Raw genomic sequence first — 72,089 nt, 5'->3', positions numbered from 1 at the left:
TATCACTATTACCAAACTGCTAACTACTAATTCTTACTCTTTCAAGTTTTGGAGGAAGACTTGGAGAAGGGAAATGTATCTCTCTATTCTAAATTAGGTCACCACTTTACTATCCTAACTTCCCCTTCAGCAAGTACTCTTTTAACATTATTATCATAAAGAACTCAGGAGTTGCCCCTCTGTTTATACAACAAATAAAAATCTCACGAGAGCTTTCTGATTTATCTGGGTTTTCTCCAGAGTTTGGATTGTTAGTCATATTAATTGAGGAAAATATTTACTGGCATAAGTTTTTCTTCTTCCCTTTATGAAATGAACCTGTTCTGAAATGTCATTTTTACTGGTGACCATTATTAATACCCTGGAGGTTATTACATCGATTTTCCAGTAAAGCATTGCCCCAACAAATAAATAAATGTTGTCTCTCAATACACCAGGTATTCTCTAAGTCTGAACTTGGAAAACTCTGGATTCTAAATCTATTTTAACCCTAAGCTGGTTTATTTCATTGAAAGAATAACTCAGGTCTTTGATCCATACCATGAAAATCTTACAATATATAATTTGATATATTCCTTTAATATCACCCGATTGTAAGATTCTAAGCTTCTCTGACTCCTCCTTCATATGCTTCTCTGCAATATTTGTCACTAATACATTACACAGTCTCTGCCTAATGACCCTATTGTATTTGTTTATTCTTTTTAATAGTAAAAGCTTCATTTTATTTTGAACTTCCTTTCCCGTGATTTTACTTGTATCACTGACAAATGCATTAGAGTTTACTTCATTTTTTATTATATCTAGATGTGAAACTGGTAAATTTTCTTTCCTTTTTTTTCACGACAGGGTTTCTCTGTAGCCTTGACGCCTGTCCTGGAACTTGTAAACTCACAGAGATCCGCCTGCCTCTGCCTCCTGAGTGCTGGGACTAAAGACATGCACCTGTCCAGCTCTTTCTGTTTCACAACAGGTTCTACAACTCAGTTCTCAATTGCTCCATTTTCTCAAAGATAATAGTTTTGGGGCATTACCTTTTGGAAGTTTTGTAGGTAATATAAAGAAGGACTCACAAGGACATGGACTTTGAAAAATATGACCTAGTTTGGAAGAAATTGTGCTATTTTCAGACCTAATGTTTTCAAAGTAAAATGAAAGAAAAAAATGTTGTTTCCACTATTTACAAAGGCATGATGGCGTCAAGAATTGAAACTTAAGTTTAGGTAGTTAAAAATAATTATCTATGTTAATAATTAGACTTAAAATTCAAATACAATGAAAACAAAAAAATAGCAAATTACAACTGTTGTATTGAAGATTTTTGAATGAAAAAGGCAGACAAAAGACTGATTATTTTCTGTAACAAAAGCTCTGGTGATGCATTCATTGATTCTTTCAGTAGTGTGGCTCTATGCTCAGTAAATCAGTCAGAAAACCAATTCATATAGCCCAAGTACTTTTGTACTGTGAGCACTTTTGGAAATACTAAAATAAAAATAGATATTTAATCAAAGGACATCCCACACTCCGGAGGGATTTCTAGGTAAGTTTCCTTTCTGTTTTTTTTTTATATCATTTTAAAGTGTGTGTGTGTGTGTGTGTGTGTGTGTGTGTGTGTTTCCTCTTCTACCATGTTTTGAGACATGGTTTCTGAAGGTCACCATTACATAGGCTGTGAGCTTTTAGAAAATCTTTTGTTTTCTCTTCCCATCTTGGCACAAGGATTATTGGTGTGTGCTACTGAGTGTAACTTTACTCGGATACTGGGAGTATGAACTTAGATCATCCATCTTGCAAGGCAAGCATTTATATCTACTGAGCTATTCTCATCACCTTTGTGTTGTTTTATGATATGACACAGATATGCCACTCCTTGGCAAATGTCCAAAGGTCTTGAGTTCTTACTCCACAGATAACTGCTCAGTCATGCTCATTGCTGTTTTAATCACAGATCTAGGAAACCAAAACAACCTAAATCCTCTTCACCAGAGGAGTAAACAGTGAAAATGTGGCACATATGCACAGCGTAATACTATTCAGATGCAAAAAAAAATAAAATCTGTAGGCAATAAATAGAAGTAGCAGATGCTATTGAGTTAAGATCAAGAAGAGAAAAATGGCATGTTCTCTTTCTTTTGTGAGCCCCATCTCTGAGTCTCTAAATGGTGCATGACAGAAGTAAAAACAGGAACCAGGAAAAGTGAAATGGGACCCAGGTGAGGAGGGATGAAAGAGACAGAAATAGAATGGGGGGAAAGTAGGGGGGTCTTAATTATCAAGTGGTGAGGAGAGGAATTGGAAAAGGAAAAACAACAGTGCTTGAAACTCCATAAGGAATGCTATCACTCTGTATTTACACAAAACTACATATGTATACACATACATGTATAGTTAGGATGTAAAGTTCTACTTGGGGTGAGAATGCTTTCCCAAGAGCCATAGACTTAACAAAAGCTACAGCACCAGGCATGAGAAATCACTTTCTGAGTGGTTAGTCAGAGGGTTCCAAGAGACTTGCCAAACAATGTGGGCCATTACTGTTGCCCTCAGCTGTCTCTTAGAAATTGAAAGTAAATCTCTATTCATGAAGATTCCACATACTTTGAACACAGAACTCAGGAATCAGGCTGGATCTTATCGAAAAGCCTCCTTTCTGAGTAATAAGTTTTATAATACTTGAAGGTGTTATACAACCGTCAAGCAGAAAAAAGATTCAATAGTCCTACCTAGCTGTGATACCCACAAACTGTAATGGTGATTAGTCTATTAATCTCTCTCTAAAGGTGTTTTAGTGATGTGTATATCTTGGCTGTAACTAGCAGTTGTCTTATTAGACTTAAGTCCTGGTCAACAGAAGAGAAATCATTCATGGTGTTGAAAAATTAGACAACCACCCATGGCTAGTGAGGTCATAGATATCAGAAGAGAACCCTCTATTGTCACTTTCTTAAACCAGTATAATTCCTAGGTACATTCTAAATATTCATCCTTATGCACACACATAGGTTTAGGTCTCGCCTTTCACCTAAGAAGTTTTGGCTCAGAGCAGAAAGTTACTGTTAGTCAACACACCACAGAGTTGTGAATGGGGATCCCAGGCCTATTGAATACATCTCCAGTACAACTTCTACACCTAAGACCGAAAGGAAGACATGGAAGAGGGGTGAGGAAGACTGAAAGAAGAAGAGTCCCGCCAGTCTGCCCAGGGCCTGAGGGCTATCGCCATGACAGATGGATGGGAAAAACCACGCAGACTTCATCACTAAAGGAAGAGTGGAGACAATTAAGAGATGCTGTGATATGGAGAATTAGTCTTTATAGAAATGACCCTCAGGTGGGTCCCAATCCCAAATCATCAGCCCCAAATAAATACATACAAGCAACACTGGAAAGATTCAGTGGGTTGTGTGTATGCGTTTCTTGATATAACATATGTAACAATAATAAAGAAGAGGAGTATGAATTTGAAAGGGGGTGGGACAATGGAGAAACTGCAGAGAGTAGCGAGACGGAAATGATGTAATTATATTTAAATATAAAATGTCTCTAAAGAGAAGAGGAAGCTCACAGAAGGGAGAGGAATGTCAGATGAGAAGGTCCTTACAGGAGTTTGGCTCTCAGGAAGACGTAAAAGATTTCCAAAAATCCAAAGTCACATTTCTCAAATATTTTTGCTCTGTGAACTTTTCCATATGAGACTTTCATCTAGAAGAAATTAAACCATAAATCTACTACACTCAGAACACCTTTCATAGGAGGTAGAAGAAGCTGGTTGTGCCTTTTTCATTCTGCTTGCCTTAAAATTTAGGCTGGTTGTAAAAAGTAGTCAATATTCAAAAGCCTGGATAGATGGAGGCAGATAAGTGGCAACTTACAGGTGTAAGTGAAGAAAGGTTATAGAAATTATAACCTTACCAGTCATGTGATGGCCAACGACCTTTCTTTGTATTTGCATTGCTCAAATAAGGATAACACTAAAGAAAGTTTTGATTTAAGGACTTCTCAAAACATTATAAACAACCAGATTTCTTGGTAAAAAGTTCAAGTTTACTTATTGTAGAGAATATTCACATAGGTAAACAGGATTGCAACGGGACACAGAAATTGATAAGGATCTTTCCAGCATGTGCTGCCGCGTGTACATTTTGTTCTTTTTAAATGTCACCAGAACTGTGTCTGCAGAGTTCCATTCTCTTCATCTCAAACATCCAGACACCCGTGGATGTGAGTCTCTAAGTTCACTCAGGCTTCTGTGACAAAGTACCACAGCGAGGAGATCTTGTTCATGCAAAGATGTGTTTCTCACATCTGTGGAAGGTAGGAATCTCAAGACTCGGCCCTAACACATGTTTGCAGCAAATCCACTTGCTTATTATGTGACCTCGTAGTATCCTTACATTCTAGAAAGGGCGAGGTGTTTCTGTGGTTCCTTTAGTAAAAAAAAAAATGCATTCAGAGAGCTGTGCCCTAATAACCTGATCCTTTCTCATATTTCACTGCCTAGCACTAGGGATTGGCTGTAACATAATCAGAAAAGAAAGCAACTACGGTAGTGACCAAGCAGAAAAAAACTGTTATTTCAAGTGAGTAAAATTTGGCGTTGATGCACGATGAGATTTGTGCTGTTTAACTCATTTAAAGTGCTTCAATTTTGCTGTCACTATTTTCAGGGGAGAACTATGCACGCACCTAAATATGGCAATAACTCCAACTGTGTTTAACGGTACTGGAAACCATGAGTCAATCAAGTAAGTTGAAGGAAAATGCCACACAGAAACTGTTTATTCTTTCACCAAAAATTAATCCCTGCTATAAAGACTTCAGGTCAAATTCGAGGAGTACAGTGGAAAACATTCTTCATCTTGTCCCTTAGTCTAATTCTTTTGAGCCTGAATTTATGGATTTTAAAGTGAAATAGTTGAGCATCATACACTGGTAAGTCACAGTAAGCTACAGCAAGAATATAAAACGTGTGCACTGTTTAGGGATGAAAAAAAAGGTTTTCCCTTTGAATTTCCTTTAATTTCATTTTAAGAGGACAAAGTGGCAGGATTGACTTGTGAAATGTTACGAAGAGTTAACCAAACGGGAACATATAAGGCAGTAAATATAAATCAAGACATAGGAAGCAGTGTATACAAATCCCTGAATTTCATACACAAAGATATGCAACTGTGGGGCTAAGAGACTGAAGACTGTAGTGGAGATGTGGTGCGGTGATAAGAAATGAAAGAATGCATCACACAAAGCCCTGTGTCCCCGGGTAGCAAGCAAGCCACCATGCTGCATAGCAAGCCAGCTGAGCAGCTTGGCATCCGCCCTACTGATGCTGAATGCACACACGCATGTACTTCTTTCCCCCAGAACTAACACGTCTGAACTTGCATGATTCATTTTCTATTTACTGATATGGCTTGTTTGTTTTACTAATATGGCTGTTAGCACACACAAATTATTAGGTAAATTATTCTTAAACACTTGAGTGATCCTAATGAAAGATGAGCATTGGCAAGGCCACTCTGTGGCAAAAATAAAAATGTACAATCATTATTGTGACCTCTTTTTTATTAGTAAGTCATCTACATGATTTCTTTTGGTATCATCCTGCCCATGCTTCTAAGTTCTCATAAATTTCTGTTTTTATTTTTCTCCCTCTGCATATCTATGCATGTATGTGTGCAGCTTTATTTATGTGTATGTGTGTTCTTATTTGTGTGCGTGTGTTCATAAATCGACCTTGAATTTTATTTCTTTAGAACAAGTTCCCCAAATATACCTCTTCCTTTAAAGAATGTTCTTCCTATCTATCACCTCTTGCATTATTTCATCACTATCTTATGTAATGGTTTTTAAGGGGGAACTATAAATGTCTTATTTATGGCTGCGTGTAGTGGTGTTTCATTTGTATTTTAATCAATAAAGCTTGCCTATGGATCAGAAAAGTAAAACAGCCACATCGGCCAGCCTTGCAGACCATGCAGCAATGACACACACCTTTATTCCCAGTAGCTGGGCAGTGGTGGCACACAACTTTAATCCCAGCACTAGGGAGACAGAGACAGGGTTTCTCTGTGTAACAGCCCTAGCTGTCCTGGAACTAGCTCTTGTAGAAAAGTCTGGCCTCAGACTCACGGAGATCCATCTTCCTCTGCCTCCTGAGTAGCAGCAGCTGCTGCTACTTCCGAGTGATGCTGGTTTGGGGAGCGCTGTCAGGCCTCAGTGGCCAGGTACCCAGAAGAGTAAATCTCACATCTTACAGGGAGACTTTAATACCTTCATTTTCTAGATGAAAATTTTCAGTACAGTGAGCTTTATTTTACTATTGCTATCACATGCTGCTTAAAGAAATCGTGATAGTTTTGATCTTCCAGAAGAATGAGTCTGAATCCCAGTCTGTGACTCCCAGTGGGTAAGACTTGGGCATACTGCCATCTCTAAAGCATGGGACATTCTTGAAAGCCTCTGAACTTTTAAGGAGTGATAGACAAAGAAAGCAGAGACATATTCTCAAGAGCAAAATACAGTGGGCCAAGTAATCATTTCACGTCTTACCCATTAGGCTAATTATATTTTAAAGGGTTAAGTTTCAGGAAAATTCAATTTGGTTGTGCAATAAGTTTGTTTGCTCGTTTATAGTACTCACTCTTCAAGGCCCCAAAGCCTGTCTCTGTTTGCCAATGTTGCTCACAATGAGAGAATGCTGCTGCTGCAAACTTGTTGAAGCAGTGACTGAGGAAAGTAAATCTGACACATTGTTTGCATCTGAGGCAAATACTTTGAGTCAAAATATAACATGATCTGAATCTAAAACCTTGACTTCTAAGTTCCTGCCTGTTAAAAGAATCTTCTAGTTTACATAGCAAATCTTATCCTTTTGTAAGTGGATGTGTACTGATATCTGAGAGACGTACCAGATACATAACACCATGTAGGCAATGATTTATTCTGATGAATACTGATTGCTACTTCATGGTTTGGGGGAGGGACTAGGGGATAGGCAAAGACTTTAACTTAAACAACAACAACTAAAAACCTAATGAAAATGTGGTGAAATGTGAGATGAGAAAATGATAGTGGAATCAGAAAGAGAAATAAGAACTTCAAGCCTCCAATATCTATAGTAGCTTTTAGGGCTTGGAACAATGCACTTAAATCTATTGTGGAAACCAAATGAAGAATGGAGAATACCAACCAAGGAAAATCTGTCACTGTGACAACAGCAGAGGTCATCATGGTCTGACCCCAGGAGTGAAGGGTTTCTGTCTACTTATAAACCTCTCAGTGATATGTCACCATCCCTTGATTTCCTACTCAGAGGGTTACAATATCTGTCATTTTCAATGTAAATAACAGCCTTTCTCTTGAGAATGGCCATCATTTTCTAATCTCTATCATTGTTTCTTGAGGAAATCTTACTGTAGCTTCAATTTAAATAAGTGAAATACCATCTCAATTTTAATATTTATTTCTCTTTATGTATAATGTTGCCATGTATGCTGTCATTGCTCAAACTCAAAATTTAAAAATGCCTAAATACCCTTCTCACGTTAGTTCCACGTTCACTGAGGCCGTTAATTATAGCATACAGTCAGCTGAGGATCAGGAAGAACAAATCTTCAAGGCGAAGCAGATGGAAGTCCACGCTTGCTGACTTATAAAACACCCTGTATGGAATGCACCAGGTTTCCATCCTGCGCTCCTCTTACCAGAGAGTAAGCTGTGTATCTTATCTGCAATGCTCCTGCTTCTTGGGAATTATTTTAAATTACTTTCCCCTGCCCAGCATCATCGAGTCCATCTTGTTTTTGAATGTTTCAGCTGTTACAGCAACAGCCTGTTGCTCTTCCATCTTCTGACCTATCCAGCATAGCATGGGTGAGATTTTATTCTGAAAATACTGCTTCAACATGGCCATAGTCTTATAATATTTTTTTTATCTTTTAGTCCTTCCAATCTATTCAATAACTCTTTACTTAACATGGACTTCAATAGGTCACCGGATTTCTTTTAAATATGGTTTTTTTTTTCTCTGTACTTGCCTCTTCTGGCTTCTACAGACACAGTCATTCATTCCAATCCCTTTTCTTATAATAGCTCACTGCACTGCTTCTCATTCCCCTCTGTGTCTGTGGAAACTCCTACCTCCAGGCCAATGGTCACACTATTTCCATCAGTTGCAATGACAGCCATTTTACAGATATAATTTCTAGTCTTTGAAAGAAATATGCATGCCTAACACTTTACAAGAGAACAAAGCGAACATACAGATACTATTGCATCACTATGAAGAGAACAGTGTCTCCCTGTCTACTTGTCTTGGGCTATGCTGTAAGGTCTGTGGATTTCCACTTGAAATTTTTTTTTTAATTTATTTATTTATTAAGGATTTCTGCCTCGTCCCCACAACCGCCTCCCATTTCCCTCCCCCTCCCCCGATCAAGTCCCCCCCCCCTCATCTGCTCGAAGAGCAATCAGGGTTCCCTGACCTGTGGGAAGCCCAAGGACTGCCCACCTCTATCCAGGTCTCGTAAGGTGAGCATTCAAACTGCCTAGGCTCCCACAAAGCCAGTACGTGCAGTAGGATCAAAAACCCACCCACACACTAAGACAATGGGGATGTTCTATTGGGATCTCACCAAGGCCAGCTGGCCTAGGTCTGAAAAAGCATGGGATAAATCCGGACTAGCTGAACATAGCGGACAATGAGGAATACTGAGAATCCACTTGAAATTTTAACTATACTTGAATGCCTAGCTAAAATTACAATATCATTGCCTTGTTTTAAATATAAAGGTCACACCTCTGCTCTCTTATCGTGTGTGTGTGTGTGTGTGTGTGCGCGCGCGCGCGTGTGTAACAGAGAGGCAATAGGGAGGGAGATTCATTTAATAATTATCAAAATATACTTCACACTATATGCTAATTGTACAAACTCATTCTGTTGCCCTACTGGGCAATCTTCAAGAGTATCACTCTAAAATGCTGTGTAGGTTCTAATTAGTAGATTCAAGAGTGAGAGTGAGTAATTAAAGAAGTTATTTGATTGTTTACTGGAGCAAAGAGAGATTCGTTGAAATAGTATTCTCTAGAAGGAAAACGGAAGAAAAATTTGCCGCCATGGAAACAGATCATTCTCTATTTCTGCTACTTTCATGAATTCTACAGTACCCTTGACCCGTTTGGTAGAAAGAAAATAAACAGAGTTGCAATTAGTAAGAATGCCTTGAAACATAGGTTGTGCCACTATGAATGCTGGACTTTCGTTTGTTTGGGGCAGTGTGGTATGAGGGGAATAGAAGGGATGGATAAACAGTGCTCATTTGGTTCGAAAGTCATAAACACAGAGTCAAAATTGTTCTGCATTGTGAAGTCTGCAGGTAGATTTTACAGATAAGATGCACTCATCAAGCTTGCATATAATATCAGGAAGCGCTAGCTAGTTGTGGATACATTTAAATCAAAGTAAATGCAATAGAACAAGGGATTCCTTCTTTGTCATTAGCCACCCTTAAAGCGGCTTCTCCAGCCATGCGAAGCTTGTGAGGCCTGTGCAGAAACAGAGCGTCTGGTTGAAATCTGAGGTGGTAGGAACTACCTGATGTTTATGAACATAGGTTACTGGGGTATTCCTTTGAAGGGCAGGGAGCACACACTGTCCTTCCCCACCCCATCTTGTTCCCTACCATGGGTCTCTGCCTCCCCATGGTCCCAAAGCCACAGGCTGAAACTTCTGAAACCCTGAACTCTCATAAATTCTTCCTTCTTTATTGTGATTTCCTCAGATATGTTATCACAGCTGAAGACTGATTCCCACAACAATGTGCATTTAATGAGTCCTTCTAGAGGAACATTGAACTTAGAAGAGTCTTGGGGAACTTCCGACTTCAGTGAACCTATAAAATTTAAGGTTATTAGTGATAGTGTACACATTTCTCAGATTGAATTTTAGTTGAGATTATTTCTTTTTTTTTCTTTTTTTTTCTTTTTTTTTATTGCGAAAAGAAGAAAAAAAACATAAACAAAAAACAAGTTTCCACCTCCTCCCAGCCTCCCATTTCCCTTCCCCTCCTCCCATCCTTCTCCCCCTCCTCCCACCCTTCTCCCCCTCCCCCCACTCCTCTCCCCCTCCCTTTCCAGTCCACAGAGCAGTCCGGGTTCCCTGCCCTGTGTTAAGTCCTAGGTCCTCCCCCCTCCGTCCATATCTAGGAAGGTGAACATCCAAACTGGGTAGGCTCCCACAAAGCCAGCACATTAAGTAGGATCAAAACCCCCTTCCATTGTCCTTGGTGTCTCATCAGCTCTCATTGTTCGCCATGGGGGTGGGGTGGGATGGGGGTAAGGGGAGATGGGGAGAGAAAAGGTAGAAGGGAAGGAGGGGGGACCTGGGGAAACAGGAGAATTGGGATAAAGGAAAGGTGGATAGGTTAGCACGGAACCACAATTCTTAGTTAAGGGAGCCACTTTAGGGTGGGCAAGAGACTTGACCCTAGAGGGGCTCCCTAGTGCCCAAGATGAGGTTCCCAGTTAGTTCCTTGGGCAGCTGAGGATTGGGAACCTGAAATGACCCTATCCTAGAGCAATACTGACGAATATCTTGCATATCATCATAGAATCTTCATCTGGTGATGGATAGAGATAGAGACAGAGACCCACACAGGAGCACTGGACTGAGCTCCCAAGGTCCCAAGGAGGAGCAGAAGGAGGGAGAACATGAGCAAAGAATTCAGGACCACGAGGCGTGCATCCACCCACTGAGACAGTGGAGCTAATCTACGGGGAGCTCACCAAGGCCAGCTGGACTGTGACCGAAAAAGCATGGGATAAAACCGGACTCTCTGAACATGGAGATTATTTCTTAACTTGACCCAATGATTTAAATGTGTAGTTAAGGTTTATCTGATAAAAAAATTTCACTTTATTTTTTTTTTATAATCCATGCAATGCAATACACTCTAGTTCCATGAAAAAAATTACTATTACTTAAACTGTTCAGCTTGTGGTAGTTTGCTATAACAGTCCAAGAAGATAAAGTATATACATTTATTTTCTTACTGTAGGTTATATTGTTCTTCATTAAAACTGGCAGATTAAATATACCAAGATATTATCTAAATTTTGATTTGCATCAGACATTTTATCTATATTATCTTTATAACTGTGTTTTCCCTGAAGTGTAAATATCCCCTTTATTGTTGGTGAAATGCAAAGTATATATCCTATCAATAATCTTTACACCATTTTTAACCTAAGAATATAAATGAAATATGATATAATATAAATAAAATAATAACATAAATATTTTATGACATATAGGTACATTTCTGTTGAAGTGAAGTAAAACATGTCCCCAGAAATGCTGAAACATGCAGGGTCAGCCCATTCATATTGGGTTTCGTGGTCTGAGTTGATGAGGTCTCTTCCTCAAAGAAAAAGTTTCATCGAGATACGAAATTAGATTGCTGGTTTCAGAGTCCAGAGCTTTAACCATTATGCCATGGGAGCTATTGTTACACTTCTGTGGCTGTAACAAAATTTCAGAGATTGGGTAATTAATGAAAAAATATTAATTTTTTACTATTTTAGAGATTCTTAACTTCAAGATCAAGTTACTGTCTCATTTAGTAGTCTGGAGAAAACAGCATCCCAGGAAAAGGAAGAATGGTATTCTCTCCCCTGCTCTCTGATGCTCTCTGATCCTCAGAGAATAACAGATGGAAGGACCAGCTAACATACTCTGCTATCTCTTTAATGAGACTCTTAATCTTATTGATAAGGGTGAGGAACTATCATGCCAGGGGCAGACTAGAGACAAGAGTCAAACTATAACATGATGTTATAACTTGCTGAGTCTCTTATAATAACGAAAATAAGATTGTGATTCAGATTTTATCATTCCAAAGTCTATAGTTTATCAACTAATATGGATGACAAATTAGAAGTCAAATGATTTAAATCAATTACAGTCAGTTCTCATGGACAATCGTCATGAGATATTGATGTACACCTTTACAGAGACTAAAAGTCCCATCATGATATGTCAGCAAGCCGTACATCCAAGAAAACAAGTGGGTCTTCATAGTCTGAAACCAGGGAGCTTATGTAGAGTCTAGTACAAGTCTAAAAGCCTTTTTTCACTGAGAAAAAAAGAAGGACACAAGTTCCAGCTACAGCCAAATTAATAAAGCTTTCTTCCCCTTCCCCTTAAACTCTGCTCTCTGGCATGACTAAACCACAATAAATGCAGGCTAGTTCTGCTGCCAACAGCTGCTTTGTAAAATGCCACTGGGTGGTAGGAACTGATGTCTTGAAAAGTTATAGAAAGACCATGGTGAATCATAGTACAGAAAATAGAGAGCACAGGCAGACCAACCATCACAGAAATACACCATCTTATAATAGCCCTGCCACGTTACTAAACCCGGGTTTAAAAACTCAGAACATTTTGTCATGATGTTACTATATGTGTAGAGTCACCAATCATGAAATTGATTCCATAAGGACCCACTGAAGTCCCAAACTGGCTTGATGGGAGTCTGTTGTTTAGTGGGAATGCTCTATCTGGAATATGATCAATGTATGAACATAGGTCACCGGAGAGCTCTAGCAATGAAGGCTTAATCACCAATGCTCCCTTTGCTGTTGTTTATAACCAGGAAGTGAAGAAAGAACAGGGCCAAATCAAGTTCACAGCTAGGTCAGCTTGATATGTAGAAGAAAACCAAAAGTAAATTGTTGTTGTCTTATTTCCCTTTTGGAAACTATGAACCAAAGTCTTGGCAAAGGAGAATCCATCTCTGGTAACTAATCCCCATTATCCATTTTGTGTGAAAAACAGAAGGACCCTGGAGTAGCTGCAAATGAATTGTCTGGATACTCTATGTCATGGAAATGAAATGAGCCATTGGCAAAGAGTGTTGGAGACAAGAATGACTGAGGCTTTTGAGGATTTGAATTTTATGACAATTCCTAGAAATGAGCATCCGCCATGGAGTTGGCTCTATGTAACCAACAGGCAGAATCATTAGGCCAGTTGATATCAATTCGGTATGTGTCGAGAGATTCTCCAATTCTATACCAGCGCATTAAGGGCAGAATAGCCATGCTGGGGAATAGAGATTGTCCATGTACTTGTAAGTATGGCCTCCTGGGAACACTATGGATGATATAACTTCTTCTACTAGATTTTCTACCACTCCATAAGAAAATTAATTGATTCCTTTTACCATGTATTCTCTTTACGATCAATCAACTATCTCCTAGCAGAGTGACTGCATTGAATTATCTCTACCTTGAAATGGACAGCCATGCCTATGAAACATGAAGTATGAATTTATGGTTCTATTTATTTAGATTATTTCCTTTGTAAAAACACCAGCCGAATGGCTCTGGTCATCAGCAGTTATGACCAGAGTGAAATGAGGCAGTGATACCTTGGCGCCCAGATAATCTGGCATATTTATTACTGCTTCCTGCTCAATTTTACTAGGAAATAGCAAAGGTAGCAGCCACAGCCCAAAAAGGGATGAGCAGGGATGAGTCCTCTCAATGATAAAAGTCAGCATCATCTCAGCAGATAAGATAAACTAGTACACATATTTTAATAGTGTATCATTCTCATTCTCCATGGATTATCCTTGTATTTTGAAGTAAAATTCTAAAATCTCCTCAAATTTATGATCCTAGGTTAACTTGGTGGGTTGACCCTGCACTGTTTCCATATCAAAAGTCCTCCAAACCTCTACGCCTTTTGAAATATAAGAGAAGTAATCACTTAGTGCTGTCCCAGAGGAGGAAAACCGGGAATAAACAGCAGAATTACGATGAGCAACAGCTGTTGGTTTGAGGCCAGCATGGTAGCATAGACAAACTTGTTTCACTAATTTACTTCTTCTAAGTTTCGCAAGAACTGAGAGCAACCAGAGTCATGGAACAAGCACAAATATAGTGATTACACTAAACCCAGGTATAGAACCTTGCTCATTGGTATAGAAGAAGGGGAGGTGTAAAGCAAGCCCAGGTGTGTTGGCTATATACTCCCACGAGGAAGAAATTAATTCGCTGACTGACATCTCCTTGTCCCTGCCTACTTTTTGTCCAAAACTTTCCTTCATCTGACAGACTTTCCTAATTCATGATAATGTCACTTCCTCACAGTAACATATATTTCAATGTCTGGTTCTTGAAAGGATAAATGGCCTAGTCTTTCTGCCTCATTTCAACATAAGCCCAAAGGATCCTCTCCACTTCAGATCTCCTACGGATTGCCGGATTCTCTGTTGCAACTACATTGCAGCACAATTTCTCCTACCAATATTTCTTCACTCAAGTACATGGACTCTTCCAAATGTCATATTCCAATTCAGTTCTTACAAGCACGTTTCTTCATATTAAAGTGAATTGAAAACCGCAAGTATAGTTCCATGGTGTAATATTTTTCTGATTGTGAATGAGTCCTTTTGCACTAAATCCCCAGGACAGAAGGAGAGAAAAAAAAAAAGGTTATAACACGTTGGTGCTGCTGCCCACCAAGGAAGGGAAGCCAGGTAGATCAAAGTTCAAAGTAGCATATATGCTGATCTATTTTCTTCATTAAAATATGACACCATGGAAACAGCCACCTCTAGAGAACAAAGATAGCCGTACTGAGAGGAAAGGATCACAAGTGAAAACTAGAAATGCATGCTGAGCAAGGCAAGAGATACAAAAGGCCAACAAAATGAGATGTGATTTGAGAGCTATTGAGAAATAGTCTTTGATAATAGGGTGGTAGTAACAAAATTGTAGACGAAAAACTCTGCAGTATTCCGGGAGCCATTTGTTTTTGCTCTTTCCTGATAGAAAGGATTAACTGTTAATCATAGGTATGGGATAATTTAGCCTGGCATAATCAGACAGATAAGATGGGCATTGAGAAGAATCTGAAATTGAGAAACTTAATAAGAATCTGCTACAATAGTCAAGGCTGAAAACCCCCAGAGAAACATTGAAGTGAACTCGTGATGCAAATGTTTAGTAAGAAACTTAAAATAGCATTTGAGGTAGAAAGAAGCACTCTGGGAAACAACTGTGATACATATTTAGTCATCATTCAATACAATCATGTCCTTATCCATAAAGGGTGTGCCAAATAAAGATGGAAACCTATTTCATCATGCACATGTTTGTATTACATGTTACAACTTCGAGTTACTTAATATCAACAGTGTTGTCTCACTGTACCACCTGAAGAAGAAAGCTTTGACATGTTCCCTCAAGATCTAAAGATTGCTGTCTGGAAGCCACAAAGGCTCGAGATCTCCAGAGGAAATGCCCTGCTCAGAATTCCCTAAAGTGCACATCCGAGCACCATTAGCAAAGGAAAAATGGCTTGTCAGGAGTTCCATGGGGAAATACAAGTAGAAAGGTCATTGCTAAGGCAGCAGGGACTCAAAATGTCCAGGGACTCTGCTTGAAATCAACACCTCTTATGAGATATGAAAATAAAATAAAGATCACACATGACAGCTTGCCTAGATAATTCCCAGCAGGAGCTGATCCCCTAAATCAGGCTCACATAACAATTCCAAGGAGAGCCTTGTCAAAGAGTATAAAATACCAGGTCTATGAAACCTGTAGTGAAAAGCCGATAGCCATGAGTTTTGTGTTTAACAGAAATGGAAAGTAATTGCAAAATATTTTTTTAAAAAATCACCCAATATCCCCATCAAGAGATTACACAGAAAATTTAGCCACAAATAGACTGAAGATTTGTAGTGTTCAGATTTATGGTAATTCTGTTAGTTATAGAAGTGAATCTTCACTCATTCAATCTGAAGTTCATCTTTGTTAGAAAATGCTAAAAGGAAAATACCATCATACTAAAATGCCATTAATTCTGAGGATGTGTGTATGTGTGTGTACATTACAATTTATTACTACTAATGGCCAGAGTACACAGCTAACATGCTGGTCTATGGAATAATTTTGTGTTTCTTGCTTTCAAGAACAAACAAAATTTGTAGTTATGACATCTCAAAGAGCTAGTCAGCGAACTGCTAAGGAAGACTTAGAAAACAAAACTCCCAAACCACAGTATATCCCTGCACAAAAGCTAGGGGTGTATTTATATTTGAGTACAAATGATTATTATATCGTGTCAATCTTTTGCTTGTATAGGACATGTAAGAACCCTAAATATTTGGATACAATGCATATTCAGTCTATGAAATATGAATAGACCAAATGTGATTTAGTGTGCTAAGCCTGTCCTTCGGAGGTCGGAACCTGTCTCCAGGGCTGGTCATCAATAATGTAGCAGCGCAGATCTCCTTCCGTTGGAACTAGCTCTTTGCATAGTAAAAGCAAGGGCACATGTTTTGCACAAGCCTTTGCATATGTGCCATTCCAAATCTTTACAGTGTCTTTGGGGGAATAAAATTCAAGATGTTTTGACTATGTTCATGTAGCTTAGGCTCAACATATTTAATGTGCAAAAGTAAACAAAGCAGGAATGGGTATTTAGTCTGGTGGCCTATTTCCTTGTATGAATATTCAAAAACCCACCTGTTCATACTTTACACATGATTCCTGCAGAATCGCAGCGACAGCTTAAGCAACTAGTTCTAGTCCAGCGTTTTATAACTAAATACACCCTGACGTCCCACAAAATGCAGTGTAAGACACACTTGCTGTTACAGGCAAACATCTGTGTCTATACGAAAAATATTTTTATAGCCTCCTAACTGCTTCTTGCTTCAGATAAATGAATAAAAATGGTATAAAATAATTTCTTCCCTTAATCCAGTCAATGTTCAAGAATTGTATAGTGTTAGTGGGGTAGCTAAAAGGTATAGAACATATTTAGGTGTATTAGTATTTTGATTATCAGAATTGAAGTTTTTGCTGCTTCCAAGAACATTGGTCTTTATTCCCCAAGCACCAAATAGGCCAGTGTCCCCTAGCAGAGCAGCTGCTGTCTAATTGCCCTAAAGAGTTAAGTGCTGCTCACGGTAAGCACAGATCAGTGTCTCTACAAGTGGACCTTCAATTAGCATTGATGGATTGACTCTCTCACAGGCAGTAAAAGCTCAATTTACAGAAATGTATCCTATGAGACTAAAAATCCATAAGTTAAGATATGGGGCCTATTTTACGGTTGTAGCCATAAAATATGTACAAATATGGCAATCATCCTTTGTTTCTGTTTTGAAAAATGTTTTCTAATTTATTGACATATTAAGAGATTATCAATATTTGTGTCAATCTAAGAATAGGCAAATGGAATTTGAATAGCCTCAGATATACTCTTCCTGCAGTATAGGAGAAATTGTGAAGCATCTGAAAAAAAGAAATATGTGAAGATAAAATGAAAGTGTTGGTGCATAATATATACAATAACAATAATAAACATTTCCTGTTGCTGAGAAACATTTCACTTGATTTGCCCAATACAGACTGTCTTGAATATCAACATTCTGAATGCTTTCTGTATATTTTGTGCTAGACTTTAAGGCAGGTACGCATGGTTTTGAAGATGAGCCAGCTGTGACCATTTAATTTGAAAGCATAATGAATTTCCTCTTCAGCTTTCATTGGCGTTGCATGGCTTTCCCTTCTGATCAGGTGACAGAAAAGATCCCCTTAGTCAGAGGAGAACTGAGCGTGCAGGGACTAGGCTGTTCTCTGCCCTAGCCAGCACTGCTCCTAAGTCCTCTATCCAAACCACTGCTGTTCTCTGCGTTTGGAAAATTGGAGCAAATCAATTGACCAGCATCTCACATCAGAAGATGGGAAGTGGGATCAGTTCAGAGAGCAAGGAGTCAGCCAAGAGGTCAAAAGAGCTGGAGAAGAAACTTCAGGAAGATGCTGAGCGAGATGCGAGGACAGTTAAGCTGCTACTGCTAGGTAATATTCTTCTCTTTTGCTTTCAGCATCTGATTTTTTCCTTCATTTTTACTTTTCTCAAATTTTAAGTCTATTCACCTTGGAGGATTTAGTATAAAATATGCTTTTCCAGAGTGTCTAGGTGAACTGAGTTTTATGTATACTCTATATGCATTTCACAATTTGTTTTAGATTTCATACTTAGTGCATTGTTTAAGAGATACATATTAGATGTCTCAGTTGGCCTCTTTCAAGGATTACAGAATATCATTGCTAAAAGAAAAGTCATACACATCTATTACTTTATAGCATTCTAATCGTTCCCGAAGTAGCAGCTAAAATCCTTAATGACAGGTCATAAAAGTCTTTTATTTGTTTAGACAGAAATAAACTGAGTGTTCGGCATCAAAATTATGGTGTTAAAATCATTTAGTCTCAAGTTTTATGCAATAATGACAAGATACTTAAAATATATCAAGAATATTACTAAGACTATGGGAAAAATAGTGCCTTTAATTTTGCTACTCATTTGAAAATGTGGCATTCAGTTCCTTATAGAACACTTATATATTCATTGACTCCACAAATTATTGGCTACTTTTCATTACTTCAAAACAAAAAACAAATTTTTATGACAACTATAATTTTAATAGTTGCTCAATTACCTAAATGAATTAATATAATCTGTGTGCTACATATTTTTCATTAACAACTTAATGTACAGTGGTCACTGACATAAACAACAACATTTGTAACTGCTTTTGGAAGGTAAGTGGGAAGAAGCTGGCAGAGTTGGGCATAAAGTTTTAGTTTAGCAGCATGTTAAGTTTTAAGGGAATTTAACCATGGACTTCTGGAGAAGAAGCAAAAAAAAAAGGTATAATTTAAGATATTACAACCCATGATATCTTTAGCACAAATATATGACAATATGTATTAGGTAAATACATCATATAATCCAGACGTGAAACAGTAAAAGGCATTCATCCAGTCTTCCATTTTCTATTTTTGTGTTTTCAGTTTTCCACATTCAGGCTATTGACTAACTAATTCGTTAGTTAGCTTTGCCTTTGGAAAACTGACCTCATATTACAATGTTGTATATAAGATTCCCCAAATGAAGAAAAGCCTAAATCAATACAGAAACAAATCAGAATAAGACCTTTGACTTATTGGCTGTTGTATATTTACCCTGAAGCTAGTTATATACAATAACGAATCATTATTTCAGGATTGTGAGTCTATCGTGTAGCGAATTTCTTCCATTGTTAAGTGTTCTTTTTTTTTAAATATTTATTTATTTATTATGTATACAATATTCTGTCTGTATGCCTGCAGGCCAGAAGAGGGCACCAGACCCCATTACAGATGGTTGTGAGCCACCATGTGGTTGCTGGGAATTGAACTCAGGACCTTTGGAAGAGCAGGCGATGCTGTTAACCACTGAGCCATCTCTCCAGCCCTTGTTAAGTGTTCTTTTGCTCTACTCCTACCACTGAGTTTCAAAAGCCAAGCATGAGCTATGTCTACTTTTTCTCAAGGAAATGGTCATATTCTCTCCTTCCTTGCTGGAGTTTGTGGCAAAGACTGCCCACAGGACTCCCAAGCAATCACCGAGAGATTGATGATTTAGGAAGGGGATGGTAAGTGCTTTGGATCCATCACCCATTATTTTCCAAGTTCCAGAGAATCCTCAGAGGCTGTACTGATGGAGTCAGAGTCACATGGATGTAGCAAGGTCAATAAAATGTAGGAGGAAAAGTCAGGCACTCCAGTAAGTGCTTTGCTATTCCCTTACAATGGCACATTGGTGCTAACGCCCAGCTAGAGCTGATCAGGGCATCAGCTTGCAAACAGTCTTTGCCATCTGTTTCTCAACTGTGAATGCAGCTCATCAACTTCTTCAAGCCCCTGCTTCCTTGCCCTCCCGACCACGGCAGACTGGATGCAAGTTTAGCCAGAATAAACCCTTCCTCCCTTAAAATAAATAAATTAAAAACATGTCTACATGCTGAGCTAAATTTCCAACAGAATTGATAAATATTTTCTACATCCCATTTAAAAAAAATATTTTCTCTCATTTTTTTAAAAAACACAAATTGTAAGTCAAATCACTCAAATGGTTGTATTACCAATGACAATAGCAATACTGCTAGACGTTCACAGAATCATGGCACTCGACGTAAGTGTGATGGAATAACTGGCCTACTGGACATGTTATTAAGATGGAGAAGGCAAACATAAAATAATATAAAGAGCTGACTGAAAATATGTCATCAAAACTCAAGCTCCTCCCGAGTACAATGATGTAATGAAGAAAATTGAGATTTCCTTAAATTATGAGGTGAGAGTTGAGAGATTACTGATTGACTTCTATAAGCAGAAAAGCTTAACATTCTAGAGAGATATTCCTTAGGACACAACTTGTTATATGCAAAAATTCCAAACAGAAATGAAAGTATCCTAATTGTCCCAAACTTGGGGGTTTCATTAACTGAAAGAGTAACTTTTATTAACAGGAATGAGAAAGAATTATCAGTAGCAACATTGTGTCTTTTACTTATCCAAGATGATAACAATTTTGCACATTTCTTCTCATATCACTATATTATTTGCATCAACAATACTTAGGTTGAGCTGCTCAGCTTTAATTTAATAAAACAAATAACACTCTGTTCAGTTTTCACTATTTTGATTTATATTTTAAACATTCGACAACTTTTTCTTCTTAAACATTTAACTCTACATTTGATTGAGTTGTCAAAGTCAAAACAATAAAATCCACTTCATTTACCTTTTTGCCTGAACTCAAATTATCTATAATGCATTTTCATATTCAACTCGGCTTCATTAAGGCATCATCCCATGTCTTCTAGACCTAACTCCACCTTTCACCCTCAAACGTCTTGAATTCTCATTGAAACTACATCCACACTCTTTGGTGGAATCTGAACACCAGCTTATGACAACATATTTAGTTTAATATGATAGTGATCAATTCTGAATTTTACCCTGTACAAAAAAGAAGGTCTACAAAACATGGTGCAATCTGTTGTTTCCTCTGACCTGCACTGTCTAGTGATTTCTGGGTGCTAAAACATAGAACACTAAGATTCCTATTTGGCATGCACTGTGAAGTGGATGTAAACAGTGTGTTAGTGGAAATAGGTCTGAGGGGACCTAAATGGTGGATTCCGTCTACAAGCCTCTTCCCCATATTCATGTTTGTTTTTGTTGTTGTTGTTGAGGTTGAGAATCACTATTTTTTTCTTTTATTGAAGATAAATCCTTGTCTTGCCTGGAAGTGCTGGCACATACCTTTAATCCTAGCACTAGGGAGGCAGAGGACGGTGGATCTTTGTGTGTTCAAGGATATCAAGACAGCCAGGACTACACACAGAGAAGCACTGTCTGGGAGAAACACTGTCTCCATTCAAAAGATTCTTATCTCATACAAAATATACAAAGTATCCGGATTATAGTTTCTCCCCTCTATTCTTCCCAGTTTCTTCCTCCTTTCCCGCCCCCCTGCCAGATCCACTGTCTCTCACTAGAAAAGAACAGCCTTCTAAAAGATAACACCCAATGGCAAAATAAAATATAAGATTAAGCAAAAATTATCTTATCAAAGTTGGGACACAGCAACTCAATAGAACTAAAAGAGTCCTGAAAGTGGATACAAGAATCAGATTCCCACTGGTTCTCACAGTCGGGAGTCCCTTAAAAAATACTGCGTTCATAACTGTAATATCTTCACAGAGGATGTGGTACAGAACCATGTAGAACCCTGACTAGCTGCTTCACTCTGTGAGTTCATATCTACTTTGCCTTGCTTAGTTGGTTCAGAGGGCTTTGTTCTCCTGATGTCCTCCATTCCCTCTGGAATGTCTGGAAGAGGAGATTGTAAAATTCCTTGAGTTCTGAAGGCAGGGATTAGATGAAGACCTGCCATTTAGATTTTCTCTCCATGTCTGACTGTAGTTCTTTTTATTTGTTTCATCTTCTACAAGAGGAAGCTTCTCTGATGATGACTGGATAAGCAATGGATTTCTGAGTATAGCAGAATATCTTTAGAAGTCATTTTACTAATTTTTATTTTTGTTTTTACCTATTGTGTTTCGTTTCACCCTAGTTTTCTGGGCTTTCCAGTCTCTGCTTCTTGGTCACCCAAGCAATGTCAGGCAGAGTTTCCTGCTCATGGAGAGGGCCTTAAATCATATCAGATACTGGTTGGCTACTCTCACAAGTTCTGAGCCACCGTTGCCCTAGTATATTTTGCAGGCTGGACATATTGATTGTAGGTCAAAGGTTTTGTGGCTGGATAGATGTCCATGTTTCTCCTCCTGTACCAAGGTGACAAGAACATAAAAGCATGCTCCATGTAGGCACCAACTTGACTTCTCCATGTTCAGTGAGCTCTCTGTGTGTGGTCCTTAGCAATGTGTTAATGTTTCATATGTTCTGGTTGCAGAGAGCAAACCTTTGTCTTAACAGAAGCCTGGGCTGTTCCGGGATTTTCATTGGCCAACAGCTCGATTGAATGCAATCCAGTCCCACCACCAGAAGCCTCTCCTGGCTAAAAGATATGGGCAGTTGAAACTCTGTATCCCCCCCCCCCCATTACTAGTGGTCCTCATAAGAATCACCTTCAGATATTCCAGGAAGTTTTCACTGAACTAGGTTTCCATATCATTCCTCAAATGCCCACCCCCCCAATTCCAGGTATCCCTCTTTCTTCTCCCTCCCTCTAACCTATCTTCCACTATCCGGTTCCCCCATTCCTGTCCCCATTTGTTCTCAGTCTGCCAATAAAAATCTATTCCATTTTCCCCTCCCAGGGAGAGCCATGTGGCCCACCCTGGCTCCAAATCCTGCCTCTTTACCCTACTTTTGTCGATATACAGATCGTAGATTGTTTATCATTTATTTAATATATAATATCTTCTTATAAGTGAATACATACCATATATGTATTTCTGGTCTAAGTTACCTTACTCAGGATGTTTTCTTTTCTAGTTCCACCCATTTGTCTAAAACTTTGATGTTGCCATCTTTGGAAACTCAAAAGGCTGAGAAACATGTAACAAAATGTTCAAAATCCTAAGCAGCAGAACAATGCAAGTCAAAACTACATTGAGATTTCATCTGATTCCCTTCAGAATGGCAAAGATAGAGGAAACATGTGACAGCTCATGCTAGCAAGGATGTAGAGCAAGGGGGAACAGCCTTCCATCACTGGTTCTAGGACAAACGTGTACAGCCACTATGAAATCAATATGGCAGTTCCTTAAAAAGCTGCGAATCTATCTAACTCAAGATCCAGCCATACCACGCTTCGGCATATACCCAAAGGATCTTCCATCCTACCACAAGTACACTTGCCAAACCTTGGTCATTATGACTTTATTCATAATAACCAAAAGTTGAACACAACCTAGATGTTCTTCAACAGAAAAATAGATAAAGAAAATGTGGTACATTTACATACAGAAATAAGTTCGTGGCTTTTTGTTCTCTTCTATGGCCTACTAAGTTAACCAGGGTCATCTAGGTGCCTGTGGATTTCAAAGTATCCAGTAGAGACTGGTAGACTCACTACTGTACGAACAACTGAAGATAATTGCCCCCTTCCTTCCTCATATTTCAGTAGCCAAAAGATCAGCAATGATAGAGGAGGACTTTAAGGCCTTACAAGTGCCCACCTCCACATCTGTCGGACACTTTACAGGTCCAGTTTTGTGCAGATCTCATGCAGACGCATTCAGCTGCTATGCATTCACAATTGCATGGGTTGGGCAGGTATCATACAGGAGCATTCAGCTGCTATGCATGGTTGTGCAGGTCTCATGCAGGCGCATTCAGCTGCTATGCATTCAAAATTGCATTGGTTGTGTCAATCCCAAAGGACACCATTTTGCAGTCCTTCCTGTCTTCAAACTCTTACATTACTTCCTTCCTCTCTTCTATAATTTTCTCAATATATTAAGGAAATGTAAACATTTTATTTGAATTGAGCATTCGATCACCCCTCAATCTCAGCAACTTGAGTAGCCTTGTGTCTCTAATTCTCCAACATTTATTCATAGAGTAGTTTTTCTGGTTGAGGTTGAGCATAGCCTTTTGTTCATGGTCATAAACACATAGAAAGAAGCTTGACTCTATATCAATTTAATTAACCATAGTAAGTTTCACTAAGATATATGCTTACACAACCATGGGTTTTCTATTTGCTTTAAGGTAACCAAGTTCAAATTCCTTACTGTGGAGTGAACCTGAAATCTGACCATAGAATAGATTATTCCCCATAACCACATTGCCACATCAAATTTAAATTTTCTTAATCTATTGCACTGTACTATTGAAAACAAACACTTATATAAGTAACATGAGAAACTAATCTTTTCATGTTGTTGTAAAGAAGGATGGTACTATATTTTAAAATCTGAACAGCCATGGGCCACATGTAACATAAAAAGGTCTTTCATTTAAAACATTAAAGTTCAGAACCCATATCCATATTTTATTTTCACCAGATCCTAAAGTACAAATGCATTCATGTATACTATGTAACAAAAAAAATGAACTCAAATACTTGATATCTTCAAAATATGAAAAACATATCAACTCTGATTATTACCTACAATAGCAAATAAAACAGAGCACACACCGAATTCCTACAAAATAAATTTCCTATTAAGAGCTATTCCTTCTTTATCCGACCTAGGAACAGTTTATATTTTGCAATCCCTCATACTTTCTCATATACTCTGAAACTTTTTAAATTAAAATATAAACATAGTTCTCTTCAACCAAAGCATGTAATTTCAGCTGTGGTTTCCCTAAAATTTTAGAATATCTTGCTATCTTTATCTTCTATCCTAACTGATGTTCAATCCTTTAATTCTACACAGTACCTCAAAATTCTACAACACTCTTCCCAACTGGTTTTAACAAAAGTAGATCTCATTAACACTGATTGTTGATCTCACTTTGATTCTTCTATAAACTCCCAATTACCTTCATTACCAGGTACTGCAAAACAAAGCAATAATGTTTTAAGTTTCTTGGCTGGAAAGTACCATTTTGAATTTGTCTGAGACAATAATGAGCCTTCTGTTATAAGATCCCAGAAGTCACATTTCCAGGGACAATATCAGGTTGAATCTCCTTCTCTCTTGTCTCACTGAGATGATCATTAGCTTGTGGTTGAGTAAGAGACAGTGGTCATCTCCAAATGTCTCTAAATGTTCACTTGTCCCATTCACCAATAGGAAGTAGAATTTCATTGTTTTTATTTCCTGTATTCATTCACATAATAATGTTTTACTGAAGAGCAATTTACACCTTGGCGCTCTAAATTTTATCCATTTTTTTGTCTTAAGAAATTTATTTCACAAATTATGTTTGACTTTGCCATTTTCAGAGTCCTCTGGATCCTTCCTCTTGATGACTGAAAATGCTTCTCTCCTTCCACCCAAAAATCTTTCATTTACTTTCTATTCCCCTTGTATTCACTTACTATAGCTATTTTTAAAAGTTTTAAATGTTTATAATTTGCAAATTAGTCTATACTCCTGCATTCCCTTTAGTTGCTTGCAGTCTGAATTTCTATGGCATAGCACAGAAACAGAAGCATTCGTAAAAACAGATAAATGGTAGAAGCGGAGACACAGACAGGAAGTGTTCCTCAGCTGTTTTCAGTGACTACAACACAACCAGGATTTACATGGACAAATAGGGCTAAGGAGAAGCATTGTGTGTTTCAGTGAGTTTATCTGCCGTTTGAAATCAATAGGAAAGTGTTGATCAATTTTATATAAATGGAATAATAATTGTCATTTAGTTATCTGTTTCTTATATATATATACAATCATATTTATACACATATGAAGTAGATATACATATATTACCCCAATTACCATATGGGCCACACGGGATAACCATTTTATGGGGAACAATGAGATTGGAAGGTCCTCCAGAAAATTTTCACTATTATACAAATATCTGATGTGATATGAATTAAGGAAAAATGGAGAAAACATTGAGAAAGAAGTCACAGAAATGTGATGTTTGATTGCATGTTATAGTAAGTCAGAGGAAAGCATAGGAGGTTAACTAGACAGTGTGAAGTGTGGCACAAATGGGAGTCTTTGCAAGAAGAATAAAGACAGCTACCTAAGATATCTAACCCTGTGATTGCTTTTTATCATAAACAAGTATATCTGTCTATTATTCCACCGACTTATGGATGTGGGAGTAGGAAGGATACTATTAATGAGAGAAATATGTCAAATATAATCAGGCCTTTAGTTTCTTTATTTATAGTTTCCTATTTCCAAGTAGCCAATGGAAATAGGGCAGCATTGTAATTAACTAAAGGAATCTGATACACATGATCCACACCCTAAAGGAGCTAGGTGAAGGGAAGGATCCTAAGGGAGACACATCGAGGGCTCCAGGCAGCAGATAGTTAGGATATCCTGGGTAAACTGGGAAGGAAAGTAGAAGGGAGGGTATCAAGGAGTGGAGCATAAGGGCTGAAGATAACCCTATTGGAGGAGGGACAGAGTGGGAGCAATGAGAGACATATCTTGATAGAGGGATCCATTGTGTGGCTATGGAGAAACCAGGTGCTAGGGAAATTCCCAGGAATCCAGAGGATGATTCGAGCTGAGACTCCTAGCAGTAGTGGAGAGGGTGCCTGATCTGGCCTTTCCCCATAAGCAGATTAGTGACGACCCTAATTGTCAGCACAGAACCTACATCCAGTAAATAATGGAAGCAGATGCAGTGCTCCACAGCCAAGCACTGGGCTGAGCTCCTAGAACTTAGCTGAAGAGATGGAGTAGGGACGACATGAGCAAAGGGGGTCAGGATCAATATTTGGAAAGCCACAGAGACAGCTGATCTGAGCTAGTGGGAGCTCATAGACTCTGAACTCACAGTTGGGAATACTTCAAAGGACTGAACTAAGCCCTCTGAATCTAGGGGACGGTTATGTGGCTTCATCTAGGGGGAGAGGGAACTGGCAGTAGAACCAGGATCTATCCCAGCTGCATGAACTGACTTTTTGGAGCTCATTCCCCCTGGTAGGATGCCTTGCTCAGCCTTGATACCGGGAAGAGGGCCTTGGTAGTGCCTCTACTTGGTATGCCAGACTTTGTTGACTCCCCAGGGGAGGCCTTACCCTCTCAGAGAAAGATAAGGAAGATAAATTAAATTGAAGAAACAAAACACATTTCCTTAACACCAAAAGCACAAATACAATAGTTCCTTTCTCTTCTCTTTCTTCTTCCTTTTCCTTTTTCCTCTACTTGAGGCCAGGCTATGATGGATTGTGATGGAGAAGAGAAAGACATGTTTAATTTTACTCATGAGAATTATCGAGTGGAGTAAGTTATTCCTTAAAAAGATGAGATGTGGGGAGGAGTCAACCCTTGACTGCAAACAATGATGACGAAAGCATGCTTCTGCTTTACCTTACACCAAATAGTCTGAAGCCATTTAAATATTAAATATTTCACTGACAATTCATACCTGGAGACAATATAATAAGACAGCATTAGCAGGAGAATTGAGTTGACTTGAAGGTAAATCTAGACTTCATATGACACATTCATCTCTACTGTTCTCATTTCTCTTATGCATAAAACAACATCATCTACAAGGCTGCTCATTCTACATTCCATTTTGTTGTACAATTATATGACTTTAATGGCCTAGAAAAATTATCATACATATGAATATATATCAAGTTATTTAATCTCGTCTTGCCTGCTTTAGCCAAATGAGCCATCAAGCCTTGTGTGTATTCAGCAAAGTTCACTTACAACTATGGATATTATACGGATTTAAATTTTTTCGTATCTCTGGATAACAATATTTTATTATGTATAATAATTAATTCATATTACATGGAGATTGGTTATAAATTTAACTATTATATGAAACAAAATCATCTTAAAAGAAACAAGCGTGTATCTTGTGAAAATTCCTCTGGTACACTTTAGCCCGGAAAATAATGTAAGTTTTGACCAGCACTTAGAAGGAAGGAGCTATTTTAGGATGCACGCAGCACATGCAAACGTGCTGTCATGCGTATATTTAGCCCTGTAACATGATCTAATCCTACAAGAATGGAGTGCTGATTGTGAACTAAGGGCTTCAGTCAATCTGAGAATGGTAGCGAACCTTTCCTTGCTGAGCAACTTTGAGATGGAGTTTTAAGTAGTGAACAAGATTTTTTAATAGCTCGATTTTTAAAATAGGAATTATGTCAATAATGCAATGAACTGCATGAAAATTTCACTTAGCACACCAAACTCATCATGCAGAACGAAGTAAATAGATTTTAAAAGTCTTTAACAGCTACTTTATCTGCTTTTTATTATTTTACAGTAACTAACTCTTCTGCCTACCTTAGGCACATCATTAGTTACCTGGTAAACTACAGAGAATTGCTATATACTTACAACCCCTCAAGGCTCAGAAATAATTTGGGAAATTCCAGCTCCTAGTGTTTGCAGTATGCTTGTCATCTGATTTTGACCCCTGCCCTAGGTTGTTTCGGATGGCACGTCCGTGGTTCCAATATATTAAAGATCAAAACGGCTTAAAAATTGACTCCTGTATTGAACATGGAGATTTTTATTCTCATGATTCTATCAGCAATAGAGAATGACAATGGCTTGGCTCACATTTATTTTGCAGCTGGAAATATAAATGATCCTAGCGGTTTAAAGCACAGCGGTGGATACGCATCGGCTATGAGCCGGTACACCACCCTACCACACAACAGACCTGAGCGCATAAGGAGTTTTGTGCTTTTCCAGAACTCCTGGAATCAACTTAGTTTGCTACCAGTGGATAAGAAAAGTGTGTTATATAAATATTCTTTTACTCTCTGAGATAACCTAAAAGTCACCTTTGTCCCCCAAATGTGTGACACTGTTTTGAGTATTCTATAACAGAGAAATAAAACAGGTTAATATGTCTGTGATGTTTCAATCTGACCAATAGTGGTTCCAAAGTGCTATCACATGTCTTCATGATCCATGACACACATGACCATATAATTCTGGAATATTATTTATGTGTGTACTGTGATGGAAATGAAACTCATGGCCCCACATATACTAGACATATACTCTACCTACAAGCTGTACTCTGTTTTGAAATTCATAAAGCATTTTCTTGTTTTTTAAAGGTTGATATTTCTTTTCATTGAAAATACTCCATAAATAATTTTTACTTTATTATAGAAATCATAAACAATACATAATTTCTTTAATTTTAATTTCTTGAATATCAAAACAATTGATTATTTTGATATTCATAAAATGAAGCATTCTTTGCTCAGTTTTAAAATTCTCTAGGTTTTTTTTTTTTCCAGTAGTACCATTTTCACTGAACAAAATACAGTGCTAAGTGAGCCTGCAAGGGATAGGACTGAAGCCCCAGCGAAAAGGTGTTGATTTCCCTCCCAAATTCCCACAGCTGGAAATCTTCAAGTCACCAAAACTAAACTAAGCCTATGTATTTGGCGTAGTGGAGGAGAGCCCATGTGGCTGTCCTTGTGCCTGATGACCCTTGGTTCCCAGTATCCCCTTCAGCTGCTTGTGGTTGCAGACGCAGGGTTCGATTACAGTATTTTGGTCGGACCTAGAACCCACAGGTCCTAATTTAACACCATCCCCCCACAAGTAAATGAAATAAATAAATAAGCCTCTGAAGGTCCCGTGCTTGATGTCCGCATTCACTGGCTCTGTGTTTAGCTTCCATGGCTTGTGGTAGAAAGTACATGAGCATAATAATGAGAAGAATCACGACTGTTCACGCGAGAGGAAGAACCGTACAGAACCACAGGTCGAAGAAGCCTTATTTACTGCGTGCGGTCTTACCACTCTTCATGTTTCAGTATTATACATGATAGGCAGCTGCTCAGACAACTGTGGAAATCAGATACATTAAGATATGCCAGAGACAATAAATATTTGCTGCATCATAGACTTAAATTTAGATGCTCCCATGGCTGTTCCTCCAGGCTCAGAAAAACATGTAAAACCATATAGAAATACTTCATTGAAAAAAAAAAAAGGTTGTCTCATACAAAAAATAAAATCTATTTTTTAAATTAGTTTTTTCTTTAAAGTAATTTCATACAATACATTTTGATTGCCCATTGTTTTGTTGTTATTTTTTCTCCCATGTCCTCCCAAATCCTCCCAACTCCCTATGCAAACTTTTTGAAGATCTCTCTAACCCTCCCCCTTTTCAAAAAAAAAATCAAAACAAAATAAACCACATCAAAAAAAATAATAAGAGAAAAGAGTCCACTTTCCATTGCCAATTGCTCCTGGGCATGGAACCTGCCCTGGAGTGAGGTTGGTACACTCAGGGACACGCCTTTGGAGAAATCCGATTTGCTTTTGCAGGCAGCTATTAATCACAAAGAGCTTCTTGATTAGGGGTAGGTTATCTTTTAAATATGAGTTCAAAGAATTATTTCTTTCATGTGAAATTTATCATATGATGATGGATGAGGATGACAATTTAAAATGATACATGAAAAAATTGTAAGCATAGAGAAGAAGGTAGGCAGGAGAGGAGAGGTCAAGGTCGTAGGGAGGATAAGAAATGTACATTGTGGTATCCGTGTGCTCCAATCCATATTCATAAGTACGGTTTCAGTAAGTTTTTAGATTGAGTTAATCAAATGCAAATTACCTTTTGTTTATTATTTTGAGACTATGATACTTTGATGAATCAGAATAACTGCCTATCATACCCAGATACAAAATGTGGGGCCACTGGCGGTGGGACCAGGATTTATTCTTAGGCCATGACCTGGCATGTGGATCCCATTCTCTATGGAGGGATACGTTTCTCCCTGCATGGATACAGGGAGGAGGGCTTTGGTCCTTTCTCAAATGACAGACTTTGCTGATTCCCCATGGGAGGCCTTACCCTCTTGGAGGAGTGGATAGGGATTGAGGTGGGGGAATGGAAGGAGGGAAAGGAGGAGGATGCGGGATTGGTATGTAAAATAATAATAATAATAATAATAATAATAATAATAATAATAAACATTTTTTAAAATGTTTTAGAAGAAAAAGAAACGAACCGAAGTCATGACCTATGATTGTTATACTTTAAGTTGTCATTTCTCAAAAAGATAAAAAAAATGTCCTTAACCTCAAGAGGGTTTCAAGAAATACCTTTAAAAGGTCCCAACAGACACCTTAAAACAGCCACTAAGTTTGGACCGAGTTCTTACTCTCTTTGTTAGGAAGCATGTGTATTTCAGGTCTTTGTATATGATGCTTCAAGAGTCAAGCGGACACCAAAATATTTTACATTATGGATCACAAACTACAATTCATGTTACAGATAAGGGTGACTGTAATAGCTGTAGTCCCACTGCTGGTCCCTCATATCTGCCTCTGTGCGCCCAGATCATGTGACATGAGACACACCCATGTTAGCTCAAGAGTTTTCATTCATTAGGATAAAGGAAATTACAGTTCCATACAAAGGTATTGCCGGCTGCTGAGGAAAAGAGCATGTTTCAATTGGGGTAGATTTCTGTTTGAACAGTTCTGGCAATAAAGTTCTTTGCGGTTTTCTTCTTTCAGCATTTATTCAAGCAGAGACACAGAGTCATCTTAGGAGTTAAAAACTATTCAGAGTCTGAAATTGTGAGTTACGTCATTGTGCTGCAAACACTTGGATATAAACATCTCAAATCATGTTTAAACATAAAATATAATTTTCTCTATTACTACAAAATATTTACTTTAGAAGTTATGCTAATAGAGGTATTAACAATTTACACACAATAAAATAGTAGGTATTAATATTAGTACAAATTCAGTGTATCAGTTAATGACGTTTGTTTCATTTCGTTTCAGGAGCAGGTGAATCTGGAAAAAGTACGATTGTTAAACAAATGAAGTAGGTACAGAATGATTTCAACTGCTTACTGTTTGATGTCTATCTATGCATTGAACAATTCTGTGTTATTTATTTTAGTTTTTTATTATAATAGAATTATATCATTTTTTTCTTCTCCTTTTCTGCCTACAAGTCTTCCCACAATGCCCTCTTGGTCTTTTCCATATTCATTGTCTCTTTTTTCATTAATTTTTGTTACATATTGGTAAGTACAATCTGTTCATGAAGTCTCATCCACCTGACTGACCAGTCATGAGCTGAAATAGGGCAACACTAACACACACACACACCCTCACGTGGACAGGCAGAGCACAGGAGGCTTCACCCCTGCACTGAGAACTACAGGCAAGGAAGAAATGCTGACAGAGGAAGAAGTAGTCTTCCCCATTAAGAGCACACATCCAATAGCATTGGTCAGCACTGAACACCTGCATACAAGTATCATTAAACAGACTGATAAAATCTGTTTAAAAATGCTTTGTGAATCTCTTTCAGAATTCAAGCAACCTCATCAGAATTTACAGGCAGTGGCAACGTTTTTCCTGATTTTTTGAGTATTCAATTATTACTTCTATTGCTTAACAAACACCAATTTCTCCTTTCCTTTTGAATTTTGTCTTTTGGATATTAATACCAGGAGCTGTGCTTTAATTATATTAACCCTCAAATGAACGAGCTTTCGAACAATGATAGTGTAAACTGCAAATATTTGAAATGTGTCAATCAAGAATCCATTTGAAATTTGGGAGAAACTATTCATCATTGACATTTTTTAAAATATGGATATGAAAGATTTTTTTCACTAATATCATTCCAACAGATTCTGTTATGTTATTACATTATATTTTCTATTTATTTTTTATAATGGGATAGCTAACTACATTTCTGAATGAAGAAGTATTAAACACAACTGCTATACATAAAAACTGCAATGAAAGATGAATAAAATAAAGCTAGACAGCAGTGATGAGGCTCTCTGGTTAATCCAAAATCTTTTTTTTCTTCAATATTATATTGTCATGTAATTTGCTTGTCAACTATTATTTAAGCTCCAGTTTGGAAAACTCACCTATAGGTGCCAGCAAATGTTTGTCCTTTTTTTTTTTTACTGTTTCCAAAACATGGTTTTATAACCAACCATTGATCTACCCTAACAGAGTTATCTCTCATTCCTTTATATTGTTATTCTTTTCTACTACCCTATTATCTAGGACATAAGCACACTTGAAGTTATCTTATTCTTCTTAAGTATCTGTTACTTATATGCTTAAATATAGTTTTAAATGAATAGTTTTTTGCTATATAAAAGGAAAACTTTTAAATATTAAATAATGTATAGTCAGACAAAAATTAGAAAAGTAGAAACAAAACTAACAATGAATATTATTGATATATAACTCTGACTACCATTATACATTTAGGAGGCTGATGCAGGAGAATGACTGGAAGTTTGGTCCAGTCTATGCTGTGTAGTGAGTACCATAACAGCCAGAGTTGTGATGTATAATGTAAGACTATCCCAAAAAGCAAAACTACAGTATTTTTCTAAAAATTATTATCTGATGCAAAAATGAATATTTACAGCCACTATTTTTAGAAGTACAGTTTGCAAAATCTGACACATATAATTTTTCTACATCTAGCATAAATTTAAGACTGGAGAAATTGTAGGCTATTAAGTGCACTTGTTGCCTTGGCATAGGATGAAGTTTAGGTTTCCAGCACCCTTATGACAACTTAAAACATCCTTAACTCCAATTGCGAGCTATCTGGTATCTTCTTCTGGTCTCTCAAAACACCAAGCACATGCAAAAAATTCAGGCAAAAGATTCACACACAAAAAAGGAAATTAATCTTTAAAAATATATATGTATCATATTATACATATATATAAACTTGGAAAGTCATGAGTGTTCTTTAGCAATACGTATATCTGAGAAACTGCAAGAAGAATTTGAAATACGTAAAACATAGAAATAATTTAAATATGCAAAGTATGAAAATATAAGTAAAATATGAGTCCTGTAACTATTTAAAATGGTAAAATGGAAGATAGAGATTCCTAATTTAAAAGAAAGTACAAGCAATCAATGTGCAAGCTGTTGAAGCAATTCGTTCACTTGCATTACGATGACGTCACTGCACATGCGTATGACAATGTCTGACTAGCCCATGTCCAAAGCTCGGTAACTGCGTGCCTCCGTTCACCTGGACTGCCTCTTTTATCAATAAAGTCCTCCTTGCTTTTGACCATTTAGAAAGAGCTCATTATGCTAAGATAATCAGCTTATTATTTCTGCTATTTCTTGTCTTTTTGGTTTTTTATTTCTGTTACCCATAATAGAACTTACCACAGTTTTTCTAATGTCTATTTACACAGATATGGCCACGAACTTTCATAAAATACAAAAATCTGTCAAAATAGTAAATTTTTTTCTACAATTTGGTGCTTCTCATTAGAAATTTTACTGTGATGGAAAGGTTTCATGGTTATGCTCTCTGAACCAAGCGTGCCTTCAGTGGTCATTCGAGGATCTAACTGTAATTTTCTGTAACATGGCTGGGGGTTACAGTGTGTGATACATCCTGCATAGACTGGAATTCCACTCTGGACCTACTGGGACGAGAGTCAGGGGTAAATTCTGTCATTTATTTCAGTACATAATGAAAAACTAAAATGACCAATAAAATATTACTGGATTGAAAAGATCTAGGAACCAACTTATACCTAGACAACTCTTCCTAGAAGAAATAAAGCTAAGCAGCTGCTTCTATCATATTTTCATTCATAGCCATCAGAACTTGAGTTACCAAAGGAAATGAATGTCCCAAAGTCACTCACAATTGGCATTTTAATTTAACAACTTTAATCATTTCTATGTTTTGATTTTGAACAGAGAATAGGTTTTATTCAGTCTTGTTTTGATCTATTTACAAATACACCATTCTGCATTTTTATAGTCTATTTCGCCACCTGGTTTTTTTGTTTGTTTGATTTTGTTTTTGGTTATTCAAGTGATTTAACAGGTTAATGCGGCAAGAAAAGCATGGCCCTGTTGAAGACAAAACTGTGCATTTGTTGGCAATCAAATGTGAATAATAGATTAAAATAATAGAGGCATACTCTTCGTTCCTCTCAATGCCTGGGGCTGCCACTTCATGGCTTTTAGTTCTTCAAAGGCTTTGAAGAGGTGTTTGTGCTAAGTTTGACCCCTAAGCTGGAACTTCTATGTGTGTAGACACAAGATAAATCTTGAGAAAAGTGACACTCAAATACAAACACAAAGCACTTTTAAAACAACATGAAATAAAGAAAAGAATGCCAGGAAGAATTTATCACACAGCAAAGAAGCACAATTAGCACCAACAGAGATTTTAGCTCTAATGGGAAAATCTATTTTAAGCGATCATTCTTAAACTCTGTCAAAGCCTGACTATGAGGGAATGAGAGGAGGGAAGAGAGGAGCCCAGCCAAATCTACTGCCCGGTAACTCAACTCTGAGAACCCAGAAGCACGTACACACATGGGAGAACAGCAAGGGAATCAACAAAAGCAATCACCTCTATTTTTTAAAAAACTGCCTTTGTTAAAGCTGTAGATAGAAAGCAGACATTCCTACTCCCCAGTGTTTCCTACGAAACAGGAAAAGCCAGGAGTGTTCTGCCGAGACTTCAATCACAGTGAAAACATCACTCAGGGTTCTGGATGTCGTGCACAACTCAGACCTGAAAATCAGGGAATTTTCTTCTTGAAAAAAAAAAGGAATCTAGTGTTTGTGGATCTATATATTTGAAAAATTATTTTATTTATAACAAGATTTAATTCGCCTTATATTTGGCATGTGTTCTTCCCATGACCTAAAAGGCATTTTATGAAAAGACAGTGAGGGATAAACACTCAGAGATGTTAAATTGCCCAGACTTGGCAAACACACTTGATGAAAATCCTTCCTTTTTAAGGCGTACATACTATGCTTTTATTCAAGCGGTTTATTATTGATGGTCATTTGTACTGCATGAGTTCACCTCACAAAAGCTTTTTTTTGTATAATCGTAGGATCATCCATAAGAACGGGTACAGTAAGCAAGAATGCATGGAGTTCAAGGCAGTGATCTACAGTAACACACTGCAGTCTATCTTAGCCATTGTGAAAGCAATGACTACGCTTGGGATTGATTATGTAAACCCTAGAAGTGCAGTAAGTATGGAATAATTGAAAGGCCATGTGATAATTATATGGCCCAGGTAGAATATGAACTAAGAATCATAGGATTGTGTTGGTTGTCCTAGTCTATGTCAAAGAAACATAATATAATAATTTCACAAATTTTAACTACCACCAGCTTACATTTTCTTATTTTTCTCTCAATTAAACCTCTCTTTCCTACTCTTCACTATAATTTTATTAAATAGTAATTGTTTTTTAGGATTTAAAACTAATATTAAGTATAAGAACATAAGAAACATAACTGTACTGTGGTTTATAATATCACATCTAAGTAATTTTTCCTGTATTTAATTAATAACTATTTCATGCATTATGATGCTTTAAAAATCTACCTACTTTAAAATAGATAATATGTAAAAACTATTTTAATATACAAATTATAAGTATATTATAGTCTAAAAGCCAATAAGTAGCCCTACTACAAAACAAAAGCATTAAAGATGTTCTCCATTTCCACAAGGCCCCTCCCAGAGTGGCTGATCACCTCCAGATGACATCAATTGAATAGCCCCCAGTGGAATCAGTGCACAAGAGCAATAAGCATAGGAAGAACCATATGTAAAATTAACGAAAGACACAAAGTACTTTCCTTCTCTCTGTCCCTCCCCAGGCATGTGGGATTTCCTTCTGTGTGCTGTGATTACCATTCATGAATAAAGAAACTGCTTTGGACCTATAGCAGGGCAGAACTTAGCTAGGTAGGGAAAACTAAGCAGAATGTTGGGAGAAAGAAGGGCAAAATCAGGAGATTCCATGGAGCCCTGCTGGAGACAGATTCAGAAATGTTAGCCAGTAAACCACTGCCATGTGGTGATACACAGATTCATACAAATGGGTTAAATTAAGATGTAAGAGTTAGTCAATAAGAAGCTAGAGCTAATGGGCCAAGCAGTGATTTAATTAATACAGTTTCTGTGTGATTATTTCAGGGCTAAGCCACCGGGACAAACAAGCGGTCTACTGCTACACATCTAATTTATGGTTTACCATTTTTTTTGTATCTTTTTTTTATTAAAAATTTCCGCCTCCTCCCCACCTCCCTTTTCCCTCCCCCTCCCCCCACTCCCCACCCCCTACTCCTCTCCCCCTCCCTCTCCAGTTCGAAGAGCAGTCAGGGTTCCCTGCCCTGAGGGAATTATGAACATTGGAAGTTATCAGGATGAAAAGGAAAATATCCCTTTCTACACTATTTATTTTATAGGAAAGGATAAATCTCCTTCTTCCCATCAGTCTTCTCAGAAAGTGATGAGAGAGAAAGAGAACAGAGATATGCTACATATACTTTGGAACAAACCATTTGCAAAGCCTGGGGTCTATGCTCTAAAACCATCCTTTACTAACTTTCCCCACAGTTTGGATTCAGATAAGTTTCCCATTTCTCTGGCTTTGCCTTCTTTCACACAAGCAAAAGGGAACACCAAGACCCTCCCATCTTTAGCATTTGATGATTTATTGAACCTATTTTATTATAGCTAGTCTGTTACTGCAGACCCTGACTTTTCTTAATCACATAGAATTTTACAATGACTCTTAAGAAATGGCCTCCTATAACCCTTTAGTTTAAAGGTGAGGGGGTGGGTAATGGACTGAAAAAGAGTAGTTGGTTAACTTCAAACAGTAGAAATCCAAGGCAGAACACAGAGCTGCTTGACTCCCTTTGCAGGGCTTTGTCTTTGGGAAGACTGTTTCCAATCGTTTACTTGGCAATGTTTATTTCATGTTTCCCTCCGAGGCAATAATAGTTACTACAACGTGTGTGCTTGCTGCATTCTTTGATAACGATCTTGGAATTTGTATATAATATATTCCATGTACTTTGTCAAGGAGTTTATTTATGAAGCAAGTTCCTCTCCTTTCTCATTTCTTGCCATGTACTACCAGGCACTGACCCAACATTTACTCAGCTATTTTATTTCTTAGCCATTTCCCACCTCTGCCCAATGGCAAATTTGCTGCACAGCCCATAATTGACACCACCTAAGGGATAGCATTAACACATTTTTGGGGGGTCCAAGTGTGTAATCGCTTCCTAGAATGATCACAAAGAAATATCTCAGGATAAACAATCTCACTTTTATTTTCATTTTACAACAATCTCATATTTCTTTTACTCTAACATTTGACCCAAGCCACTATGAACTACACCAAAAACACTTGTTACTCTTTTTGACAAAATACTCAGATGTCAATGGTATACACCAAGTATTCAGACTTCTCCATACAGTATGTTATAATTTTTCCAAAAGGTAGTTTTTTCCAGATATCAGCCTGTTACTATAATGGATTCTAGTTTTTTACTCTTAATAAATTTTGGAAGAAATGGTCAAGGAAATTTTTTACTCTTAATAAATTTTGGAAGAAAAGTAGATAATGAAAAACCTTTTACATGCTCCATTTAAAACAATATCTGAGCCTAAATAACTTGCTGGTCTTCTTCCCACCAAAATATTTCTCCAGGAAGACAAGCAGCAACTGCATGCAATGGCAAATACACTAGAAGATGGAGACATGACACCCCAGCTGGCAGAAGTGATTAAACGCCTTTGGGGAGACCCAGGAATCCAAGCTTGCTTTGAAAGGGCTTCTGAATACCAGCTCAATGACTCTGCCGCTTAGTAAGTGACTTCTCGGGATGGTAGATGACACACAAGTCTATAACTGGGCGCATAGGCATGTAAGCACAAGCAAGGGAAAATGGTTTTGCACTTTATTATAAAAAGCTGAGAGACAACTGAAAAGACATGAAGTAATTTGCTGGAGAAGAACAACTCTTGCACATATCTTCTCTTATTTAAAAAGAATTAACCATGATACATGGTGCTTAGCACTAATGCAGACAGATGGTGTGTATACCGATGTTGAGGCTATATTAATCTGAAACACTTATTTCCATGTTGCTGAAATCGTCTCCTAGAATAACTTTTGATTGGTGATATGTGCATTAGCTTACTAGGTTATTGAGCAAGATAGAAAATTCTGAAAGTCAGTAGTTGATATGTTTCCAGACATTATTATGACGTCCAGTTGGATTCAATCACAGCAAATATTGGCAAGTAAGTATTTAATATTAATAAGGAATTTGGGAGGGCATTAAACTGCTTGTAATGTAATTGTTACCATGACCTAAACCTTCCTTATATCAAGTACGTCTCGAGTTATCCTGGGAACTACCAGAAGAGCAAAGCTAATGAGAAAAGGGCTGGAGTGTTGTTTTTGGCCAGTCAATCCCAAAGATCTAAATAAAGAAAACAGGAAAGCCTTAGCTAACTAAGGATCCATGGTTTACTGATTGGGGCCATCTAGTGTGCTATTTAAATTCCACAAGAGTTAAGAGCAGACATGGACTCAACAGGAAAAACACTATCTTTTCAGGATTAGAAGTAAATCGTCAAGACATTTTAACTGATCTCAGTCATGAGGTCTAAAAACCTCTGTTTGGTTTATCAACTACAGAGTTTGACATCCAAATCCCATATTTGCTTATGAAAATCAGGACTTTAGATGAAAATCAGTTTGCTAATGCCTCTTCTTTGCCTGAAATAATTTACAAATGCAAAGGATATTCTTAAAAACGTATCTTTACTGAAGCTTTCATTAAATGAAGTTTATTTCTATTTTTGCACATGATTTTTACTCTTTTACCTGGGCATGAAATGAACGATACATAATACACCTACCACAGACTCGAGCTCATCAATAGGAAATTTATTGTTTTAAGTAATAGTAAATAAAAAAGTTAAAAACTGTAAAATCCTCCAATACTTCTTTGATTTCTTTATATCTCAATTCATCACCCATTTACAGTCAAGCAGTCTTTATTGGCATATATATTGATAAATATGATATATATATATAATGATACATTTTCACATTTTAGTATTTCATAGGCACAATATTACTTTTCCTGTTGAACAAAATCCCTTTGGATATACTTATTTCATAATACTTTACTCTCCAAGTTTTGTGTTTATGGCAGGAAACCACACATTATCATTTTTTAATATGTTTGTTGGCATGGCTCAATGTAATGAGCAAATTTACCATAAAATTAGTATGCCATTACCTTTTCTATTTCAATTTACCACAGAAATAGCCATATTGCTATGCCACTTAATCCTGTGTGTCAAATACAATGGTAGAAATGAAAGAAAATACAGTTTTACTTTGCAGATTATTCTTGCAAGGTTGAAAAGGCTAAGAGCACTTTTCATCCTTAAACAGGCCTGGCGCAGGGAGTTTAATCAAGTTTACACCTCTCCATTACTGAGCTTTAGGTATTGTAATAAATAAAACCAAAAGCAAGTAAGCAAAAGGAAAGAAAAGGAAATTGTTCACGCTGTTAGGAACAAAATTCTGGAAGAGTTAGGGACTTCACCATGCACTGATGGACCGTGATTTGGTTAGTGTGGACCCTCATGAACTACCTGAGATCTTTCATTAAGCCTTATGGATTTCATCATGACCCTTAATGGAAATGACTGTGTTCGAAACTAAGCAATCCATGCAAAAATACCCAAACAGTTCATAACAAGGAAACAATTCAAATTGAATCATCCCCACAACAGGAATTTTGAGGAACTTGTAGTAGCTGTGGTCGCAAACATTCTAAGGTATCCTAAAACGTATAAATGCATTCAAATAGCCCTCATGGAGAAATAGCCTTCCGTTCATCTACCTACAGGATAGCAAATCTGTCTTACAGACTAAGGTAGTGTTAAGAAGTTCGTCGAGAAGAGCTTTTCAGGGGCAAGTTGTGATCTGCAGTCCGCAACTGTGGTGTCCCAGCTGCCAGTTCTTACCTTTCTGATCATCAGCTTAAAAAGCAACAGAGGGAGTTTGTTTTCCCATATACTTTAAACTCTTAAAATACTCTTGGGCTGAATTGTAGTGGGTCTCAATGTAAAGTCAAAAATATGAATGTATTCTGTTTTATTTTGTTTCCATTAGCTACCTTAATGACTTAGACAGAATCACAGCCCCTGGGTACGTGCCAAATGAGCAAGATGTTCTGCATTCCCGGGTGAAAACGACTGGTATCATTGAAACTCAATTCTCCTTTAAAGACTTGAACTTCAGGTATGTACAAACCTGTCTTCTACGTGTGGGTGGAGCAGACTTCCAGTTCAATATTTCTTCATAGAGGATACTTGCTCGCAGTCAAGTGCAGTGACGTTGAGTTAGCTGGATGGACCTCCTTTCCTGACATCACCACCTTCCTTCCTGTACTCCTTCAGCACACTCTAAACCTCTCCTTCCTTCTGGGCTGCGTTTTTCAGTCAGGTGCTATTCAGATTCTGTTTCTAATACTTAAAAATGACATTTTTCTTTGAGCTTTTTTTTTAAAGAAAATATTTAAATAGTCTTTTAGGAACAAATGCCAGGGGTACTATTTCACTTACCCTCTTACTTCTCTAGTTGTTTGACATATTCCTTAAATCAAACTTAGTTTAAGATGCAAATAATTAAAATACAATTATTTGAATGTGATGCTATTTAGAAAACTCACAAGGCACATTTTATCAGCCTGTTTTGGGTATGGAAATGAATCCCTATTTTATTGCCTTTAATTCCCTTTCAAGTAATCCTCTGAAATTCTATTATCAAATCACTCCTGGACTATATTAAGAAATGGAAATCATAATACAGTGTTAGATAACATCTCTTGGTCCTTAACAGCTTTCACACAAACACCCCAGAGAGGCTGAGTATATTTGTCATATTCATACAAAGCTTAACATTATTTTATGTGGATTTGGGGGTGAGATAGATTATTAGTAATACCAGGTTATGTTAGTAATGAAACATTGCTAGAACTACATACTAAGCAAGGTCAGTCATGCCTGCAATAATGGAGATGTATTTAAAGAATTAAAAAGAAACAAACAAACCTGGAGAAGCTGATATGAATTATTTATAGCCAATTATGAGGGGAAAAGTAACTTAATGCTCCTTATCTAGAACCCTCAACTCAGTTTGAGAGTAGTGACGGTTTTGAAATGCTGTGAAGAGTCTAGGTTGGTCATTATGAGGTGGCTGATTAGAACAGCTATTAAAATATTTTCAAGAGATATAAACGTAATATTTTCCAAATTTGTACTAAATTTCAGGCCTACACCTAGTGACTTTTCTGGAATTAATTAATGAACTGGCCTCACATGAGAGCAGGGCAAAGGGAATGCAACTGAGAATGCAGCCAGCGCTGCCTGGGCAAACTCGGTGAGAGTATCTCCTCAGCCCTTGCTCGGTTTTGTTGAGTCAGATGAACTTTGCTCCAGTTTCTGGAATTTTCCTTTGGGAGCCAAGTCCAAAGCTGCTCCCTCTGTCTCCCTCCGCCTTGCCAGGACTTTTATACACAGTCCCCTTTCTGTCTTGCCGCCTTCCCTCTCTGCTAATCCCTGTGGCACAGACTGGAACAGAGGCGGCTTTGAGGCTAGCCAGGCCCGACGTGGCCCTGTTCGTTCTCCAGGAAAGAGCAGCAGCGCGCCTTGTGGATCTCTTAGCTAGAACACCTACAATAAAGGTTGGATCAAGTTAAGAACTTGCAGAGTTAAGCATCTTGATGTTACCTGTCTTACATGAGCCGACGGAATTCTCTCAGCCCCAGATCGCCTGAATCACAGGGCGGTTTGGTGATGAATGCCACCTGGTGACAGTTTTGTCATGCCCCACCCCACACTGACCCTCTTAACAGCCCACTCATGAAAAAGCCCGTTGTCTGTTTTAGCATTCCGGGCATTAAAACTTTTGCATGTGCTTTACGTAGTGTTTTTGCTCCTTTTATTAATCTAGATCCCAAATGAGAAGACGCCTACCCCTCAGAGCCCTGGCCATCCGTCTGTTTATTGTCTCTCAACTGCTGTCCCGTAGTAACAGGCAACAGCGTCCGACACACTGTTGGGCAAAGGCTCTCCGAGTGCAGTAGGGTGAATGACAAACGGAGGATAAGAGCTAATTTGTAGCTAGTAATGATTTCTCAGGAGTAAATGCCCCCACCCTGCCCGTCTCAAGCTGCTAGTGTTCTATTACACATGCAAAGTTCGCAGGGAATTCAAATAAGCAGTTCTCGCCACCATGCCTGAGTCCTCCCCTTTTCCATAATAACATACCACACTACTTTTCTCTTTCTCCTTGTTATCAACGCTTCCATTTTCATTTTCCCTTTTGTTTCCATTTCTACTACATGCACTCTTGAGCTTAAAAAGTCTGGGGCTACATGTGCTAACGATCCGCCACCAGTGCTTGGAGCAGTGGTTTGCAAGAGGAAGCAAAGGGTCGGCTTTAGCCGAATGTGCAAATGTATCGCATGAAGTACAATGTACACAAAACGGTTGCTTGTGACGTGATACGCTGGGTGATTCTATATTTGATAAAGAATTGAGGAATGGAGGTTGGCAAAGACTCTCCAAAGAGAGTCTTCAGCATTACCAAGAAATGTTGAAGTTGTCATGAAACTGTGAAGCTTCCTGTTTATAAAACGTGAATTCTTACAACTTGTCGCTGAGACTCTTAGATACTCTAGAATGTAAAAGTATTCTTTTACTGTAAAGCAATTATTGTATAAATATGGTATTCTTTTATATTCTCTTTTATAGAAAGAAAATGATAGGAAAGAAAAATCAATCACATCTCGCTTAAATGTTTGAAGAATTTTAAAAGTTTATTCACAACAATTGAGATATAATAATCATTTAAAAATTTCATAAGGTTTAGCTACCTTTTTTCAAATACTGAGTAGAAGAGTCCTAATGTTTAGGCTTTCATACTACAATATAAAGTTCCTGCATTTCGAAACGGAACATAAGCGTAATTCACTTTCCAAGTTCCCCTCGGCAATTTCCCAGGTCTTAAAATATATTACATTAGCATTGATTCATATTCGCCTAGCACAAATCATCCTCAGACTATTTAAGACTAAAGAGTTAATTTACATATTAAAATGAAGAACTGAGAATTTTAAACAGGAATATCAAAATGAAAGACTCTGTGTGCCAAAGTACTGTGTCATCTCTCTGCATCATCAGACTTAATGGAAATCAGCCCTGAGTTCTTATCAAACCAGAGCAGCAACTGTCAGGCTGATAGAACAACTTATCTTCAGAGCTCTTATCAAAGCAAAGTTCCAGCTGCCAATCTGACCAACGATGTTTACAGGTTTTTCAAGTTGCTAAGTCAATGGAAAACAGGAAGCAAATCTAAGCATTTCTCTGGGGGAGCAATGTCCCCAGACTTAAGTGATTTAGAAATAAATCTAAAATGAGTTATCGATTGTAGAAAAGCCATTTTCTCTTTAATGTTCCACAATTAAACTATAGAGTTGAAATTACTGGGCAGAGGAGCCAGAAAGGCTGGAAACTGTCTCAACATAGAGCCGAAAAATGTGTAAATTTGGCAAAACTGCTTTCAAGAATGTTTGAACAGATGTGTGATTTGAAAAAAAAATGACAGTTTTCTTAAAATATGAAAGTTGAGTTCTATTCTGTGTTCACTTCCAAGAGTGTGAGTCACCAGGCTTAGCTATGAGGCCGCTTGTTTAGCCAGGAGTTGCATCCAGCTTTAGATTTGTTACTCCTTATTAGAAGTCAAGGAATTTTAATCCACACATGCTACATATTTGCTGCATATGTTGTCATGATTAATATTACCAGAATAATATATGACCTGGCATGGTTTTGATTATTTGCTTGTTTTACAGAACTAAGCATAAAACCTAGGAGCTTCAGCTTTCTAGGCAGGTTCCCCTGATTTTGAGACAGGGTCTCGATACATCACATCATATTAAGCTGGCCTTGAAGTGATTATGTAGCCTAGGTTAGCCTCAAATTTGTCACCCTCTTGCCTCCCCATCCTAAGTGCTCATGTGGGTATGCTCCAACATGCACAGCCTGAAATATCTTTTAATGGCTCTATGACTATAAATCATATGGCTGTATTATTTTTCTATCTTTCTTTTGTTAAAATGCACATGGTAAATGGGATTGATAATTATGTCAGTTTTCAGATTTGGTTCACTTGTACTTCTAAATACTTTTATCATATTTTAATGTCAAAGATAATTAAGGGATTTAGACATCCTTCTGTACCTGCACGCCCTTGGTGTCTCTGAGATGATTCGACTGTATAATGGCAGCACATGCTCAGAACTCACAGGTACCCTCATAGGTACTCACAGTTAAGACACTGAAGCAATCCTGACTAAGGCAGCATCTTCTACAGATCCCATTTAACAGAATGGCTCAGAATAAAGTCCTGCTCAGATTAGCACTTGTTCTAACGTGACCAGAGAGTAGAAAAGGTTAGAAATGCTGCTTTTCCAGCAATCCCATGCCTGTAGGAGGAACCATGGCATCTATCACAAATGGGCTGCAGAAGCATGGCTATTAATTCGTTCTCCTTAATTACATTATGAATTTTCAGTAATTGGAATAGTCGAATTATTCATACTAATTTATTATATTATGAGGCATAAGTACTTTCCTCTGGTCAAATATAAACCATACAATTCAGTAGCCTTCCAACTGATTAAATAGGACCATAAAACTCAACTGTTTGGTCAGCTGTTTAACCCAGTCATATAACTCTGGTGGCTTGCCCTATGTTAACATCATGGACAACTTAACACATAATCAATATTTGGCTATCACTTAAAAGCCTGGCTTGTTAATTTTTATTTATATCCTAATCAATAATTTAAAATCTTTCTTTTAACTTCAAGAATGCTAATTTTACCATCTGATGTTTGAAAATATTTATAAGACCCTCCTAAAACTTTAAACATATACCCCTCTCTCCAATATCCACAATTAGCACTACAAGTTCCATGCAACATTCTTGAAGCTCTCATTCAGAGAACTAAGGATAGCCAATCATGAACATTCCTCTCATTAAACTGTCAGTTTGATTTGATCAGTCTAAACCAGCCTGGTAGTAGGTATAGATGTATTTCTCATTTTAATTTTCTTTACAGAATGTCCAGAGTGGTTTTGGTTGTATTTATATGTGTGTGTGTGTGTGGTGTGTATATAGTCAAATATATAAGTAAAATTTCCCTTTGTTGGTCTTCAGCTTATTTAAGGATGCTACATTAATTTATAATTCTATAAAGTAGAGCTCAATTTACATTTTATAAGAATAAATATATGTGAGAAATGAATCATTATAATAATAGTGTAACAAGACCCAGCTTTTCACGATGCTAATGTCATGTCCGGAGATTCAGCATAAAAACACCTCTGCGGTCCTTGATCTGGTTTGTTAATGAGCATTTCAGTTCAATAACAGCAGATGGCTGAGAGAAACATGCAGAGCGCTCCGGCCCAGGCTTCTGTGTCATTGTGTACAGAAAGCAGTGCTGTGACTCACGTGAGTCGTAAATGGGAAGATCATAAACATTCATGCAAAGCTGGGCTCTCAGAACACTTTGTTCCCACGAACAAAGACTGCATAAGCTTTGTCCTCTCTCTTAAGAAAGCTAAGCTTGGTACCGCGGGAAGCTGTTTAGTGCCCAGAAAACAGCATTGAGGGCAGGTTCCCTAAGTTCCACATCTTACTAATAGCGAGTTTGGTCAAAAACTAATATTTTTTAAGTCTTAACTCAGCTCTTCAAAGGCTGAGTTTTAGTGGGCAAAATAATGATGATCCATTCAGATACAGAAAGGTATTACCATGAGTGAATAAAATGATAGCTATTTGTTTGTTTCTCGGGGAGAGCACACAATTCATACACTGCATGTGTGCAGCGGTAAGGTAGTCTCACTGCTGCTATGCGTCTACTGTTGATAGTCACAGGAGAAGAAGAACTCCTTCTCATACCTGCCGTGAGTTCCTAGTCGACCGTAATTGTCAGATCCTCAGAGAAGGGAAGGACTTAGTCGGTGAGGGGAAAGGCATGCTTTCATTTTGATAATCACCCCAGAACCCCACCTGATGCAAGTTGGAGCAGAGCCACTCGAGATGGTGGGGCTTGCTTACGAACGTGAAGGAAAGTATACACAGGAATTAAGCATGCAAGGGTGTGTGAAGTGCCTTCATCTCCATTCTGTTGAATTTACGCACGCCATAAAGTTCCCTTTGGAACTTTCATATCTCCACCATCCTTATTATCATTCCACTCCGTAGTAGATCCTGTGCCAGACATAAAATAAAATGGAACTAATTCTTGAGAAATCATTTTACTATCTCTACGGTAAAAGGCTGGGTCACCTGCAATCGATTTGAGCAGTTGTTGAAAGCCACAGTTAAAAGAGAAGGGTTTTTCTTTCCCCAAAATTTAAAGATTAGAAGACAATTTGATTGAAGATGTGGTGTGAGTTAAAGAAGAAAGTGTGATTCAGAATAGGCAGCAATTGAGAGTAGAGCCCAAAAGCTGATTAAAAGAGACAAGACTAAATGCTCCAGCAACTCCAAGTCCTGCTAGTGGACAGAATTTAGCAACATGTCCTTGAGTCCCATAGCATATCATACCTAGTGTAAAAAGGAACCAGTATTCTTGTCTCGCAAACCAAGTCACCCCTTCATGTGACTCCATTGTGTGGGACCAGTGGTCAGTTTTCCAGTAAGCAGTCACTGACAGAGGAGAAGCCTGTGAAGCTAGAACTGTTCAAATCTGTGGGTGTGACTCCGAGTGACAATCGCACTTGAAAAGCCCACCGTGAATGCCATCTTAGTGATAAACTTCCTACAGCCAGATGGGAAAACCCACACATTAACGCACCTCGTTAGGGCACAGAATCACATTCTTTGGACATCATCTGAAAATCCAGAATAGGCCGATAAGTAAACGAGTGGAGAATATGTAAAACTCCTGGAATCCAGAAGATCTACACTATTTCTACTGACATATAGGGAAACACGACAGGAGAAATTTTATTTTTGCCCATTAATTTGTTTATCAGCATGAAAAACTGCTGTGTGATCTGGAGAGAGAAAACTAGAGACTATTCCACCCCCACCCCGACCCGGGGAGAACGTGACTGTGAACTCTAGAAGCTAGAATGGGAACTTTGGTATAGTAAATAGGTTTATTTATAAGTGGGGAAACACCACACAAATTAGTTATTATATTGCCTAGCATAGTGCCTAAACATATGGTCTCAGCAAACATTAAATGATTAATAATCTTTAACAAGTTACTTTAGTTACTTGAGCATCTGAAAAATAAGAAAAATAGCTGTACATTTCTTTTTTTTTATTGAGAAAAGGAAAAAAAAAACAAATTTCCTCCTCCTCCCAGCCTCCCATTTCCCTCCCCCTCCTCCCACCCTTCTCCCCCTCCCTCTCCATGTAATGTGCTGGCTTTGTGGGAGCCTAGCCAGTTTGGATGTTCACCTTCCTAGAAATGGACGGAGGGGGGAGGACAGGGCAGGGAACCCTGACTGCTCTTTAGCTGTACATTTCTTACAGGCTCCTCCTTCTAGGGCTCCGAGTCAATGATTCTTCCAGGTGTCCAAGAGTACAGCATACCTGGTGTTTGGTTTGGGACACTTGGGGAATTTCTATTCTCTGCTACAAAGATGATAGCTATGTTATTGGTGTTCTTATCTGTGACCTGTGTTTCCTAGTCTGTAGTTAAACTTTAGACTTTCAGAGTTTCCCCTCTTATCAGTGGGTACATTTAACTTCTTTCTTTATTCTCTACTGGCTTTAAAGGGAAAATATGAAGTTAAAATGTATTTTTCTCCTTTAGCCAGCCTCTTTGTATGTAAACTGTGTGGTCTTGTATTTGCGTTGATTCTTGTTCTACTTCCAAACTACAGTCCTTCCGTCCTTGTCACACTGTATTCCTGTGTACAGTCCTTCCCTCCTTGTCACACTATATTCCTGTGCACAGTCCTTCCCTCCTTGTCACACTGTCTCCTGTGTACAGTCCTTCCCTCCTTGTCACACTGTATTCCTGTGCACAGTCCTTCCGTCCTTGTCACACTGTATTCCTGTGCACAGTCCTTCCGTCCTTGTCACACTGTATTCCTGTGCACAGTCCTTCCCTCCTTGTCACACTGTATTCCTGTGTACAGTCCTTCCCTCCTTGTCACACTGTATTCCTGTGTACAGTCCTTCCCTCCTTGTCACACTGTATTCCTGTGCACAGTCCTTCCCTCCTTGTCACACTGTATTCCTGTGCACAGTCCTTCCCTCCTTGTCACACTGTATTCCTGTGCACAGTCCTTCCCTACTTTCACACTGTATTCCTGTGTACAGCCCCTCACTACCTGGTACACTCTATCAAAAACAGATTGTAAGCCCTGGAGGCCAAGTCTTTGATGTTGATTCAAGAAATATCCAGTAAACATTGGTTAAACTGACCATGAATAAATAAGAAATGGTAGTTATTAATTTATGTAGCTCAATTTTTTTCTTCTTGCTTCTAAAAGCTTAGATTGTTTTCTGAAGACATGCTTCATAACCCCACACCTAGATACTTTTACATGTGCTTTTCATAAAAGTTGTCCATTCATTTGCCAACAAAGTCTCTATTCAGTTATTTCACAATATTTACTAAGTGTGTATTGTGTGTCAGGCATGATGCTAGGCAATATAACTGAAACAATTAGTAACATAGAGCCTTGCCTTGCATGAGTCCTGTTTTGTTAAACATGATAGATGTCAAACAGACGAGCTATATTTTTTTATTGTTGGGCATGAATCCCATAAAGTAAGAGTGGGCCACATAAATTAAATGGAAATGAGGAGAGAGAACTTAAGGGGATTCTCAGAAAGCCTCCTCTGTGGATGAGACTTGGAAACAAAACATGAAATCTGAGAGAGAAGCAGTAATGAAAGGGAGAAACAAATAAGCTCAGTGTGGTAATCACACAACCTGGAGAGTGAAGGCAGGCAGGCAGGGAGGAGGAAGGGAGGGAGGGAGGGAGGAAGGAAGGAAGGAAGGAAAGAAGGAAGGAAGGAAGGAAGGAAGGAAAGATAATCTCTCAACTACACAGTCAGTGTATAGCCATCCTGGACTTCAGGAGACTGTCTCAAAAACAATGAACTAAGTGAAGGGGAAAGAAAGCCGCATGTCAGCCGGGCGGTGGTGGCGCATGCCTTTAATCCCAGCACTGGGGAGGCAGAGCCTGGTCTACAGAGCTAGTTCTAGGACAGGCTCCAAAACCACAGAGAAACCCTGTCTCGGAAAAAAAAAAAAAAAAAAAGAAAGAAAAGAAAGAAAGCCACATGTCGCAAAAAAGTGAAAGAGCCCCTGAAAGAGTCCTGAGCCATCAGAAACATGGAAGAATATTATTTAAACAAAGAGAACACTGTGATTTTGCTGTGTTGAGAGGAAATTGACAGAGGAAAAACCTGGAAGGTCAGGAAGGATGGCAGCCGCTGCCACAGCTTGTGGGTCACTGCAATTTGGTTTCTTGTTCTAAGGCAAAGAGAAGCCATGAAAAAGCTGCCCGCGAGAACGTGAGTTTGTGCTATCCATTCAACAGTAAAGCGATGTACATAATGTGTGAGTCATGGGAGAGTAGCTCTGGATGCTGGAGCAGCAGCAAGGGGGCAGTCAGCTAGGATACTTTTGCTCTTGTCCTGAGGGGCATGTAAAGATGGAAGTGAAATGGAAATTTCGTTTTCGATGTGCGGTACCTGCAGAAAAGGGAAAGAGTAGCGCTATCTACTTCTCAGTTCTCTCTATCCATGAAAACTGTTACTAATTTATTAATGTAGAACTCAGTCCACACATTCAAACCCCTCCTGGGAGTGATTTTCGTGATCCTGCAGACTGACTTAAACCCCACCCTGTACTGACATGCTCTTTGAATATTTGAATATTTAATCACATAATATTATGATCACTTGCATGTATAGCTCTCTGCAGCCATCAAGATCTTTGAAAATAGCAATCATATCTTTTCATCTTCATATAAACTGATTGAAATCAGCGTTAGCACAGAACACAAGCTAATTGTTTGAATAAAAAGAATTCTAAGAAGAGAGCAAAGAGAATCCTCGTATCAGAATGTTGTACCCAATCTTCTAGTCTTTCTAGTCTATTCACTCTTGAAAATATGTATAAACTCTTATCAAAGTCTTCTAAGACTTATATTTTAAAGTGCGTTAAAATTTCCAATTGCTCAAGTTAGTGTGAAAATTATTCTACTCATTTCTACTCATGAATTTTCCCTTTTTCCTGTAGTCCCTTATCAAATTATGCAACAGAAATCAAAGAATGCATTTTAAGTATATCAAAATATGCGGCCAATGTCAACAATTCAACAAGACTTGGAGGATTAATTTTTCATTTTATTTTTTTACAGAATGTTTGATGTCGGTGGGCAGAGGTCAGAGAGAAAGAAATGGATCCACTGCTTTGAAGGAGTGACGTGCATCATATTCTGTGCTGCACTCAGCGCCTATGACATGGTGCTTGTCGAAGATGAAGAGGTGGTAAGTCCAATGTAAGAGGTGGAGGAAGGGGAGAGAAGCTAAGGCACACCAAACAGTGCTGCCCAGTTGTAGCCCTGCCCTTCCCAACCAAATGCCCCCCTCACTAATGTCCACAGTACCTAGGTCCTTGCTTGTGATGCCCACGCCCAAACTCTGCAGATAATAACCTTACACAGTCTCATTCTTTATGCCACAGAATAGAATGCACGAAAGTCTTCACCTATTCAACAGCATCTGCAATCACAAGTATTTCGCGACCACTTCCATTGTTCTCTTTCTCAACAAGAAAGATCTCTTCCAGGAAAAAGTGACCAGGGTTCACCTCAGCATCTGCTTCCCAGAGTACACTGGTAATGTTGCTTCCCTCCATTCTAGATAGTGAGCTGCTATAAGACCCATGGACCCACATGTTGTGTACCCCACAGTGTATGTGTATGTGTGTGTGGGTGTGCATGCAAGTTGTGTGCATGTCCGTGCAATCTCAAGACTGTTACCTATGTCTTCAATTACTCTCCAGCTTTAAAAAAAATGGTTAATTTTCACCATGTGTGTGTGCGAGCTCAGTAATGAGTTTATGTGCACCACATTATATAGTGCCCTTGGAGGATGGGATAGGACTCTGGATACTCTGAAACTGGAATTACAGAGAAGAGTGGGCCACCATGTAGGTTCTTTGAACCACATGCAGGTCCTTTAAGAGAGCTCTAAGTGCTTATAAACTCTGAGCAATATCCCCAGTCCTCATCCCTTATTTCTTTTTGAGATATGATTATCTTGTAATTCATCTATGCACATAAACTTGCTAACCAATGACCTTCATGAATCCACTTGTCCCCATCTTCCCCCTCACCCCAGGCTGGGAGTTGCAGAAGCCCACTGCCACACCCTGGTTTATACGTCAGTTCTGGGGGTCCAAACTCAAGCCCTCCTGTTTGTATGTTAGTCAGTATACTGGCTAAGCCATCTCCCCTGCCCTCCTATTTGGATCCTTTTATTTTATTTTATTGTTCATTTACATGCCAACCACAGTACCCTCTCCCTCCCTGCCTTCTTCTCCTCCCCACCACCCTCCCACCCAACCCCGGTCCACTCCTCAGAAAGGGTAAGGTCTCCCATGGGAAGTCAACAAAGCCTGGCACATCAAGTAGAGGCAGGACCAAACCCCTCCTCACCTGCATGAAGACTGAGCAAAGCATCCTTTCATAGAGAATAGACTCCAAAAAGCCAGCTCAGGTACCAGGGATAGAGCCTGGTCCCACTGCCATGGGCCACACAAACAGACCAAGCCACACAACTGTCACTCACATGCAGGGGACCTAGTTAGGCTCTAAGAAGGCTCTCCAGCTGTCAGTCCAGAGTCCACGAGGATCCATAAGCTCAGGTCAGCTGTCTCTGTGGGTATCTCTGTCATGATCTTGAACCCCCTTGCTCATATAATTCCTCTTCCATCTCTTTGATGGAGCTCAGCCCCATGCTTGGTTGTGGATCACTGCATCTCCTTCCATCAGTTACTGGATGATGGTTCTATGATGACAATTAGGGGGTCATCAATCTGATTACAGGAGAAGACCAGTTCCAGTACCCTCTCCACTATTGCTAGGAGTCTTCTCTGGGGTCATCCTCATGGATTCCTGGGAATTTCCCTACAATCAGGTTTCTCCCTAATTCCACAATGGCCTGTCTATCAAGATATCTCTTTCACTACTCTCCTTAACATGACTGTGATTCAGCTGAACACAATCTCTCAGATAAAGAGGAAATTTGCTGTACTGTGTATCTCAAAGCAAACTCCAAATGGAACAAATTGGAAAATATTAGATAGGAGAGAGTAGCTGCTCTGCAAACATGTCCAATGATACTGCAAGCTATATTACCTGCCACATAATAACGTCACTGTAATGCCACCCTAACTAAAGCTTGCAATATCACATTGGAGCTCAGTGGCTCTTCAGAATATACAGTGTGGCCAATGAACAGGAGGAATGAATTTGTAAACAGTTGTACTTCTCTTTCTCTGCCCTCCTGAGGTCCCCATATTTGACTGCTGATCGTGTCAGTTAGTAACTACTAAGTCATTAGTGTCACATGAAAGGGTTAATTTACCTTTAAAGACTCATTTTTAAGTACTTAGATATACTCTTATTGATAAAATTATCTAATATGGAAATAGTCATAATTTAAACATAACTATAAATCAAAATTTACATACACAAAGTACGAAGATCATGGCAGTCACTAATTAATTTTTAGTTAATTTTTAGTGTGTCATTCTAGAATCACAGACATCATTTATAATGTCTATACATCTATAGTGTGATCAATACAATTATGAACCTGTATTTCATGGTAGAGGTTAAATAAAGACATCGTTAAGGGATTCATATTTACTACAGCTTCTTAGAGAAGGTTTTGTTCACATGGAAATAAATCCTTTGAGAGTTGAGATTTTATGTACCTTCTCGGTTTCCCCTAACATAGTATCCTATTAGTTAACATCTTATATTGATGCAGTGTACTTGCTGTAATTGATGGAATGATGTTGACACATAATTAATTGAAATCCACAGTGTAATTAGGGTTTGCTCTCTGTGTCTGATAGTTCTATGTGTTTTGCTAAATGCATGCCATGTTAATTAGTTTTCTGTTAAGAGAACAAATATCTGAGGTAAATCAGCTGACAAAGAGAAAAGTAGGTTATCAAATCTCATAGTTTTTGAAGTCACAACCAATGTTCAGTTGGCAGTGTTACTTTTGTAAGTCTGTGACAATGAAGTGTGGCATGGCAGGTCCTTTTAGCCCCCTCTCAAGAAGGAAGCAAGAAAGAAAGAGAGGGGCATCCCACAGGCCGCTTTGAATGCACAAGCTTAGTAGCTAAAAAAAAACCTCCCATGAGGCCCCACCTCTTAAGAGTTTCTACTACATCAACTGGTACCATGTTAGGAACCAAACCTGTAACAAATGGGCCTTTGGAGGACATTCAGATCCAAACTAGAGAATTAATATAGCATCATATGAAATAGTTCTGTTGGCCTACTATCACATAGGCTTCACCTATATACGCCCTCTCCATCCTTCCAAAATCTAGAAACTACAGATGTTTCTAATATTATTATAGTTTCACATTTTTCAGAATCTCAAACTGCTGGGATGACTCAGTGTCTCATCTTCCCCAGAGATTGGAAGGAACCTTTGGCATTCTCACTAGCAAGGATGACAGTGATTTTGTATTCCTGTCAGGATTTCCTTTCCAAGTTTTTTTTTTATCTTCATTCTGTTTGTTTTATCTTATTGTGTTTTAATTTACTTGTTTCTTTATGTGTTCATTTCTTTACTAGAACTGGGTGTTGAACTCATGGTCTGTGCATGCTAGGCAAGACCTCTTCTACTAAGTCACCTTCCCAGCATAGTTGTGTTCTATAGTTTGAAGACTTTATCTTCATCCTAGAAGTTTGCTTTGAGCAACAAGGAAGTTTGAAAGCAAAACATGTATCCATTAGAAAGACTTTGGGGTCCTTTCTGCCATGTCTTCAACACATCTATTCTGGTGCGAAGCTAATCTATTGAAAGAGTTATTGACCAGTTTTACTGTTTTCTACTGCCCTTTTCCATCTGCTCTGGGTGCCATTCTAGTAGAGTTTCTCAGGCTTAACTTTCTTCATGCAAGGCGTCAAGAGTCACTCTCTATACCATTCCACGCCTCAGCTCAGCTCCTCTGCCAGCCAAGACAATGAGTTTCCTTACCTCTCATTCTATTTGATTCGTACACTGCCTCTACAAAATTTCACTCATTTCCATCTGAATAGATCTTCAAAATGTCAATCTATTTCACACCTCCATCCAGAAGGACTGGGGCTGGGGATACTACAGACCATGATGCATTGCACATTTTGGCTTTGCTTCATCCTTTTATTCTTCTCAACTCTCTCTTAAGACCTTGCTCAATACTACCTGTTTCTGCAAACTAGTCTGCCACGGTCTCACTTAGTTTCTCTTTTAGCTTGTATTAAACCTTATGCAGGATCACAAGATGCAGTATTTGTATGTGTATGAGAGAGAGACAGTTATCTGTCACTCACCTTGTGATGTCAGTTTTTAAGTGTTTTAAAATTTAAATTATCATTGCATCATTTCTCCCCCTTCCTCCCTCTAGACCATCCAATATCTAACATTTTCCTGACCCCCAGATTCATATCCTCCTCTTCTTCAAGGTTGTTACATACGCACCCAAAGGAATTGACATACAACTCTCAGAAATCCCAGCAGAGCTGATATAGAATTATAGAATACAATGCACGTGTGTTTGTGTGTGTGTGTGTGTGTGTGTGTGTGTGTGTAATGTTGTGTAGGTCCTGCACAAATCTCTAGTATCTGACCATTGACACCTTGACTTTGGAGTCGAGAGGTGGTGTTCTTAAGACTCCATACATCACATAGCACACTTCCTATAACTTGATGGTGCTCTTTATAGCTCTATGACTTGTAAGATGTGATTAATATTTACTGCTTTCGTCTCTTTGCTCAATAAGGACCAAATACATTCGAAGATGCAGGGAACTACATCAAGAACCAGTTTCTAGACCTGAATTTAAAAAAGGAAGATAAGGAAATCTACTCTCACATGACCTGTGCTACTGATACCCAAAACGTCAAATTCGTGTTTGATGCGGTGACAGACATAATAATAAAAGAGAATCTCAAAGACTGTGGGCTCTTCTGAGCCACCACTTTATCTTATATTTGTGATGGTTGTAGTCTGTTCAAAGACATTCAAGGTGCTCAAGGGGCTGTGTGATTAGTTTAGGTAGATACTAACTTATCTAGAAATGTAACTCGAATTATAAAACAAAACTTTCACACAAAAATGTTACTGCTGTATTATCAACTGTATCTGGATAAAGTTTTATTTCCTAGGGGCATGGGGGGGGGTAGAGTTTCTGACATTCTCTATATAGAATTTGATTTATCTTGGTAACTATAACAATATATACTCATGTTACTAAACTTTCTTGGAGATGAGCTACAATTGACCAATTTTTAATAAAAGAATAAATTACATCCCCCAGCTAGGTTTTGCTATTCAATGTCATGTCTGTACTACAGGAACTGTACAAAAATGATACAAGGTATGTTTTGGTGACCTGCCCTTCATTGCCACGAAGCATACACAGTACATGCTTTTGTTGATGTGAAATTGCATATGTAAAATAAACATATACAATATTTCTAAGTTGTGTGGGATGTTATTGCAAGTGATAACCTGGGCTTTGGGGTGACTATTAAGATTGCAAGAGAAAGGGGTTCACTTAATAGAAAGTTTTCTGTCTTGTGGATTTGAGAAATAGCAGCAAACAGGAGAGATTTAAATAATAGCTACTGAACTTCTCTGTTGGACCTTAGTGGTCTGTTTTAACTTTAAATTGGTGCCCTACAAGTTGAAGCATCGTACACAAAGATAAAGGTGTCTGCTCTTTTAATCTTGAAGCACCTTTTGATGTCATTTATCCTTTGGCATTTGTGGAAATGAATATATAAACAGATTTTCAGACTAGTGCATCAAATTTATAATCATTCATGACAGATTAATTTGATTTTTTTTAACAAGAAAAGAGTGATGCAAAGAACAAAAAATAAATCATTTGCCAATCTATAGCTCAGGGCGACCTTGGCATCTTGGTCTCTGAGAGCTATCACACTGCCACAGAACAAACACATTTTCAGTGTAAGCACATAGATCCATCTAAAGTTGGGGAACAATTCTCACTGGGTTATCTGTGCCTGATCACTCCCCATTAAAAACCACAAAAGAGGTAAAAAAAATCACTCAAAATGTAATCAGTTTTAACGTTAAATTATGTAGAGCCTATACATTATTACAGACTATAAGATATCAAGAACAAGAGAAACATGAAGAGTTGATTAGTTCGGCTAACTGATAAAGCTTTGTGGACGAGAATCAGCAATTCTCTGACAACCATCCAGCATTTTGATGGAGACAGGCAGTGTCATAATATTCTAAATTCAGAAATCAAATATTTTAGATTTTTCCACTGCTTTTGTTTCTCCCACTCTAATCTATTTTTCTCAGAGAATTGTCCCAGAAAGGGAAAGGTGTATTGTTTGAAATAATAATATTATTATTATTTTGATATTACTTTAAATTAATTAACCCTAGTTTTCACTTTCTAATGAAGAAGTCAAAATATTTCAATTTGTCTTTACAAAATACATAATTATTTTTTGAACTCATGTATCCCACAAAAGTCTTGAGTTTACCATCGCCTACTCCTGATCCTCAGACTCCTTCTATTGGTGCTATTACAAGCATGTACAATTATTCCCAGCAAGTCTGGGGTCTAGAAAAGAGTTGGGTAGACAAAGTGATTATTGACTCTTTCCTACAATTGAACATAAAAAGAATCTTGCACAATATAGAAAACAGTACTAGGTATTAACTTCAATTAAGAAGCAGGATTTTTAGTAGGGAGCAAAGCAAATGTTCATGTTTTCATTGTTGTGATCTTTAAAATCAAATCTACTTTTACAGATGGGGTTAAGAAAAGTTATGATAAGAAATTGTAGGAAGAATGACCAATGCCTGAGAAATTCCCACAAAGAACAGTGGTGCTAAATTGACTGAAATGATGACACCAGTCTGATTGTACACTCAGGCTCCTGATTGGACAGTCAGTAACCAACAGCATCTCACAGAAGCATCCTTAGATTGTGCACGAGCTGGCCAGTCAGCAGATAAGAATAGAGTGATAAGGGGATTGCTAAATGGTCAATGATACCTTCATACCAAAATATTGTGAGAGCTGGTGACTATGAGACAAGATGCTTCCTGAAAGGGGAATTCCACATTCTGTAGAACGAAAAATATTTATGCGTCATAAATGTCATCTACCTTATTGATGCAAGCAAAGTGGATAAAGCAGTCTTCACACATCTCATAAATGGGCAACCAAGATTGTTACGCCCTGAACATGCTCTAGTACAAACGGTATTTCCTGGTCCATCACTCCATGTAAGCACAGAATGTGCCTTGAAATAGTAGCTGGGAATTATTTCAGCTTGACAACAGGAAGCAATATAAACACAAGAAAAAATAAAAACATTTTTTGAGTGTGCGTGTATGCGGCTTTATCATTTCAGAGTCAGAGAAACACAGGCTAAAATGTGTGAGTGAGGAACATAAAATATTTGTAAGAATTACGGCAGAAGTTATGAGCTCTGTCACGTAGACTAATTCTATTTTTATTGGAGTGATCATTCTCTAAAAAACCCATTCTACTTCAGTGAATCCTTTTCTGAAGACATTTTTTTACAAGCAATTCTGCAGCCACATGGGGGCACACTTACATTAGGTTTCCAAACCAAGTGTTGCAGCTGTAGTTTAGATTAACGACCACATTGATGAAACATCTATCAGAGGCATATGAAGAATCTCAGTTCATACTGTCCTGCTGTGGCAGCAGTGTGTGCTTGTCTCCTGATGATCACAGAAAACAGCGTAAGTCTATACGTCACAGGCCATGGAAGCATCTCTAACTGTAGAAGTATGCAGATGTATATTCCTTGCTTGGTCTTATTATACATTTAGTGACTTTTGTTTAAATCTGAGTGGTGATTAATTTTTAAATATGTCCTCTTTATTCTGTACAATATTTCAAATGCTGGTTAACTAACATCGTGCAAACACACCCTAACAATGTTGAGCACAAGACAACAATCTGAGGGTTCACAGCATCTATGCTGTGAGTTGTAACCAACTGGCTGCTCATTAATGGGTGTTCTATCAGAAAACGGTAAATCACAGTACAATGCCGCTGCTAATGGCAGACATTCTATTACTCTGTTTATTGCAGTGTTTTTCCCAACCATCACTCCACCACATCACAGGAAATCTTTCCCTATGCCATCCTTTCTGACCCGTTTGCATTTGTAATGACACACGTTTTCCTTCCAACCACATTTTCCACACCGGTGAGGAAGGAAAGAGTCACATGAAGGAAGAAAGCACCCTAATTTATATCATGGGGACAGGAATGGCTCTCCAATTACTCTGAACCTTCCAGATAAGGAATAATGCATAAGACTCGTAGTCAAAACCATTACTTTACTTGAAAGACATGTTTTCTAAAGTAGCCAAATTGTCATAAAACCAAGCATACATATGTGATTGAAAATTATTGTATTTTGTTTCAATGCATAACACTAAGTTTTCTGTTATGGCAAGGAAAGATTCAAATATTAAAGTTTTTTATGGCCAATGGAGAATATTTTTATTTTAACCTGTTAAAAATCTCAGACTGGAGAAAAAAACTTAGATGACTGTAACAGCGCTCAGCATAGGTTTGGCATATAGAGCATCCCATCCAGAGATGATGACACCTGCTACAATTTTATTTACAAACTTAAGAATTTGCAAATTGGGTTCATGAGATAGTTCCCAAATAAAGGCACTTGTCCCCAAGCCTGACAACCTGAGTTTGACCCCTGAACCATCACAGGATAAAGAAAGGGCTAATTCTCAGGAGTAGTGCACAGACACTCAGTGGTACCTCCCCACACACACAGAAAGAAACTAAACAAATAAATTTTAAAAATATAAATTTGTTTCCACCTAAGTATATGAATGTGCAAGTGGATATTTTTATGCAAGGAATATAAGATTATTCACCAGCAAAGAAACAATTGTGTTCCTCACAGAGTTAAGCAAAGAGAGCAATTCTGTCAATCCACAGAGTGTACAGGTACACAGGCCATCCCTTGACATCTCTTTTCATATGTAATACTAAGTATGAACTGATACTGACAACCATGACATGGCATTTCCACAACATAAAATGTGGATACTTTACTCATCAAAATACCCATAAATAATTTACCACAGTAGATACAAATACTTGTTTTAAATAATTCTTCTCTGTGTAGATATAAAAGGTTCTATGAAGGCTGTAGGACACAGCTTGATTATGTGGTGGTTCATTATCTGAGACCACAGCCTGAGAAGAATGTCCGTGAGCTTCCCACACTGTTGTCCTCTAGAGGAGGATGGAAGAGAATCTCTGGCCTTTCTCTAAAGAACAGCCTTTGCTGCTCCTCGTGCAAAAAGGATGACGGTACAGACATGCCAAGAGGAGTCTGGAGGAATGTGCTTTGCTAAGTCACACAACTCACTTTATTCAATCATGCACCGATTTCCAGTGTTCAGACTTAAAATATAATCACTGTTCTCTGCCTCTTTGAAGTCTCTGCGTTCACATTTCACAAGTAAATTACATAAAAAGTCTATAGTCGGGGCTCAGCACATGGTCAATCCCCCATTCTGCAATAAAATAAACCAAAACAACGAAGAAGCTTGCAATAAGTGAACTCGTGTAATTTTCTATTATAATCCTTTGTTTGGATGGTAGGTTACGTTTTATACTCTGCACTTCTATAAATTTCACTAAACTCTGAGATACCAACAAGAAGTCGCCCACCAGGCATTTCATGAAGGATCTCTGGGAATAAATTCTCCTGAAGGATGGATTCCCTACAGACAAACTACAGGAGTCTCAACCAATTGAAACAGCTTGATGGTTAAAAAGCTAGTTCTTGCACAAATTGAATATTTTTTATTTATTTTAGACAATCATTTGTTAAATTATGACTGGCATACTAACCATCTGGTTTTCTGGATTCCAAGGTGACTACCATTCATGATGACACTGTATCTTTCCTGATTTCTTATTCAAGAGGGTTTCCTGTTTTCATCTATTAAAACAGAATTATGTATAATTTTAGCTAGATAGAAAATAATACGGTTCCTTTTAACTTCTTCGTATGCCCTTACTCTTAATTTACTGTTTTCCTTTTTCTGTATTGCTCTCTCTGGTTCCTAATTAAGTTCCCCTGCCCCACTTTTCCCATTCTCCCTTCAAATCATTTGTATCTTGCTATTCCCCTCTCTACTGTTGAACATCCCCATCCCCATAGCGCCATTTACTTGCCTCAGCTCTGAGGATACTCTAGAGTTGCGCACTGATTTCTGAAGACTTAGAGTTAGGAACTACAGATGAAAGATAACATGAAATATGTGTCTTTCTGATCTGGGTTACCTTACTCAATATGATCCATTACAATTCCGTCCATTTACTTCCAAATTTTATTTTTTCTTTACAACTGAATAGTGTTCCTGTGCATAAATATATCACATTTTTTTATCCATTCCTCAGCTGAAGGATAAGTAGGATGTTTCCATTTCCTGGCTCTTGTGACGAGAACAGCAATGAACATAGATGAGCGAGTATCTGTGGAGAAGGACGCTCATTTCTTTGATAAAATGGCAAGTCACTCCATGGTGTAACGGTATATGACAGATTTCTTTTCGTTTTTTTTTTCTTTTAGTTTTTTTTTTTTGAGGATTTTCAATATAGATATCAAGAATGGATAAACCAGTTTGCAATCCCACCAACACTGAATAAGGTCTCCTGTTTCTCCACAAACTTGAAAGCATTTGTTGGCAGTGGTTTTGTTAAGTTTTTGTGATTCTGACTGGGGTGAGAAGAAATCTCAAAGTTGTTGTGTATTATCTGTGTACATTGTAAAGAGGTATCTCTGCCTAAGGTGCCTCTGATCTGTTTAATAAAGAGCTGAGTGGTACTAGCTAGGCAGGAGACAATAGGCAGGTATGGTGGGGAGAGGGAAGAAGAAGACGAGGAATCTAGGCATGAATTTTGCCGGCAGGCTCAGAGAAATTTGGCTTTGATGTACTAAGGAAAGGTAAAAGCCTTGTGGCAGAATGTAGATTTAAAAAAAAAATGGGTCAGTTTTCTTATATGAGCTTATTGGAAACAAACCTGAACTAAAGGCCAAGCTGTCATAATTAATAATAAATATCTACGTCATTATTTGTGGGCTGGCAATCCAAAAAAAATAGTCTGAAAAGAAAGCTTGTTACACAAAGTTACTTTGATTTGGAACCTCAGAGAAGCGACACCTGTTAAGTCTCAGTCACATAACTACCTAAACAAGACCTGAACAACAATAAGAATCCCATGGTATAACGGGAAAGTTTATAGGGACTCAACCTTATATAAAGAAATACAGGCAACTGGCAATGCTGAGAGGAGGAAAAATAGCCTTCTACATGGAAGAGCCCCTGCCCCCCACATTGGTTATCCAATACCAAATTGTCAACTCACAGATAAATACATACAAATAACATTAAGCAGACTGACTAGGTAGGTTGTATTTCTTTCTATTTCTTTCTCTCTCTTTCTCTCTCTCTCTCTCTCTCTCTCTCTCTCTCTCTCTTACTCTGTGTGTGGGGGGTATGGGTCTGTATGGATATATATTATATACATGTCCCTAAATATAATATGTAACATATGAAGCAGATTGTTCAGTAGAGTGCTATTGTACTTTTACCAAGGTTTTCTTGAATGTGTTCATGTGTGATGATAATTAAAGAAAAGAGGCAATGAGTTTGAGGGAGAGCAATGAGGGATACTGAGAGCAGGAAAAATATCTTCCTTAGGAAAGAGCACACTAATTGTTTATCCAGGAATAAAAAGGATTGAAGAAATATATACAGCTAATGTTGAAGGAGCTGCGGGTTGCATTCCTGCCGCCCTGCTCCCAGCCGCCTGGCTAGCTTATACCCCGAAATAACAACACACAAACTGTATTCATATAAACACTGCTTGGCCCATTTCTATTAATGTGTGTAGCACCCAAAGGTGCGCTTACCAGGAATATTCTAGCCTACGTCCATCCTGGGTTGGAGCTTCATCGCATCTGCCCCAGAGAGGAGAGGAAATGGCATCTTACCTCACTTCCTCTTCCTCCCAGGATTCTGTTATGTTTACTCCACCCACCTATGAGGCCAAGCAGTTTCTTTATTAATTACCTAATGACCTTCCTCCATCAAGCTAATGTCCTCTCATCCTCTGCTCCTTGACCAGTTGGGAGACTGTGTCAATCACCATGTACTTCAAACTGAAGCTTCTCTGATGAGGGTGGAGACATGCAGTTATCTATGGGTATAGTGATATCTTTTGATAGATAATGCCATGCACTGTGGCGGGGTAGCATTTGGCTTAATGCTGGATCCATATACAAGTTCAAGGAAGTATGGACAGTACAAAGTCAGCTTAATAGGTTACAAGAAAAATAGGACAAAAATTGTGTGGATATTTAAGGGAGTGGTTCAAGGAGGAGCCGGGGGAGGAGTCAAAGACCATTGTGTGAACTTATCAAAGGGGTAATAAAAATTAATAAAATTCCTGGAAGCTGTGAACAGGCTGAAATCAGGTTCAGGACTACTTCTTGTACTCAGGCCACATGATCTTGACCTCGAGGACCTTACAAAACTAAACTACCCAGTCTTCCAATTGTCAGCAACTTTGAAGATAATATCAAGGGAGCTGTAAATGGCCACTATTTGGAATATTTTAATAGATTACAAACCATGCACCATAACAAAGTCCTATCATGACCCGTGGGAAAGTACATAAAGTGTAAGACTAGCAGATCGGCTGGATAACGCTCCAGCAGGTTAACTGCCCTTCCTCTTTCCTTACTACTGTAAGGAACCGACCAGGCTTAGAGCATGCAAAGCAAGCACCCTGCACCGAGCTGTAGCCCCAGCCTCAATGATGCTTTAATATTGAACACTTAAGTAGAAAATGAGCCAACTCCAATCCATAGTATGCTTAATAATATAAATATATGAGATTTTCTTTTAAAATCCTCACATTTTAAAATTCCAACATAGAAGTTTTTTTCCACTGTGATATATTAGAATATTTAGTGCTTAAGGTAAAATTAAAATGAAAATCAATACTCTTGAAACATTTTAGCGATTGTTTTTAAATACCAAAATTCTGAATGGATATTTATAATGTCCTAATAAGAGCATAGGAAAATAAGGTAAAATTTTATGCACGTATTTTTATGCTTTGATATCTGAAGATTATGATCATTTACATTAATTATTAAATTATATGTATATGTGCATTTTTCTTATGCATGTGTATGCTCATATGTAATAAAAGTCATCTCAAAAGTTTTACTTTCTTCTGTCACTCTTCTTGAAACCTTTAACCTCAACAGGTCTCACAACACAACTCTCAAAGGCTTTGCTTTCTCCCTATGAGTTAACTCAGTGAATATGACCTAAAAGCTAGGAATTATCTCTTTCTTCATGAAAATCTAAGCTGCCAAAGCAAACCTAGTTAAAGAAGTCTTGTGTGTTGTTTTCTTTAAACTAGCGAAGCATAAAGCTTTCTTAGTCCTTTTTTGTTTGTTTGTATTGTCTTTTTTGTTTTTTGAAACAGGGTTTCTCTGTGTAGCGCTGGATGTAAAAAAAAAGAATATAAATAGTAACATTTTCTATTTTAAAAGTTATTTGAAGCTGGGCGGTTGTGGCGCACACCTTTAATCCCAGCACTCGGGAGGCAGAGGCAGGCGGATCTCTGGGAGTTCTAGGCCAACCTGGTCTACAAGAGCTAGTTCCAGGACCGGAACCAAAAAGCTAAGGAGAAACCCTGTCTCCAAAAACCAAAAAAAAAAAAAGAAAATTTATTTGAAATATACATTTTACCCAAGCACAATGGTTATACCAAATTACAACCAGCTTGTACTCTACTAAACTCTCATAGAGCAGGAGTGGTAAAAGTACACAATTCATCCTGCTGATAATCAGAACTGTCTACAGATTGTGATCGGGACATTAACATGCTAAAAGCAGTATTTTTACTACAGAAGTTTCTTTCCTTTCTTTTTGGCCTAGGGTTTTATTCCAGAAGAAGTCTACCTTCAAACTCCACCTAAGCAGAGGCTCAGCAAATATCTAATTTTATTTCTTTTGTGATCGATGACAACAAAATGCCCTGCTGAGCCCCCTGTATTTTACAAGTGCTCTGAGCAGTGGAAGCTGGAATTTCTAATATCCACACACGATTTGTGACATTAATCTCCCATCGTCCACCAACTTGGAATGCGAGAGCTATATTGGAAAGGTCCTAATTAATTACTATTCCAACAAGAGCTCTCAAGAAGCAGGGGAGGTGTGACTGAGCAAGAACTGAGCCTTAATAGATCATTTGTGTTGATATACACGATTGTATGAGTAAAATACAAGAAGTCATCCGTCTAAAACTCAATAAACCTTATTTATTTCTAATATACAACCATCTGGCTATATGTGAGATTTCTTATTTAAAGAGGGCATTCTCAGGCTAGAAAAGTGGCTTGTTCTTTTCAAAGGCTGCTGTGTTAAACCACAGTGGACACTTAAGCAGACTGATTGCCTTAACATCGACTTGTTAGCCCACTACAGAGGTTTGGCAGTGAGCTCTTTAATTCTGCCGTACGCACATCTTTGAAGCAAGGACAGCAGTAGTAGTGTAGTTCGGGGAACAGCAATAAGTGGGGTGACATGGTGAAATACGGAGAAACGTGACTACATGTATTAGATGCCAAGGAAAGTGGCAGACAACTTGCTATGCTCTTGTACTTCTGTATGTTAGAAGTTTAGACCATTCCAGCATCATGGCAAAGGACCTCAGAAAAAGGGAGAGGCAAAGAAAGTGGAGAAAAGTCATTCCTGGCTCTGGAAACCTAGCCAACTATGTGGGGCTAGGAAAGGCATGAATCTTGAAGGAGAACCTTCACCTTCCACTTTACCAAGCTGGCATAATTACTGACTGATCAGTATTTGTACTCCTACCAACAGGTAGTGAGGTCTTCACAACTCATCAAGACTGGTTTCTTTGCAACAGATGGAGACAATTATAAGAGCAACAACCAATTAGAATCAGAGTTGTGAAGCCCAGTTCCAGCTGATACATCTATAACTAACACAACTCCTGCACTTCAGGTTCAGGAATGATTACAGAAGTGGCAAAGGGATATGGATTATGGAATGTGCTGTGAGATTTTGATTCCTGGAAGTGTTTAGAAGTTTGAAGTCTCACCAATATGATTTCCTAAACAAACTAAACAAGGATGACAAGAAGAGACATAGTAATATAGATGGGATAAAGCTCACGGGGCCTCAACCCTGCACAAAGAACTACAGACAACTGAGAAATGCTAAGAGTTTGTGCCTATAGCCAATACTGAACTGAGAATAGTTGCTACAGGAAAAATCTTTGAGAAGCTATTTTCTTTTTTTTTTTTCATTTGCAAGTTGTTTTTTATTGAAAAATAAATTTCCGCCTCCTCCCAGCCTCCCATTTCCCTGCCCCTCCTCCTACTCCTCTCTCCCTTCCCCCACTCCTCTCCCCCTCCCTCTCCAGTCTGAAGAGCAGTCAGGGTTCCCTGCCCTGTGGAAAGTCCAAAGTCCTCCCCCCTCCATCCTGGTCTAGGAAGGTGAACATCCAAACTGGCTTGGCTCCCACAAAGCCAGAACATGAAGTAGGATCAAAACCCAGTGCCACTGAAGCTATTTTCTTAAAACAAATGAAATCAATGACGAAGGAGAGCCCCTTGGTCTTCCCCAGGGGCACCGTGTTCATCGGGACTCTACATGGTAAGTTAAGAATGAATAAAAATGACACCTAGAGTTATAAAACAGAAGATGGCTGAGTTTATGTCACAAAATTATAATGTTTAAACACAAATTTTTCCCTGGCAGAACTCTTGTTCCAAAATTGAACCATTAGAATTCTATTAGTCTGATTTATTAACATTTTAAAATACTGAACAAAAGGCAAGTTTCTCTTTTTACGCAGGAAGAGACTTTCCCCTTTGTATAAAATCAATGTGAGCTACTCATCTGAGCAGAATTCCTTCTCGACACTACAATCTTTCACTAAAATAGTATTGTAATCATTTTAATGTGGTTTCTAGACCTAGCTATTTTCCAGACAATTAACTACACCATTGAACCCAGAAAAATGTTAGCATATAGGCTGGTTTTTCCAAAAAGACAATGCTGTAAAATGATAAGACCCAAGTGCAACATGTCAGAGGAGGATAAATCATGTATTATTGAATATAGTCAAACTAACTGTGTTCAGCCATAACTAATGAATGTATTTTTCTACTTGAAGACCTAAGTGACAATTTACTTATCATGTAGGAGGAAAAATGTGTTTCTGCCATTATCAAAGCATGGGTAATGTGAAATTCAAAGTGTGTTAAGAATCAAGAAAACTCATAGCAATAGTGAAACATAGCTGAACTTGTAATCTCCTTTGATCAGACTGGCGACTACTGCAATTATCAACAAAGAGTCTTCATTCAACATCTGATGGAAACAGATTCAGAGACTCACAGAAAACTTTGGGCCAAGTTCAGAGAGTCCTAATGAAGAGAGGGAAGAAGGACCATAGGAGTCAGAGGGGCCAAGGACATCACAAGAAAATCTACAGTTAAAACCGACCCAACGTATAGGAACTCACAGAATCTGTACTAACAGGGAGCCTGCATGGGACTGACCTAAGCCCTCTATGTATATGTGATAATTGATTTGCTTGGTCTATTTGGGGAACTCCTAAAGATAGGAGCAGGGACTTTTGCTAATACTATGGCTGGCTCTTGGGAGCCTACTCCTCATAGATTGCTTTCCCCAGCCTAGATGGTAAGTCTTAGTCTTACTGCAACCTGATATGCCGTGCTTTGTTGATACTCATGGGAAGTCTGCACCTTTCTGAACAGAATCAGAGGAGGAGTGGATGAGGGTTGGGAGGATAAAGAGAGGGAATGGGAAAAGTGGAGGGACAAGAAATTGCAGTCAGGATATAAAACAAATAAATAAATTAAAGAAAAGGAAAAAGAAGACTCAAGAAAAACAAGACAAGTTTTGTAAGTCTATTGAAATAAAACTGATTTTTATTTCAAGCTATATCACTACAAATCCACATAGAGAAAGAAACAGTGGAAGAAGACCAAAGGCATTGTTTCTTAAAGCACATACAAACAATGCTATTCACTTTAGGAATAACTCCATCAGAGATACAAACCCATTAAGTCATTAAGCTGGTGCTGGTCAAAATTGCCTTTCTAACAGCAAAGGTAATTACTTAAAAATGAAAGTTCTTGGGTTCCAGTTTGAATTCTGCTGCTCCAAAACATCTCAAGAGTTTATGATTTGTGCAGTTAAAGAGTAGGGAGTGTGTGCTGCTTTTAACATCTAAATAATACTGTTGTTTTATTTGGATTCACTTACATATGCATGCAGTTTACTTAGATATAAACCAGGGACTTCATAAATTTTAACACTTGAGGAAATTATGAGTGAATATATGTGTCTATTTCAAAATACTATAGTCTAGTTCATATGGGACACAAGGTACAGGTGCACACTTGAGGAGAATTATAAAATAGGAATCATATTTCCAACCTTGGCCCATTATGTCATTCATCCGTGCATTTATTTGGTCAATGAGTATACTTCATCTGCTACCAAGTAAATACTGTGTCTGATTAGGAAGCTAAAACTGTGAGAGAAAAATAACTCACAAATTCTACTTTCTTAAACACTCCTGGGGTATAGGGAAATAAACTATTTTAAAAATGCTATGATACGCACAAAATACAGATATGTTATGAACACAATAATAGATTCAATAGGATCATAGACCTTAAGTAGTGACCTAGTTCAATGAGTCTGATTTTCTCTAGCAAACAAGCTATTAAGTATTTGTTTAATTGATAGCATGTCTTCAAGAAATAAATATTTAAATAAGATTAGAATAATTCTCATACTTAAAATGATTTCCCTATTTGTTGCGATGTCTAGAAGCCTGATGTTCATTTCTCCTCTTTCTCATTGTCCTAGTTAAATTTCTATTGCTGTGAGAAGCCCACAACCAAAGGCATGATGGGAAGGGCTTATTGTGTCTTACACATCCTGGGCATAGCCCGTCTTTGAGGGAACTTAAGGCAAGAATCTGGCGACAGGAACTGATGCAGAGGCCACGGGGAATGCAGCACACTGCCTTGCTCCCCACGGCTTCATCAGTCTGCTTTCTTATACAACACAGATCTCCCTGCCTGGCACTGCGCACAGGGGCCAGCCCTCTCAAATCAAGCATTAACCAAGAAAATGTCCCCACAACCTTGCCTACAGGCCAATGTGCTGAAGAGATTTTCTCAACTGAAGTTTTCTCTTCCCAGATATGTCTAGGTTGTTTCATGGTGACAAAAACCAACCAATACACTCATCCCACCAATGCAACTGCTTACAGGCCTGTCCGTTTGTGGCAGTGGATGCAAACAATGCCTTTCTCGGGAATCGGCCTCTCCCCATCTGCAGAGAGATCCTGGATCTGTTTCTTCTGATCGTTTCATTTGTCACACACTAGTCCAGTTGATCCAAGCAGAGATCGCTTTCAATTAATATCGCAGGCTTTGTTTTTGTAATAGTGAAAATGTGGCTAATTATAAAACATCTGGAGCAAGCAAAAACACAAAGAAAAGAGGAACATGGGATGTACTCACTCATATTTGGTTTCTAGCCATAAATAAAGGACATTGAGCCTATAATTCGTGATCCTAGAGAAGCTAAATAAGAAGGTGAATCCAAAGAAAAACATATAGACATCCTCCTGGATATTAACCTTCATCAGGCGATGAAAGGAGACAGAAACAGAGACCCACACTGGAGCACCAGACTACAACCCCAAGGTCCAAATCAGGAGCAGAAGGAGAGAGAGCACAAGCAAGGAACTCAGGACCGTGAGGGGTGCACCAACACACTGAGACAATGGGGATGTTCTATCGGGAACTCACCAAGGCCAGCTGGCCTGGGTCTGAAAAAGCCTGGGATAAAACCGGACTCCCTGAACATAGCAGACAATGAGTACTGCTGAGAAGTCAAGAACAATGGCACTGGGTTTTGATCCTACTGCACGTACTGGCTTTGTGGGAGCCTAGGCAGTTTGGATGTTCACCTTACTAGACCTGGATGGAGGTGGGTGGTCCTTGGACTCCCCACAGGGCAGGGTACCCAGTCTGCTCTTCAGGATGATGAGAGAGGGAGAGTTGATTGGGGGAGGAGGGGGGATATGGGAGTCAGTGGCAAAGAATAGACAGAAATATTTAATAAATAAATAAATAATAATAAAAAGAAAAGAAGCGTGAGATACTTCAGATGAGGAGGGTAGGCTGACGGCAGGAGCCCTGGATCACATGGGATGAGCAATATGCTAAAGTGTGACTTATTTTCAGCTTGAGAAACAAATGTTCAGCCTATTAGTCAGGGTTCTGTAGAGTAACAGATTTGGGATTTGTGAGCTAGTTGGAGGCATCCCGACAAACAGACCCTTCCATAATCCATAATCAAGAACTTTTTATACAAAGAGAAAATGTTTTATTGAGAATGAACAGCAAAGAGAGCTTGTGGTTGAATATACAGTAGATGTCTGAGATTAGAAAAACCTATAAATAATGAACATTACAGAATTGGTGTGTAGGGAAATGAAACAATACTATAATCTTTCTCTCAGCCTTTCACTTGTGTTTGTTTGCAGGAGTGCCTGTGGAGGTCATATGATGACTCCTGAGATTCAGTGCTCTCTGGACACCAGATAGATCTAATGATCAAACTTGGACCCTGGAGTCAGCATGCAAACACCTCTACTCACTGAGCAATCTAAACAGTTTCCCGAGTTTGTCTTTACTTCTTCCCCTCCTCTTCTCCCTTTGCATTCCCCTTCCCTCTCCTCCCATCCACTCTCCCTTCCTCTTCTTCCTCCTATGTCATGCCTGTAAGGAAAATGCCCTAACTTAGCTAGATCCTCAGTACTCTTTCCTCAAGCAGCTTTTATAATTTTATTTTTTTAATGAATATAATTATACCACCCCCTTTCCTTCCCACCCTTAAATCCCTTCCATTGATACACTGCTGTCTTTGAAATCCGTGGGCCCTCATTTCTTTTTTTTTTTTTTTTTTTTTTTTTTTTTTTGGTTTTTCGAGACAGGGTTTCTCTGTGGCTTTGGAGTCTGTCCTGGAACTAGCTCTGTAGACCAGGCTGGTCTCTAACTCGCAGAGATCCGCCTGCCTCTGCCTCCCGAGTGCTGGGGGCCCTCATTTATTTAACAGTTGTGCCTGCATAGCTCCTGTTTTTCAGTGGCTCAGAGGGAATCAGCTCTGGAGTCCTTTCACACAAAGGACGGCGCCCCCTGGTGGTCAGGTTTGCTGGGTCTGTACATAGCACTAGAAGTTCAAGTAGATCTGTACCTCAGAGGGCATCCTTATCTGTTATTCAGCAGGGGTCTACCGTTTGGGACGAACAGACTTGTAGATAAATGGTATTGTGTTCTCAGTGTCTGTAGTTGACTCTGAGTCAAAGCTGAGGACTACAGTTTGAAACAACAGTATGCTGCGCAATGCAATGGATTGTGGTGTGTTCTGCTATGTTCTCTGAATGAAGTAGGGAAGACAGGGCATAGTCTGCACTGCTCCCCCATCTGCTGTACTACGAATACCTGACTTAAGATCAAATGAGTGGCTTTAATAATATCAACTTGTTTAGATTGAGGATCGGAGCTATGCGTTTTGTGGGGACGAGGCAGAAATCCTTAATAAATAAATAAATTTAAAAAATAAAAAAAAATAAAAAATAAATTATTGCTATATAAATGTATATTACTTATACAAAAAAAATAAACCCCTAAACTGTAAGTGAGCCACCACAATTAAATGTTTTCCTTTAGAAGAGGTCT

At 38.3% G+C, this 72,089-nt stretch overlaps 1 protein-coding gene across 1 annotated transcript; it reads left to right on the top strand.

Moving 5' to 3' along the window:
* The first annotated feature begins 17,765 nt into the window (after positions 1-17,765).
* Positions 17,766-56,142, top strand: LOC121458979 (guanine nucleotide-binding protein G(t) subunit alpha-3). The gene is made up of 8 exons (XM_041668426.1): positions 17,766-17,883; positions 31,773-31,815; positions 35,873-36,014; positions 38,502-38,659; positions 40,992-41,120; positions 51,296-51,425; positions 51,622-51,775; positions 55,952-56,142. The coding sequence occupies exons 1-8, from the start codon at positions 17,766-17,768 to the stop codon at positions 56,140-56,142; spliced, it is 1,065 nt and encodes a 354-aa protein (XP_041524360.1).
* The last annotated feature ends 15,947 nt before the right edge of the window (positions 56,143-72,089 follow it).

The sequence above is a fragment of the Microtus oregoni genome, unplaced genomic scaffold (genome assembly GCF_018167655.1).
Source record: "Microtus oregoni isolate MIOR12 unplaced genomic scaffold, Mior012 000018F_ref0000195, whole genome shotgun sequence".
Classification (NCBI taxonomy): Eukaryota; Metazoa; Chordata; class Mammalia; order Rodentia; family Cricetidae; genus Microtus; species Microtus oregoni.
This window is presented reverse-complemented; position numbering and strand designations above follow the sequence as displayed.

What these genes read in the sequence shown, in the direction of transcription:
- LOC121458979 (XM_041668426.1), top strand. Translation starts at nt 17,766, where the DNA reads ATGGGAAGTGGGATCAGTTCAGAGAGCAAGGAGTCAGCCAAGAGGTCA. An exon ending in ATGTAAACCCTAGAAGTGCA is followed by an intron (nt 36,015 to 38,501) that starts GTAAGTATGGAA and finishes ATATTTCTCCAG; the next exon opens with GAAGACAAGCAGCAACTGCA. An exon ending in CTGCTTCCCAGAGTACACTG is followed by an intron (nt 51,776 to 55,951) that starts GTAATGTTGCTT and finishes TTGCTCAATAAG; the next exon opens with GACCAAATACATTCGAAGAT.